Source organism: Struthio camelus, chromosome 13, assembly GCF_040807025.1.
Source record: "Struthio camelus isolate bStrCam1 chromosome 13, bStrCam1.hap1, whole genome shotgun sequence".
Lineage (NCBI taxonomy): Eukaryota > Metazoa > Chordata > Aves > Struthioniformes > Struthionidae > Struthio > Struthio camelus.
In genome coordinates, this window is record NC_090954.1 from 1,274,487 (window position 1) to 1,346,575 (window position 72,089).

At 41.2% G+C, this 72,089-nt stretch overlaps 1 long non-coding RNA gene across 1 annotated transcript; it reads left to right on the forward strand.

The window, feature by feature from the left end:
* Window positions 1-22,858: 22,858 nt before the first annotated feature.
* Window positions 22,859-47,753, forward strand: LOC138069163 (uncharacterized). The gene is made up of 3 exons (XR_011143990.1): window positions 22,859-22,969; window positions 23,928-24,130; window positions 47,622-47,753. It is a non-coding gene; the product is annotated as an uncharacterized lncRNA (long non-coding RNA).
* The last annotated feature ends 24,336 nt before the right edge of the window (window positions 47,754-72,089 follow it).

Genomic DNA, 72,089 nt, shown 5'->3' on the forward strand with positions numbered 1-72,089 from the left:
TGTGTCAATGTGAATGTATTCGTAGGGTCAGTATCGTAGATTTTAAGGTCTTCAGTTCCTTTGCAACATGGTACGGGTACTAAAGACACTGAATAAAAGAAGTACCTAAACAAGAACTTGTGTCGATGATGATTTTCCGATTACAGCAAATCTGAGCAGTATTTCAGATTCATCTTTATCTGTGTCAGAATAGCCACGTTTCTCCTCTTTCAAGGGAACCGTCAGAACTGCTTAATTATTCCATTGCTGTACAGATAATAAAGGGATGAAGGTAGGTAGATACCTTGGACTTCTGGAAATCTGTGCACTAATGAGATTTCTTTGCATGAGCAGTTTCGGAAAAGTTCCTTTCCTGTATTCAATTTTACCAGCTAGGCAAAACCTTCTCTTGATGTTCCACCAGAGAATTCATTAAAATGCCTCAATTTGAAAGTTTTCCAATGGAACTTTGCAAATACACAGAAATGTGCTTATCAAAGGTGTTTTCAAGCCCAGGATATACAGCATATAGATACCAGTTTTAAGAGATGGAGCTTTGTTTGTTTGTTTGTTTGTTTTTGGCAAAAGATGTTAGTGCAGATGTTACCTACCACTGGACAGTTAATATACCTGACTACCAGCTGCTAGAATGGCCATGACTATTTTGAAGGTCAGTGCTGATTTACATCTGGTAAAAATCTGGGTCTCCATTTCTCATGATTGAGTGGACCTTTTTAATTGAAGATCATTGCATGTTTTCAACAAATGAGCTGAAATAATAGAGGAAGAGTATAGTGCTTATTCTTCATTTTTGGCTCTGATGCTGCTTAGATCTTTCTGTTAGCAGAAGTAACCGAATCTTTTCTGTTAAATCACACAGGAGGTGGCCAAAAATGGGGAAGGAGTGGTAAGGCTTCTGTGACTATGACGTGTTGGTTGTAGTCCAGCTCTGCTGAGCAGCGCGCTCAGATAAAGTACCTGTGTGGCATTACTTCTTTGCATATCTCTCAGCCTGGGTTTGTCCCTTCCAGGCAAAATACAGTCCGTGGTGTTTCTACTGACAGACAATAATTTTAAACCTATCTGTTCAAGCGGCAAGAGGTCTTTCTTTATAACTTTTGTAAGGCAGCAAGAATGACTTCAGGTATTCTGAAGTCCCTCTCTTTTTCCCTTTCTTTTCCCTGCACAGTGTGTTTTTTTAGGCTTACATTTTGTTTAAATTTATGGTTTTTCTCAAACCTGTCCTCCAGATTTCTCTGTCGTCTTCTGTCTCACATCGATGGATATATATTCTCGCTATTACCTCTTTTTACTGTCCTTTTCTTTTTAACAAAAGCTTAACAAGAAATGCGATTGGATTTCAGGTTTTGTTGGAAGTTCTTTGTATCTTCTTTGCAGTAATTTCCTTTCTTCTTTCTGCATGATTTTTGTGTACACTCTCCAATACATCTCTATCGTATTTCATTAATCTGGACTTGATTCTTTAGCTCCTTTGGCTAATCGTTCTGTGATGGAGTTGAAACACATTCATTTGAGGGACTAAAGTTTTGTGATTGTTTAAAGTATACCTGTTCTTTGGAGGAAACAAGCTTTCATCTCCAGCGTGATCAGTCTTTCATAAACACTACCTGTGTTAATGAGAGTGAGAAAAGAAATTGCATTTGTGCCAACAGTGGGAAGAAAATGCTTATTCATTAGTCTGTCAGGTTAGCTCATGTAAACAACAGGATTGAATTTGTCTGCATGCATTATGCTATATAAATAATAATTAAAAAATCATGCAAGGCTCAAAGAGAACAAGATTATATTAGATAAGAGCTATGAGGGGGGTGGCGATATTGAAGCAAATGAAGATAGTCTGAATTCATCAGTGCTCGAGACTGTGTGGACATCAGTGATTGCTCGTGCCATTTAGGGACTGCAAAACAAATGCAGACCTAAAGCCAAGTTTTCCACAAACACCGGACTCTGTAGTGCTCTGTATCCAAAGAACAGTATCATAGAAAGGAGTAAAGGCTTGAACAAAGGCTTGAATCTAAAAAGCTACGTCCAATCCATGTGGTTACAGCGTACTTTTAAGTCAAAATCAAAATATTGTTTAATGGTTTGCAGTTTATTTATATGGATAGTAATGGCTTAATATAGACTGTAGAACAGTGAAGACAAAACATGCAAATGGACAAATGTTGCTGGTGTTTAACATGCTGCGGTATTTCTTGTTGTCGTAAGTGATTTATACTGTTGTTGTCTTAGCTTCTCCTGGCAAGTGTGAATTTGAAAACATTCAGAATCTTGCAGGTGTAGCTCAGTTGCTAACTTACTGTCCTCTTTCTCTTAACCTACCTCTGCAGACCCTGTAGAGACTAGCAGTGCAGTGTTTGCAGTTAAAAGGCCATCACAGAGCATTAGACATTTATACTGGAAGTGAAATCCTGGTACAAAGAATTCGGTGTTCAAAATACTACTGATACAAGTTTTAATCTGATTTGCCTGGTCAGGACAGATTCCTGGCATGTCATGTGATTTTTTGGAAATACTCAACTTCCCAGCTGAGGAAAATGTGTAGACCTTCATCTTGTCTAGGGTAACTGGCTCTGAAGCATCATCTGCCTAAAATTTCCAGGCTATTTCGTAGTGTATAATTGCACTTTTCAGGCAATGTTTGTATAGCAAAATGTTATCCACTTCTGGTCGTGATTGTCGTGAAGTTGTCAGTAGCGCGCGTTCCCTTTTCGTGATTCAGTACGGTAAATGAGGGTGAATGTTTGTGGGACAGGGGAGTCAGCAATATCAGCTTGATTCCTCCGATGAATTAACTTTGCCCATATACTTTGGGTTTACTCTGCAAAGTTTGGGGAAATTTTACTGGCAAAACATTCACGGAAGATGATTACTGAAGTTGCATTTACTGTTTTTTCTAGTTCCTGAGTCTTAGGTTTACGTGCAGAAGAAAACATATCTTGAAATGCTTATATTGATTTTCAATTAAGGAGGACAAACCTTGCCATGTGACTTATTAGAAAAATTAAAATAAGCAACGCAGAATGAATTGTGGGTATGTTTGATCAATGCATTAAAATAAAGAGATGATACCACATTTTGCTTGCAAATGGTTCATGAGGTATTGATTGGAATTTTTCAGCTGTTGTAAATTAGGACCTTAATTCTCTGAGCCTCTGATCAGTGGAACATGAAAGAGGCCCATGAAACGTGGTTGCTCATAGTAACACTTTTATGAAAACGTAGGGAATTCTGATTGAGGAAAGCAATTTTAAAGAATTGAAAGACTCTGAACGTGAAACAGGCTTAAATTTCAACATGGATTTTAATTCCAATACATATTTAAATGCTTTTCTGAGCTAGTGCTTCTAATACGGTATTGATAGGGAGACGAGTGGTTGCTTACTTCATTGTCTTTACTCTTTAAATAATTAGAGTGTGAAAGGGAGTTGGTGGTTATATGATTCCTGCACGGAACAGAGCTTTTTGCTGCTGCTTAGCGCATTCCGTGCTTTTCCGTAAGACGTGCTTTATGACATCTGAGTAGCTCTGATAACACGTTGGCAATGATTTAGGCCAGCCTGAAACGGTTGTCATTGACCTACTCTGAACCACAGTGCATACACGCTGTGTGTCCTGCCCACAGGACCAGCCCAGATCCTGTGTTAGGCATGTAGCCGACTAACAGGTGCAGTAGTTAATACACAGAGTAACTGAAATAACATCAAGCACTAAACTAACATCAAAGAGCTGTTTTGTGATAGCAAGTACTCTTCTTGTTAGGAAGTGTTTGCAGTACTGTGGTCTCTGTTAAAGGAAAAATTCTTAGGGTATTTCCCGAGACCTTTCAGGAAGAGCGTAGTATTTTCTCATTCTCCCAGGTTTGGCACACAACAGGACTGGTGGTGGAAGAGCAGTGAGAGCTGCTCCAGACCAGTAGGAGCAAGTCCGTGTGCCTCCTGGCCTCAGTGAGCTTTTTGAAATGAAGAGTTCTTGATTGTCGTATGGAGTTTTCCCTGGGCTCTGCTGGCTCTGCTGAGTGCATACCTAAACTGGAAATGCGGAGAATAAAATAATTCACAGGCTACACTAAAATACAGAAATGGACAGTGCTGTGGCACACACAGGCAGGTAGCTGGTAGATGAGTCCAGCAGAGCTGCGTAGATTTTGGATTTAAATATATAGCTGCTGGATCCTGTGAAACTCGGAGGTGGGTTTTTTCGCATCCTGTCTACGTTTACTGATTTCTCCAGCACACACAAACGATCGAGGCACTCGAGCTCTTGTCTGGAAGAAACATCAGTAAATTTTTAAAAAAGAGAGGAGTGTATAAAATTATGGAAATGTAACATTGAAGCATTATGGAAATTGGTGGATATTTCAAATAACATTGTTTATTTGATGTCTTGTTAATCTGATAATAGCAGTATTTCCATTATAGAAAAAGGGGGGAAAAACCCCATAACTTGATGCTGCTTTATCCTTATGTGTTCCTCTAAGGCCACCTACATCCTCAAAATGCTTAATATGCAAATCTAAGTGTATATGATTTAAGGGTGCAGTGGACCGTGAGAAATCCACGAGGGTCCTAATGAACTGCTGTAACAGCATATGTGATTGCTCAGTGCTCTTGCTTGTGGAATAGAAATAAGGCTATCCCAAAGCTGCAGTCTACAGAGTGTTATCTAGATCCCAGCAAGGGGAACTATGATTTTAAAGGTTTAATGTATTTCTACCTTGCCATAGCACTCCTGTTCACCCTCTTAGTATTTAACAGAAATAGCAGAAAATGCTCTATTCACACACTTTGTAGCGTCCAGCAGTGAAGATTCTTATTTCTTATAGGATGGAAATTCCCATATAAATACTGATGGTTGCTCTGGCCTAACGATGTTTCCTTGATAATAATTATTATTTATTCAGAGATACAAAAACCCATGGATGCTCACAAGTGTGATGCTTACAGGTTCACTGCTGAGATTTTTATCAGAATTATTGTAAAACTCAGCAACAAAAATACAAGGGAAATACCAGACACTGTAGATTTGAGACTTGACTGAAAGCCTGCAGAGGGTTTAAAAAGTCAGCGTACTTCAGCTCTACTGTGCTGGAGCTCCTTCCCATTCGGGACTGCAACACTTTCTGGCTCAAATCTTCAGAGATAATTCTAAGTCCTGTTGAGTAAGTGTTAGACGTATAAATATCGTTGCAGGTCTGGTACTCAATCTTTAATTGTGAACGTGAGAAAATTATTATGATGGTGTGAGGTGAACAGTACTATGTCTAGAGTAATTAATTTTAAGCTTTAAATATAGTACTATATTTTGTCTGGCTCTTTTATCAACAGGTTGGGAAGAATGTAAAGCACCATCTTCCTTTTATGCAGAAAATGTAAAGCATAGACAGGATTATTTCAGTGCCTTTCAGTCCTGCTTTCCAGAAGCGGTTAAGTGTCAGTATTCTAACTTTGTGAATGGCAGTGTGACTACAGAGGAAGTGAAATGGTTTTCTGGGAGGATGTACAGTGCCGGGACAGGTACCAGAGCTTCTGACTCGAAACAAATTCTGTTAGTTTATGCTGCATTGACTGTACTGTCTATTCAATAACCATGCAAACTAAACCTACCTCTGTGGAAGTTTGTATATCTGTTCCCTGGTTTTGAGTTCATATTACTCAGACTTGAAGGAAGGAAAGACTACAGATAGTTTGGTGGAATGTATTGCTGTTAAATGATTTCTGGTTTTGTACGTTTTGATTTGGAGTTTGGTAGGTAGCTTAGCAAATCTCCATGACAAACGCATGTGTACCATAAAATTATGAATTATCTTGTTTAGAAGAGGTTCGTTAGGAAGATTAATGAGGTATTATTTTTGTCTCATTCAATGTCCTGATACAGAGGAGGCACAAGTAATTTTCCCAGCTGTGCGCAGCTAGAATTGGCCCTCTCTGGGGTCCCCAGCATCACTGCATCATCATCAGTTGAACTGCTCGTTCTTTGGAAATGTTATTCATCAGCTTAATTAGCCCTAAAGGAAACACTTGTTTCAAAATAGGACAACAGTTTTGTTTTTTCCTGAGAAGGACATAAAGTTGTTAGCAGTGGCAGCTTGCTTCAATAAAGGAGCTTTTAAGCTGAGTTTTAAATGAATCGGTGTGAATGCAGAACCACTGAGACTTTTGATTCCACCCTTGAAATCCTCTGTTTCTCAGTGCTTCATCTCCCGGCGAGTTGCCAGCCTTATCAGTATTATATTAGTGCAGTTACATGGTTCTGCAATGGGTCAAATACCATCACACAACGAGAGAAGATAAGTAAGATGTCTTCGTCAAGAAGTTAGGGTAAGGGTAAGCAATGAAATAGGCCTGTTTTCTAGCTCTCGTTCAGCTGGAGCGTTTGTTTCTGCCGCTTATAGAGGAAGCATTTCAGAATACCTTATTGCGCTCTTCTTCCAGAGTAAAAAGGTCAATTCAAATCTTGAAAAAAGCCACAGAAAGTCTTAGCTGTGGTGATTCTGTTATTATGTGTGTGTTTGTCACAGACTGATACAATTTGGGAAAGCATTTCAGGCTGAAAATAGCTAGTGAGATAGAATTAAGATACGTGGAAGCTGTGGAAAGTCTAGAACTTTAGGAATATCGGTAACTTAACCATTAGCCCTGCTCCCAACCTGGCGGTTTAGGTAAAGTTGGGCAGATGTGCTGAGGCAGTGGGAAGAATTTCTAACTCCGGAGGATGCAGCAAGGCCAGCAAGGTGCAATGAGTAAATAGTGACTGAAATATTTTCCGTGGGGTTATGAAGAGAAGCACTAGGCCTTAGTGAACTGTCAGCCTCTTAGTGGCTCTTTATCCCTGCTAAATGCTGTCATAGCACATGTGCTTTGTGGAGCATGAGTGCTTCAGGACTGTGGCACATGGAGCAGAGAAGATTGCCAGTCTTACCTGTATACATATATTTTGCAAAAAATAGTTTTTTATTTGATGCGTTATATGCCAACCCACGTGCATATGTATATATAGCTATGAATGCATGTCCATATACAGAGACACACGCAAACATATATGAACAGGTTTTCATTTCATGGTGTATGAAAGATTTCTGATTACCTGAGGTCTTTAAGAACACACTAAACCAATTTCAGGAATCATTTTAAGTATAAGTGAACCTGCTACAATTGAACGCAGTGATAGCTCATCATCTCTTTGTGTTTCTAAAGTCCATGTCATTATTAATGTCCTGGGAGAATGGGGAAGATGCAGCACCTTTGCAGAAAGACGGAGAAAGATAATGACTGTCTTTTACAACCACCATCTTTTACCACCCATGGTTACCCATTGAAATGGAAGCAAAATCTGATCGTGAAATGGCCTGGCTATTGATCAGAGTGTTCATTCAAAATGTCCAACCAGTCTAAAATTTGGACTGTCAAGACAATTTGTTCTGTGAGACTCTAAAATCTGTCTCCCCTGAGTTAATGACTCTTATTGCATAGAAACGTAGGCCCTTTTATTTCTCAGAGCAGAGCTGGTGAAAGCTTTGGGCCACTTGTTTGAGATTGTCACAAGCAGGAAGAAATGTAGGGACAGGCATGAAAAACACAGTAGGGGTGTGACCGTCTGTGATTTTTCTCTAGCAGTTGCCCATTCTGCAAAATACAGTTTCTGCTTTTCTTGTCTGTTTACAAAAGTCATTTAGAGCTTTTTTCTTTGACACTTCCCCCCCTCGCCCCCTGCCAAAAGAAGATTCTGCCTTAAACACCAACTTTTTACGGATTGGTCACTATTTTGAATGTTTCTGAACTGGAACCGTAAGAAGACAGGCTGATAGCTTCAAGAGACTTCCTTCTTCAGAGAAAATGAGATGCTCGTTTAAAAAAAGAAAAGTCTCAGAAAAAAATTTCTACCCAAATGTTCCATTTCAACCAAGAAAATGTCTCTTCAGTTTCTGGAGATGTTCTGTAATTATGAACACAGCTATGTATCTTTTTTATTTATTATTATTATTTATATTATACTTAACAGTTCAGTTTGATTCACTTAATATTTGTTATGGTGCACTTAAAAATCCTGGCTTTCAAATCTATTTTCTGGTCTGCATGTTTCTGTACTAAATAATTATTTGCAAAGTTAGAACCTCCTGTGAGTTAATAAGCTGTGTTCAAACTGTGCAAGATGCGGCCGATTGTGGTCTGTGTAGGAGGGAGAAGGGCTAACTGTGCGTTGGCCCAGCGGAGATGCTTTTCAGGTATGACTGATCAGCAGAAGAAAATCAGATCCCCAAATTTCAGTGGCCTGCAAAAGGAACGATGAAATGTTTGTTACGAGCTGGCAATGGAAGGAAAGACACACTGCGCTCCCGTGCCCTGCCCAGCGGCTCGGGGCGTCGCAGGCTCGGGGGGTGCCGCCGCCGTGCAGCCTCCAGCCAAGGCTGCTTTTCTCTTGGGACTGATGCCTGGCTGGCCTCCACAGTGCGGGGCCAGGCTTTGAGAATGCAGTAGAATAGGAAAAGCCGAAGCGTCCTTGCTGATGGGTCTCCAGAACCACCAGAAGAAGGTTCACCTGCCCAGTGACTGACTGGTCAGACTGAGCTGTGGAATACGGCTTTCGTCAAGGGAGCTGGCCCCCAAATAACAGATTTGCTGCTTGCTTTTTTTTATTTTTCCTTTTAGTGTCACTTTTTCTGACATCTTCACCCTTCCTCATTGCCTCTTTACTGTGCCCCACTTAACCATCCCCAGGTAATCTCTGTTCCTGTTTTTCCAGCGGATCTTTGTTTTGGTCCTGTCCTTTTACTCAGAAAATCATAGCCTAGAAGACTTCTGAACTTAACGTACCCACTGTAGTAGCTTATTGTACAGAGATTTGTTTAGAACAGAGATTTGTAGGACAGAGCTTCTGACTTAAAAAGACGAGCTGTCATGATAGCCAGATACAATGTTTGGCAATTAGCCCTGAAGTGACATTTTATTAATTCACAGCATGCTCATAGTAACGGTAATTCAGAGCCTGCTGAAGGATGGCCGGCTGGCTGTACGGACCTCAGGCGCAGCATAGCACGGCTCTCTTTGCCGTTGAGCTTCCTGTGCAGGTTTCCCCGCGGTCTGCCAGTCAGAGGTGGGTGCAGTATCCGACTCGCAGAGGCTTCGTGATTTGCCTGTAGATTGCTAAAGCAGGACCATGTGACACAGATTAATTGCAATTTCAGACATTCTCGTTATCGCCATTCTATTAATTACTTTAATGATGCATTCATTTAGATGGAAAATATGATACCAGTAGAGTTTAATTAAAAAAAATCAATAATTCATTAACACATTATTGCTATACCTACATGTGTCACCAAATTAGTCTCCTGTGTTTGCTAAGCAGTCACACTTCAGCTCTGCATCCACGGATCTTTTTGTTAGAAGTGATTTGTTGGTAGGGCAATCGGGAAAGGAGAATTATTTTGTTGCCACTTTCTTTCTTTAGCAGGCAGAGTTCTGACCACAAGTCAGATCAGTGCTTCTCTTTGGTCTAGGCAAAACTGAAGAATACCCTAAGGTAATACTCATTTTGTCTGTTTCTATTCAAAGAGAAAATACCCTATTGATGTTTGTGTGGCTAGTTGAAATTTTGTCTTTTGATAGTATGTGGGAAGGAGTAAGGCAGTGAACTGTTAATTAACAGTCACAGTTTTGGGACCTAGCCCAGGAATTTTTATCAATAAAGCAGTAGACCTTGGTGTTAAAAACCTGGAGTGGCATTTCCAGCTGTTGTGTCTTGGTGTGGAACATTGGCTTCACTTCGACGTCTGCCTGACTTTGTCCCTATTGAGTATCTGCCCTGTGCACGGAGAAAGGGGATTACTGCTTTCACGTGCCTTGGCAGTATCAGACAGTATGAGTGAAGGCTTAACATCATTTTAGGTTTATGTACATATGTGTGTGTGTGCACACATATACATATATGTATGTGTATTTACATATACATGAACAGAATGATGTTTTGTATTTCTCCGTGGGACAGATGGGAGAAGGAGCTACTGGAAACAATCCAAATGTTTAAACGAGAAATGAGCTGAAGAAAGAATGTTTCTGAAAGTGTATTCCTTAGTGAATAAAATACACTCGTTACTGTTATGTTCCTATACATCAGTTAGTATTTTCTTTTAATTAAATTACCCATGACTGATACAATGTCATAGTTTCTCAGACAACAACAGGAACTCGTGCCATACAAGAAAAATTTCTACAAGCTATGAAGACCTTGAAGGTGATTTGTAGATCAGGGACCAGCAGTGGAATTGAGTAGAATTGGGCTCAGAAGTTTGTGCCTCCTGACCACCCCCTGAGAAGGCCTTGCTTCCTGCGGCTCCACGCTGAAATCTGGAGATAGGTGATAAATACATCCCAGCTGACATCAGTTTTTGGCGTAGAGCGTACAGAGAAACAGAGCTAAAACTGTGCTCTTGATTTCAGCTGTTACTCCAATGAACAACAGTGTGTAACTCTGCATTTCCACTAGTGAAACAGAAAACAGAACCACGTTGTCAAATATTTCAGAGCCGTAAACTACGTAGAACCTTTGTTGATCTGATGTGGCTTCCCATGCAAACTGGCTGGTAACCCAGGCTGTCTGTGGCACAGGGCTCCAAACAGGAAGGCGGTAGCCTTACAGGTCTGTGAGTGCCCTTTCAGAGATTGCGTTATTGACTGCAGTCCCATGTCAAATACTATGATGTGATTTATTTTGTTTTATTTTTTCTTTCTTCACTTTGCTGTAGTGTAAAGAGTAACTGCAAAATGAAAGAGCGAAGAGTGAGGTTTTGCTCTAAAGAGAGTAAAAGTATGAGAAGTGCCAGTGGCTTGAAGAATAAGCAGGAGTTAAGGTAGGGGATGAAGGCCTGCGCGAGGGCCTGCCACTGCAGCACCTAGTGTGTGCTGACATGCTTTCCTGTGTAGCAGTATTTGCTCATGGAGCGTGTGCAGCATGTTCAAGAAAGGGTGCCAGATTCCCTGGGGTGGACTTCTCCGTCTCCATTGCTGTGGGCATCAGCTCTCTTGCCTACACGCTCCTGTCAGGGGCCTGAGGGCATTAATAGGCCTTAGTATCCCTGACGAGTGCCCCAGCCTGCCCAGGCCCCCATTCCAGCACAGCCCGGGGCTGTCCGCCCCTGCCCCGCGATGCGGCAGCAGTGCCAGGCTCCAGCTCCACCCCGGCCCTGCCCCTGCCCTCCCAACCCAGACCTGCAGGTGACTGCCCGACCTGGCGTCAGACCTGGCTTATAGTCTTGCCTTACCTGGTGATCTCTCGGCTGTCAGTGGGCACCGCTGCTGTCACCACTGTGCCCCATCAGGGCGGTCTTGCTCGGCTGTGTCCTGGCCACCTTTGACTCCCAGCTCGCCTGCCTTGAGGGAGCAGGCCCACTTCTCCCTGACATTCCCTCCTGGTACAAGGCAATTAAGATTTTTTGAATACTGGGCACTGCTCTGGATGACTGCTGCTAATTGCTCTGTGAACAACCTTCGGTGGCAAGCTAAGATAGATGGGAGAAAAGCTTCGCAACAAAAGCCTTTAAACAATGGCATGTAATTAGGAAAAGGGAGCAGTCCCTTGGGATAGGAAGCGCCTGCCTGCCTGCCTGCCTGCCTGCCTGCCTGCCTGCCTGCCTCTCTTCCAGGCCTTCCAAATTGAACATTATTGTTATTCTCTTCTAGTCTGATACATGAGCATTAAGTGATTGATTAATATCGGACCTTCTTTAGTGCCACAGAGCTTGAGGACTGAGGTGAGAACAAGGACATAGCTGGTTCCAGGCCAGTGCTGCTGACACTGCAGTTCATCCTCTGGAGGATATTACAGACTTTCCTATTGACCACAAATGGCTGCCTGAAGAAGGTGAGATAAAATTTGGATAAAATTTTAGAAGAGATTATCTCAACCAATATGTAATGTTTTCGTTTCTTCTTTTTCCATGATATCCAAGGCTGTTTGTTAATTAGTATTGAATTCATAATAGTTAGAAAATTTGCTTAAGCAGTCACTGCATAAGCAATATTGCCTCTAACTCTACTTAAAGAAGTTCACTTTCCAAAAAAAAAAAGAAAGCGTGCTGTGATAACCCAGTAAATATCTGCGACCAGAGGTAGGAAGAACTGTTGCAAATATTGTCTCCAAAGAGTCCTTAAAGGAGCAGCATTCTGATGTAGGTGTTTCTGTGATTAGATGAAATCCTTATGGTAAGGCCAAAAAATTGCAGGTTTCAGTTCACTTTAGTACGAGTAGAAAGGAGGACATGTACAAAGCAAAAGAAAAAGGGCAAGGAGTTAGAATCTTATACCTGTAAAATCGCTGGTTGTGTTTCCAGAATGTTATTCTAACTTTACCATTAATAGATTATTATTTATGTGACCTCTTCTCTTTGCCCTTCCTTTCTTGCTTTGCTCAGTCTCACAGTTGCCCACGTTTCTGTTTGTGACTGTCGGCTCTGGCTCCATTGTTTCCGGTGATAGAGGTTACCTTTCCAGATGCCTTCTCAAATGACATCTAGAGCTTTCTGTTACGGAGCTTAAACATTGCAGGCGAGGAATAAGATAAGATATCTGTTGAGGTACAGTGAGTGGGTTTAGCAAGGAAGAGGTTAAGGAGATTTTTTTCAATTAATTCACTGTTCTTTTATACTTTCAGTTGAGTTCAGCCAGAGAACAACTGTTCCCTGGAGCTGAAAAGCATTTACAGCTGTTGTCACTTGTTTAGGAGGATTGTGGTGCTGAAAACGGTCGTGTTGAATTGTTGCACTGAAACTGTTTGGAGAACTGTGTTGTAGGCCAGGGAAACCCAGAGGACCTGCCAGCTTCAGGTCCACAGAAGGGAAGAGCTGTGACCATCTCTTTTGCCACAAGCAAGCAGGAACACGTAAGGCAATTCAGACTAAGGCTGAGGAGGAACAAGGCTTAGTTGGAAACCAAGTTGTATCGCATCTAGAAGAGGTCAGAAAGAGGTGAGTTTAACTATTGTTTCATTTTTGTGTAGCTCTTCATTTTCAGGTGTCTTTTTCAGTTAAGGATAAAAGTACCTGTGTCAAATTTGCAACAATTAAAAAACTAGGTTCCTCATTTCACTAGTCCCAATTTTCTGGATTGTCCATTCAAACTATTCAAGCTTAAAACCCAAGGCTGACAAGAGATAAACACTTAAGGTTGTGCCCTGTTGCCAGACATGAAACCATGTATCTGTCACTGAGTTTCCGAAGCTATAACCATATTAACAGTGATTCATTGTTAATAATTATACTTAGCCAATATGCCGTGCTTTTCATTTTCATTGTGCTATACATACGTGCATTAACTAATAAATCTCCACAATATCCCTGGGAGAGTGGTAAGTGCTGTTATTCTTGTTTTATGGACAGCAAAATGAGATACAGAGAGGTTAATAGCAAGTTTAATTGGACAATAATTACACACTTACCACACTGAAAATTAAGAAATAATCCTCCCATTGTCATTACATCAGTAGAACAAGGAGACAGCAGTGTTCATATCTTTCCTATCCTGATGTTTAGCCAAACAGTTTACGTGCAAATGAAAGCAAGGGGAGTGCAAGAGCAGATAAATAAGTTGTTCTTTTTTTGGTTTAACATTCATTTTGCATCACTTCAAGATGGAAGACAATTACTCAGTTTCCTCTGAAATACATTAGGAGATGATTTAAGACACGGTCAAGCTGCATTCTTAAAATGTGTATTTTTGAAAAAAAGAGAGGAAAGAGAATATAATTACTACTACTACTACTGACTGTTTCCACTTGATTTTTCTGAAGAGAAAAAAAAGAATGACAAAAAATTCTCAGATTTGGGAAAGAAAATGAGAAAGCCAGGAAATCCAGGATTCTCCTGTGACCACGTGATATAGGTGTGCTCATTTCTGTGTGTTGTGTCTGATCTCGGCCGAGCCTCATACCATAGATGTTTAGACCTGCTTGAATATCTTCTGTATTTTCTTGTAGTAATGTCTACGTTCAGAAGAGTGTTATTTTTGTAAGGAAGAAGTTACAGTTGTGGAATGAGAACTAATGCCTTTTCTTCAGCTGTTCAGCGAGAGCACAGGCTATGGGAGGCATAGTTCCGTTGCCCCAAGAACGTGCTCTGCTGCATGGAGCGGATCCCCAGCCGGTTTTAGCTCCAGTAAATCACAAGGGCATCAGAGGTTCATCACACGCTCGCTTTCCTCCCCACGAGGACGCCCCCAGTGCGTGACTGGATTTGTCGTTGCTGGGGAAGCCCATAAAGGGCAGCAGAGGCTGATGCTGTGTAATGACGTTTCAAACTGAAAATACTTTGGTTTGCTGCAAAGTGTTTTCCCTGAGCACTGGTAATGTTCAGGGAAGGGGAGATGATCTGCAGTGCGTTTGACCAGCACTGTAAATGATACTGCAAGTGTTTTGGTTTGTGAGCGTGCCACACGGATGTTCTCATCTCAAGGTGTTGAATTTAACTAGACGAAAGAAATCAAAGAAATGAAAAGCTCACCGTTTTCTCCTTTTCTTATTCTAACTGCAACAGTTTGGCTACTGTTAATCTCTTTGCCAGCGGATCATCCTTCTGTCCGGAAAGGGTGCTTTACCCAATGATGTCTATTCTGTACATGTATTGGTCATATCCATAGCTCATGCAGAGAAAGCATCTTAAAACAATATCAGAGTGATTTTTTCCCACTAAGTTCACTGAAACATGCAGCATCAAATGGACTAAAGCTTTTTGTAAATTTGGGTCGAGTTTCCTGAAGACCTGTAGCTGAAAAAGGAGGAGCAGAACATTCAGAGCATTTTTAGTTGCAGTATGTCAACACTTTCATTGGAAAGTATGTTTGCAGTTGAACACTAGCTTATTTTTTAAAAATACATAAAATAGTTCAATAACCAGAAAAAAAAAAAAGGAATGTTCAGGTTTAGCTGAAAGTGATTCTCTTCCTTCCCCCACACTCCCAATGTTTTAAGACATTTATTGAACCAAATATCGAACTCATATATTTTGATTTGCACCCCTCAGGTTGTCAGCAGATGTATTGGGTGATACATGGTTTCAACGCTGTGCTTTTATGTGTAATACAGATAGGCAGTGACCTTGTACTACTAATTCCAATAGTAAGTATCGGCATAATTGTTTCAAACCATGAAGAGATAACATAAGCCTTTAGGGCTCAGGTACATTTAAAACTAAGTATAGAAATGTGAAAAAACAGTAATCAAATAGGCTCTACTTTACCAGAAAAAACCTTTCAGGTGCAACTATCTTAAACAACGTTGCCTGAAATATTCAGGAACCAGCTTGTCAAGTTACGCATGTTGAAGGGATATTGCATACTCTAACAGGCACTACCAGGTTTTCGCTCTTATCTGCAGGCCTCAAACTGGCAACGGTAGCCTCTAAAACCATAGTACAGAACGTAAACGTTGTATTAATGATGAATCTGTCCACCCCAGGGAAAAGGCCACTGGGCTGAGGCTTAGTGATAGCATGTCCCCCGCAGCCTGCCCTTAGCACCTATTGGAGAGCTCTAACTGTTGGTGTCATATGGATAAGGGGATAAATACACTTCCAAAGACCACCCTTCCTCTGTAAATATCTTTTTCACTAAATAAATTGACAAAAAAAAGCCTAACAATTGATTCTCCTATGTCTTGATGACAGAATTTACAAATTCCCTTTCAGATATGCCAGAATTCCATCAAACAAAATTAATTTCCATTAAACGAAAGGAAAAGAAAAAAAAAGTCCACCACAGATCCAGGGCACAATTCTCAACTCACACTGAGTTGCTGGCTGTTTTAACTGTTCTTTATTTGTCTCTTGCTCGAGAACAAACCAAGCAGGTTCATTTAAAGGTGATCCTGAGACCAAGAACAGGGTCTTAACCTTCCTTCAGAGCTGGCAGTGTTCCTTAAATGTTTTGTCTCCCTTTGTCTTCGTCCACACAAGTGAAGAAATTGACTGAAAGTTTGGGGGGTTTAAGCACTCTTAACTTTGTGACTCCCTGGGAGAGAAGCCTGTTACCGTTGTCCTCGCCCTTGTCTAGTTCCATGCCAAACAGGAACGCGTGGCAGACAGGCGCAGCTCAGCTCGCTCGTGAAAGCGTTGCTGCTCTGCAAATTCCTTCTCTTTCAAGCCTCCAAAGGCAGAACAAAGGCTGGAGCAAAGGATGGTTGCTTTCTGTTGCATATGGGAACTCTTCAAGGGACTAATGGGACTTTGGGGAGATTGTTTGGTCTTGCCTTGACACAGTTAGTAGCCCCAAAGAGCAATACTTTCTGCTAAAAAAAAAAACAAACCTGCGTTGACAAGCAGATAAACCATTTGACCTAGTGGTTCTTCCATCTCTATGCCTGTGAATCTTTGAATCATCTCTGAATTTTTCCAGTAGAATTAATCTTTAAGGTCTTGATAGTGCTGGCTTTTATCAATAGTATAGTAACACATTACTCTAAATAGTAATAGAGCATGATAATCTATGATTTTATCCAGTGAAGCCCCTCTGATTTCACTGGAGCACATGATATTTTGTCTTTAAAGTTACAATGACTTGATGATGAGAACATGAGAGTAGGAGTGACAGCTACTGCTATGCACAGGAAAATGACAGCCTAGAAGCGTATGTAAGTCTTAGGGTTGAACATAAAACCTCTATAAAATTAAATAACTGAAAATGCAAAAAAGTAATTTCCTTTCCAAAGAAGATCAATTTTTAAATGTAATTAATAGGTTTTATAATAAGACTTTTTAGTTGAAATTTTGCTTGAGTTAGCATATTTCATTGACTTAGGAATTTCTTTTGTAATGATTTTCATAAAATTATAGAGTACATCAGTTATAAATTGAAAATCTTTGAAACTTTCAATAAAAAATTAAAGTATTCTGTTAATAATAGACCAGTGAGAAGGCTGCATTGAGAAACGCACAGTTTTCTAAACTGAAAAAACTTTTGCATGAACAACTCGGTTTTATTTGAGTCCATACACAGGCACCAAAATAAGTAGGCTGACTTGGTAAGGGCTTTGCACTTACAGGTCTTGCTGGAAGGAATACCTTTGTTTTTTTAAAATCAGTTCAATAAGCTGCATATCTCTGTCAAAGAGCGCAACTTCCAGTGTAGTCAGACCTTGATCCACTGGGGGGAAGAGAGGGTAAGGTAACTATCTCCAACAGGAATAGAGGTTCAAAAAAAAGATCATTTTGTTTGTAGACTTGAAAGAGCCGAAGTCCCTGTACCAGCCCTGCCATGGGTGATTTGCAGCACCATTTAATGCACCTAGCTTCTAGACCAAGCTAGCTCCTTCCACTACTTAGCAGCTACTCACAGATCATAAGGGACTGACTACAATATACCTTGAGAAATTGTAAAACTGTAGCTTTGAATTCTCTTTTGGCTTTGCATCTTGTCGTGTGATTTTGTATTGTGGTATAACACGTCTGTGCCTTAGTTTCCCTTGTAAGTCGAAGCACAGCGATACCTACTGCATGAGAAAGAAAAGCTAGAAGTAGGGAGATACCTTTACTCCCAGCAGGAGCGGTAACTTTGTCCAGCACCTAGTACAGTAGGGCCGTATGCATGTAAGTAGGGCGCTTAGGTTTCGGGGAACTGTGGTAAAACATGTCAAATGTAAGAGTTAAAAGCTGTGGAATGGGGCAACTGTTTCAGATGCCTTTCCAGGCATCCTATATGTAACTGTTCTGCCCGTTTGGTCATCATTCTCACAAGTGCGAGCTCTTCAGGTTTTATTTCCCCTTCTGCTCCCATTACAGTGCTTGCTGACAGTCTCTTGAATTGACTTTTTATGAAGTATAAAATTCTCCATACTTGGTTGTTGTTGGTCCATTGTAAAAAAGTAGTATCTCACAATTTTTGCGAAAAGCTTTGCGCTGACCTCTAATTTAATATCACGATATTAGAGGGGTCAAGTAACTTTTCCTCCACGCTAAATCTTCACTTAAGTACCAGGGCAACTGGAGCACTGCCCTACTTCCAGTAATGTTGCTCAATTAAGAAATAACTTTCAACGTTAGGTGGTCATACCCATGTGTGCCTAGGAGCATGCCCTCCGAACTCGTACTTGATGTAATGAAATGTAACAGTGCTTCAATCAGCTGCCAGATACGCTCTGCGTATTTTTAACATTGTTCTACTGTAAGTTCTTACACAAACAGAAGCCTGCAGGAAATGTGTGGAGCCATGTGGTCATCTATATAAAACCTAGGGGCCACATATCTGTAAAGTAAGTTTTTCTCTCCTGTGATTTATTATATTTTGTACATTTTACACTGAAGGACAAATTACATCCCTTAGCATAAAATAGAGATCTGTCAGAGCAGACACAAAATGTTGATAAGGTTATATTTTAGTAGCCACTTCCTTTTTATGGACATTCAGGGCATTAATTTTAAATACTGACTTTTGTTTTCTTACACTGTATGTTTTTTTCGTAGGTGGTTACCGTTTGATATGCAAGAATTTGATCATGGATTCCAAATTAAACGTATTCCCAGTTTATCTGTGGCACATTTGTATACATGTATTTATATGCACATATATATATATATATATGCATATACATACACTGCATGTTTATGTGTGTATATATACACTCTGTTTATGTGTATATACATACACTCTCTATATATGCAGTACATGTGATTATGCCAGTTAACGCACCCTATTTAACCAAAAAGTAAGGTCTATATATAGCAGTACCTGAGGTTTGAGCAACGAAATTAAATACAAATCAAAGTGAATTATTTTTTTCATTCTTACCGTGCAAGAAGTGAAAAACTGGACAAAACAAAATAAATTTGAACCCTTGCATCTGTGTTAGAGCATATAGGCTATATGATGAGTTTTCAAAGCTACTTCTTTTTTTCTTAAAGCTTAACCTTTCCTTCTGATAAGTAAATACGACTATTATACCAATGACAGGCACTCTTAATTTAATACAATGAATATCAGTTCCCCAGTGAGAAAGACGGAACTTATTTGACCTGATTCAACATAAAAAGGTTTCCTTCAGATCAGCATTTCAGAAGTTGTTTTGATAAACAGTCGAATTCCAATTCTGTTGTTTATAAATGAAAGAAAATCATAATATAGGTTGCAGAAGGTGTTTTATTTCATTTTATGTTAGCATTTGAATTTTAGATTTTGTTTTGTTTCCAGTTTTAAAACCAACAAACCTGTTTGAAACATGGCACTGAAAAATCAATTCGTCATGAAAATCATTGATTTAAAATTTATCATAGGAATTGAGAAATTCAGCTTGAATTTTGGTGTCCATGAGTGATTTGTCGGGGCTTCTGTTCATAAAACACATGAACCGTGCCCAGGCTCCGCGAAGGGGAAACACCCAAGTAAATCGTTCGGGCCCTGGCAGGTGACGTGACAGAGAAACTGGCTTAATGATTTTCTTCACTAATTCTACTTAATCCATAGTGGAGTAGATAGGAGGAACCTGATCTCAGATACATCTGACTATTTAATGGACTGCAACTAAATGGCCAAGATTTTGTATTCTGATCTGGTTAATTTGCAGCCGCTGCCCAGCGGCGACGAGGCGAGAGGCCGGGGGCGGGCCGGGCGCCGGGCCGGTGCTGCGCTGCTCTTTCACTCCCTGCGGCACGAGTGGGTGTTGTCCGCTCTGGGATAAGCCTCCTTTGGGCTTTTAACCGAGTCCAGTGTCCAGCGTGGTAGACGTTCTAAGTGTCGAAGCACTCTTCTAATTTTAAAAATTGCGCTTTAAGGCCGCTGAACTCTACCAGGCCAAATTGTCAAAAGCAGCTTCTTCCAGAGACATGTACGGGAAGGTCCATTAGTCAAAGCTTACGAAAATGCAGCTGCTCTGTGTATAGTAGTATCTTTTAAAAATCTATCTCTGAATTAATTTGAAAATGTGAGACAAGGCCTAAACCCTCTTCTTAAGCCGTATACATTTTCTAAAAATCTTAAGATAGTGCTCTCTGTCAGGCTTGCATCACTGTAGTGCCATCCTGCAGTACTTGAATTAGTAGATGTGTACGTGGACACGCATGAAGTGGACAAGTACGGCCATGCCCCTCTTTTCCAGACAGAGAGCGTTCACCAAAAGTCGAACAGGATTTCTCTGAGAGAAGAGGATGGGTTCCCCTCTCCTGTGCTCCATGCTCTATTCCCGTTGAGCTGCGTCCCTGAAGCCAAAATCTTGCTTTCAGGGTGAACTGCATGGTTAAAAAAAAAAAAAAAAGTTATCCACGAAACATCGTCTGTTCTTTAAATACTTAGTATAGAACAGCAGTGAAGCTCAGTGAAAGTCAATACCTTTTATCAATGAGTAAAATATTAAAACTAATGATCTTATTCTTAACAAGAAACTAACATTTCTTATTTAGCTATTGATCACCGTCTCTCTTGCTTTATTTATTTATTTATTTATTTATTTTTGCAAAAGCACAAAGTTAGGGATTTTATTTTCTAAAAACAAAGGGGCAGGGGATAAAATGGTTAAAAGCTCTTTCGGCTATCTCTTCCTGATCCAAAATGCTGTTCCAGCTGTTCTCAGGCAGAAGCTAACAGCAGAATCTATTCGGGTCAGCTCTAAGCAAAGCAGCGTACTTCTGTTTATGAAACTACTTTGCTTATATTTGGAGGTCAATATGAAAAAACTGACACCTGAGGTAAGTGAGAACTAAATGCTTCTTAATACCCAGATGCTTCTTAATACCCTGGTCAGCAGCTGGAGCTTTTCCTCCACGGAACGTCTTGCTTCATTATGGCATGTTAGAATATACACTTTTTGTTTAAATTGGGTGCCTGATAAGTATATTTGTTTCAAAAAATGTTGTCCGTCTGTAGTCTTTTAACAGTGTCTTCCATTGCGCCCGAGCAGGTATGAGGATGTGTGGCTGGACCTTTACATCAGGTGCTCAGCCGTGCAGAGCAGCAGCCCTGGCAACTCTTGGACGTGGAGGTGACTCAAAGTACACGTCGGCCCCACTGGGAGACACGTTGCAAGTTCACTTGTTTCAGCATTAGCCAACATTAAGCCGACTCATCCCGTAGGATAAAGGCCACTGACTGGAGCTTGCTGCCTGGGATAGCGTTGCGCGGGTCTGAATATACCGAGAGCCAGAGCTGGACTGGGAGCAGGGTGGGAAGGGATGGAGAGCACTGTGACGCAGACAGCATTCCCGTGGCCGTGGTGAGGGCTGCCCGGTTACGGCCCATGGGCTGCTGTTACACTTCCACTCTCCTCAGTCAGAGATTTTTAATTAGATGGTTGTTCTCATTCTGATGAATGAATTAAATTACTCTTAATTTGCCTTATGTGAATCAAGCTGTTTAATATGGTGTTAAAAAGGTAGGAACATCTACTTATTCTATTTAAAGCAATACTGCCCTTAGTGGGAAAAGGGTATTTTTGGCGTACAGATTTTAATTAAGACTGATAATAGTTTTTCAAAGTTATAACTGAGATTAGATGGAAAATTCATTTCTGTGTGAGTCTGAACAGATGTTTAAAAGTTGAATTGGAGATTGAGGATTCTAGATTAAATAAACCATTAGTGTATTTTAAGTTATATCTTGTGCTAGTGTGTGCAAATTAAAGGAAGTGGCTAGCACAGGAGTGGAAGGAAGAGAAATGATGTTGTATCTTCGTTCCTGCTTTCTGGAGGCTAAACTGTGCATTTCAACGTTAAATGGCATAACCCGATGCACGGTCTGAAATGTTTTTGAATTATAATCAGTGCTGCTGGGAAATCCACGTTCCTATGGTAATAAGTTGTTACCTGTGGCCCTCAATTATTTTTAAGTTACTGAGTATAATTTAACAGTTTGAAAACGTAGTCAGCTGCAAAGAGGGAAGGGAAAAAAAAAAACAAGGGAAGTCCATAAGCTGCAAGCACTAAAGGATGATTAGAAATTTTAAAAACCTAAATGAGCTGAGCTGGAGCTGTTTCCCTATCATCGATGTTGCTGGTCTTGCTCTAGAATACAAAGGACATTCTCACTGCAGAAATGAGGATGACAGTCTTCTACGATGTTTATAGAAATAGCTTTTCAAAGCAATATGTCTTTTACGCCTTGGTGTATGTGTGTGAACCTTCTGAACATAATGCTAGGAAATCTAGACTTGTAACCATCCAACAAAAATGTATCTTTCTAATATATATTTAAATACATCTGTACTGTTGATAGGCTCAGGCGGCAAACCTCTACCCAGGCTCCAGTCTTTCCTAGAATTACGTGATATATAAGTCTGGAACTGCGTTCAAGCCTCTCTCTGATCTGTTGATTGATTTCTTTACTTCTTTACACACTTGCCAGCACCTGGGAATGTGACTGATTAAAATGTGGAGAGTCTCAAAAGTGCAGTTAGTTTATCAGAGAACTGAATCAAGATAATTGGGTGGAAGCAGGGCAGAACAATATTTCAAGCTATGCATTTGTGCAAGTTCTGCAGAACAAAGGGATCTTGAAAGTGTCACTTTCATTTGCTTTTGTGAATGAAGGCAGTGGTTGCATGGATGAGGCTGGGACAGAGGGCTCTTGAGTATGAGAGATGGGATTATTAAGTGAAGGGAGATTTAGGCAGGAGTACTTCCATGTTACGAAACTTAAGTGCCTGGTGACTGTTACTGGTCAGGTCTCCGCAGGCATTAGACAGGGCTTGCCACTGGGCTTCAGCAACCTGTTTTCTAAAATCTTGACACAGAGCCCTTTTAGGAAAGAAGTTTGTATAGAATCAAAAGCAATCATAAAAGGAATGTACCATGTCTTAGGTCTGGTAAAGTAGTTCAGAATCCTTAAACTAGACTGTAATGCATTTTTTTTGCCCCTCTTGTTCATCCTTTCCTTCTTTGATCATTGTTCTCAGGTCGACCTGCACAAAGTAACCCGATCCTGAATACTGGCAGCATAATTTTATGTATTGCAGCATAAAAAGAGGAAGATGTGATACAGAGGCTAACAAAATGCAAAATGTGCAGGTAACGTGGTTACTCTTCAGTTAGCATTTGCTACATAGAGTTTCTGTCTTCCAGTTACAGAATTTAAATTTTAAATTGCCTTTGTAATCAGTACAATATCTCAATAAAAGGAAGTGAAGACGAATGAAAAGAGACAGTAATTCTTCCCTCGTGCCAAGAAACCAAAATTTAGAAAGCAGCTGCCACAGCAGTGACTCTGTAAGAAAGATGGAATTGCAGTTGGTAAAGCAAAAGATTCCTCAGAAGAAAAAAATTATAAGCGTCTCAAAAGGCTACAAGGCTGACAAAGCACCATTTTCTTTCAGATCAAGACAGTTTTACTACCATTTTTCAAATAAGTCATGTGTTGGGTTTTTTGTTTGTCATTTTTTCTCTCAAAGAAGGACAAGTTGCCACCCAGCACTATCTGTGCTAAAGCAGGGAGTATTATCTTACTATGCAGCCTGTACAGCACTTTTTTAACGGAGATAAATTAAAGATGGCTAGTGTCTCTCTGTTATTTACATATGTAATGTCTTTATTTTCTCTGCACGTTCTTTGTCAACAAAGATGTGACCATCTAGGCAATTGCAGATGATGGCTGTGGGTGTCCAGTCATAACTGACAGCCAGGTAGTACAAGATATAACTAAATGATCAGTTCATCTCCAAAACATTTTCTCACAGGCATCGTGCAGAGAAGTTCCTAAGTTTAAAGCATTTGGAAGACCTGTACTAAACTCGGTTAAAATGATGGCTGTCTATCTGGCCAAAAAGTTACTGGCAATCCTTATTTGTTTATCTACCCAGAAGTTGTATCTTCTTGTAAATTGGGATTGTTTCTGTAGCTCACAAGAACTTTAAAACTTCATGTTTTTAGACTGGCTTACATTATTTGAGTCAAGTCTTTCATTGTTGAATCAAGCAAAACTGTTGTGAAACACAGGATGTGATTCTCTGATTAACTCTTTTCTTTCTAGGACACATGCAGTGTATCAGATCCTAGCAGCCTGTCAGTGCGTGTCCTCCAGAGCTTTCTAGCATCCTGGATTCTCTCCAGAAGCATGGAAACAAGTTCAGCCAGACATTACTGAGGCACATTCCAGAAATACTGTATGGACAGAAGGGAAAAGTGCAAGGTTATCGTTCGGGGGTTTTGGACACATTCCCATCTGCTGTCAAGGTAAGCTATGTCCTAACCTTGCAGAAATATTTGCATCTCTAGCAGAAATACTGTATAAAGTGAAGGAGTTAGGTACAATTTAGTGGAAAACAGTACAGTGCATACTTTTAGTTGAATAGTCGGTTTTAGTTGATCAGTTTAATCACTTTTAATTATCACCTATATGATGACTGTTTTTGGCCTGTTTATTTTATTAGGAGTTGAGCATTGCATAACGTCTCTTACAAATATGGTTAAGGAAATGCACAAAATCAAGACAACTACCTGGTCAGCTGAGAAAGCAGGAGAGAGAATGAACGTTAACTGCAATTTAATGTACAACTGATTTTCAGTATATGACATTCCAAAACATCAAGAAATTTTACTTGCTTCTGGTGAGGAAAATGCCTTAGTCATATCACTTGGAAAAAAATAATTACGCTACACATACTCATTTACACAGTTACAGCTTGCTAGAAGCAGCCTGTTTTTCCACAGCTCACTTACAGAGTTCTTTGAAGATGTGCTGATACTTCAGCATCAGCAATATTGTCCCTACTGGGGGAAAGTATTCCTGCGGGGTGTTATAACCGTGCAAGAAAACAGCAAGAATGATGCAAGACCAAAATATTCCTGTTCCCCAGACGCATCCAGTGACCATCTATCTATACAATATTGATGATAACAAAAATTATTAAACACAAACACTTAAATCAAGATTTTTCTTATTCTTTCTTTACAAATGAGATTGTTGACAAAATTCTTCTGTTTTGGGCATAGTTGACAGTAGTTTACAGCCATGTTTTGTGGCCAGAATTAAGGCTGGCATTGCGCCCTTCGGCAGCCAAGTACAGCGCCTCCCACACCTCCCTCCATCTGCCAGTGTAGCTGACCTGCTCGTGCAACGATTGTGAAAGGACAAGGAGGATTTAACACATCTGTTAAATCCTTACATGCTAGCTCCCCAACAACGTAACTGCATGCAAGATAGAAACTCCAGGGCACTGCAAGAAAGGATAGGGAGCCCTACCTCTTTTCTTCTCTCAGGGAGTCAACATGTAATTAACACTCTACCCTTAGTGATTAAACAAGTCAAGTTAGTTGAAGACCTTCTTGAATATCTGTCTACAGTTAGAGAAAGGTACAATTCTGCGCAAAACTGGAAACCTTGATTTAGTACTAAAGGAACACTAGCTTGAAAAACATGCAAGTAAGAATGAATACCTTGGAATTCAGCCCTTCCTTTTTCTGAAATAGGTTTAAAATGCCCTAAAAATAAATTGATGTCAATCCTAGATAAAAAAGAAAAGATAACAGATGAAACTTTCCTCTGGTCGCACACTCTATTCTCCCAGCAAACTGTAAACAAATAGGAGTTTTTCCTATACAAATGGAGCTATTCTGACTTATGTCAATGTAAAAACAAATAGAGCAACTGAAATTATTTTGAGTGATTCTTACTATGAGGGCTTCAGTTGTATTTTCAAAAAATTTCTAAACCGTGAGTTTTAAAAAATCACAAATTTGCTGACTAAAATGCAGGTAATTGTGCACCTGGGCAGAGCATTTGGTGGGGGGGGGGGGGGAAGGGGGGGAAGGTGTGTGTCATATGTATGAGAAGAAAGATGGTACTATGTCGTCACCCTAAAGGTGTAAGGAGATTATATTTGTGAGAATATACAAATGGTCCAATAAAATAAAACTACCGGTAGGTGTAGAGTATGTATTCCCAAAGCACCGAGAAATATGCAAACTGCACCTCAGTGTCTACAGACTAGCAATAAAGAGACAATTCTATAAACCTAAACAGCTTTTAAAAAAACAGATCAGGATTGAAGAAACAGAAAGGAAAAAGACTGTTATGCATAATACAAAGTGAGCAAAAGAGAACAGTTCCAGGACCAGCAAAAGCACTGGAGTGGAACACAAAATGGGATGTAAATAGAGTAAGGAAACTGAAACATCATCTCTAGCAGGCGGTAAAAGCAGAGTGGGATGTGGGAGTTACCCCTTACGTGGAAAAATCAATAGGAAGAGCCAGGAGGGGGGATTTATTGAACGTACAACATCAGAAGCACTTAAACTTTCCGATTCTCAGGTAGCCCATCTGTATTTGATGGATTTCCAGTATATGTGTGTGTCACTTTAAGCTTCTGCAGCATTGATATTTTCATTTTTTTAATCTTCAGGGTTTTTTTTAAGATGATCTGGAAAGAAACAGCAGTGATAATCAATATATAGCTCGTCTATAACATTTTTCCATAGTTAGCTCTGAGAGCACTTATGAAGTTAGTATCATTTCTGTAGGAAGGAGAACTGCAATGGATGCAGAAAGAGAAGGATGAGAGACAGGACTCAGGAATCCCAAGTCCTCTTGAGTTGCCTCATGTGTCTGTCATTTCATTTCACAAGTTTTAGTCCTTTTTTCACTTCTGTTCTATAAGAAGGTTCTGAAAGTTGTATGTAAAAAACAAAACCAAGACGTTTCCTCAACAGAAGAATTAATGAAGGCTGATTTCTTGTTGGATCTGTGCCTTTTTCCGTAACCTGTCCGCCTACCTACCACGGTAATGCTAACCCCTGTAACTCTTCAGCTCCCTCCCTCCCATACCGTCTTCACTTTGGCATTTCTGGATCACGGATGGGCAGTGGTTCGGAGGTAGGCGTACACTGCTTCATGATTGCCTGTGCTTCATTTTTTCAGGAAGCAAAGAAAAAATGTTTGAATAGTGAATAGTCTGTGAAATATTATGCCAAAGCCATGGTCATGGTTAGAGCTGCTTGTTGTGGCTTTTAAATATTAGTGATATGTCAAAGTTACCACCGTCTCACCTGATAACCCAGAGCGTTATTGTGTAGTATGATTTCTGCTCTTTCCATGGAGTTACTGAGAAATGCTATTGCAGTAATTTAGTAAATAACTCAATGTCAGGCCTTTAGCTTTTTCTGTCTCAGGCTCAAGTTACTATACCCAGAAAGAATAGTCAGTCTGATAAGTGCTGCTTATGTGTTGATGAATTTCTTGGTATTTCACAGGCATGTCCTTTAGAACATCAGTTTTCATTTGCTTCATGTGGTAAGTCTCGTTTTTACTTTCTGAACTATAGATGAGTGCAATTACTTACCTGTTAGTCTTATCTGACATCCTTTCATGTGGGGTGAATTTCCTTGTTCATTAAATGAGTGTATTTTTTATGGCTGTACTTGAATTCACGGATGTGACTGCTGATTGCATAGGCTTACAGAAGCAATGTTCAAACTGGTTATGAGGGTGCACAGACCGCATGCCCTGGGGTCAGCCTGTAGCTCGGTGTGGGCTGCAAGAGCCAGAAGCCCTAGGCAGGCAGGCGGCCATCAGCCCCCAAGTTGGCTAGTTCGGAGCCATCTCAGCATATCTGAGAGAGCTGCAGGTATGCTTTTGGGCTGCGGAAGTAACTTTAGTGAGGGAAATCTTTTTTTTTTTTTTTTTTTTAAACCTTTTAAACAAACCGGTCACAAAGTTATTGCCATCTTACCCTGGCAGTGATTGTTTTGACTGGCGGTCATCTTGCAGTTTCTTTTTCAAAGTTAACAGTTCTGTACTGCATGCCTCTCCCATGTACCTCACTTTTCTGAACTTGTACTCCTGGGTGTGTAAAACCTGTACTCCTGAATCTCAGGCAAAACCAGATCCAGTCTTCAAAAATTTTCAGTAAAACAACCTCTGTTGCAGTTGTTCTCCATTTCTGCATGACTCTGTCCTTAGCCGTCAGGGGAAGTAAATAATTCTACAGTGCTAGACTCCCTGATCAGCTTGGAAGTAGAATAAGATGAGCCTCCTCTTAGACCTCGCTCTCGTTTCCCTTCTAATTATAGTTGGCTTGATGGTATGCAAGCTTTTTAAAATGCGTTTAATAATGTTGTGACCAACACTTCTTGAAGACTTTCTGAATTTTAGTTGCTTCTGGCTGTCACTAAACCTGTTTTCCCCTCTATCAAGAAGGGATTGTGATGAAAACCTTTCTTTCAGTTTGGCATTCACGCTCTAGTGAGTTCAGCTCTCTGTGCTGGTTGCACTGAATTTCTTTTCTTGTAAGGCTGAAATGGGCCTTTACAGTGAATATTTATTTTTCAGAGCAGCATTGAGAATCAAAGCCTCAGCTCTAGTTCTGCATTTCTGGAAGATATTTATTACCTTTTTCACACGCCTAGGAAACAACGTTATTTCTGATCTGGAAAAAATTTCCTTCAGAACACGGAAAAAACGAAGGAGGAGTTTACATGGTGTGTATATTGTGGGGAAAGGATAGCGCATATAAAAGAGAAACCTTGTTCTCATACATTTAGCTTGTAGTTATATGTCTTCCATACTGTTCATTTTCACTGTTGAGTTAGTAAAGCAACATGGAGAGATATTAAAGCTTATGTATCTCCTCTAACATAAGAATTCTTAAAATCTAGGTACAACTTAGAAAAATTTGGGATACGTAGAAGGCTAAACAGCAGTGGTGTATGCAGGACCAAACTTAAGGATTTTCAGGCATTTTTCTTGCTAATAACCAGATTAACTAAAGTTACCCAGTGGGAAGAGGCAAGCAGCTAGGAACAGGTAGCACAGACAATCTCTTTCAACGGAAATTCATGAATGTGCTTAGTATAGCTTCATGATTACAAAAAAGTCAACCTCCTCCCCTTTTTCGTGTGTTTAAGTTTAATGCAGCTTTGCACATTTGACACAAGGACGTTAAGCAGCAAATTAGCCTAGTAACTTCAGTTAGTCATAATCCCAACGAGGCCCCTGGGAGGAGATAACCAAGCAAACAAACTTTAAATTTCCCCATGCATGCCAACTGGCAGGACAGTGCTCTTCAAAAAATGAATCCAATCAGTTGTCCAGCGAAAACTGCTCGGCCCAAGAGCACTTTCTCGTTTTTATAGGGAATTCTGACAGATGTTAATGTTACTCGTGCAGATTAGATGAGTGGAATGGCACAAATCATAAAAAATAACATAGTGGGTTTATATTGCCCTGCTAAAGATCTTATGTACCTTTTGGACAAAGTGGAGTCTTACTAGCTTTCTAGCTATTTTGGGAAATGAGTGTTAAGTTAGGACTGTGGCATTTTACTGCACAGTTGATCTGTATGTGTTGGAGGTTTTCAGCCTCGCTCTGAGGTTTCTCAGGCATGTAAATTTAAGATCATATGCCAACCTAATGGGCTTTGAGATATTTTATCTATCAGTTGCCCGGTTCCGAATGGGGTGGAGCTAGGTAGAATCATTAATTATCGTCTGTATTTGCCTTTTATAGCAGAGGATCGTGCATAAACAACTTAGAACCGTAATAAAACCGTAGGCTGTAAAATACGATCGTTGCTTTGGGACCCTTTTTCAGATATGTCTCCGGTCCACCAAATCCTATGAAATGATACCTGTGACTCCCTTTGGTTTTGATAGCAGTGCTCATCTTCCAAGATGCGACCCATGTGAAAATGGAGAGGAATGTTGCAAGTGTACTGTAGCTGATAAGGTTTACTTGTGCACTGTAGTGTTTGTGATTTTTGATGGCAATTACGGGAGCGAGATAAAAGTCTTCCAGGAAGAGAAAGCGGTGGTGGTGGTGGAAACCAAGCTCCAAATGCACAGAGATGTATCTTAGTTTTACAGATGTATATAGCATTGATCAAAATGCCACGTGCACAACCTGGCTGGTACTCCTGAATTACATAGTTTCCTTGAGCTTATGGGATGCGTAAAATACGTGTTTGATAAGGCAATCACTAGTTTATGGATCCGGGAGGCTTAAGAGTTGGACTGTAGGATATATATGCCCAATGCCTGTTCACAACAGATTATTTGAAATCCAAAGAGGAGGAGGATTTAATTTCACCATACTAGCTATCTATATTTTTTATGATTTAGTAGGTGAAATCTCACGTTGTTCATAGCAAGTTCAGATGCTAGCTGGAGTCTTTTGGGGACGTGCAGGTCCTTGTAATATATTTAGTGAAGTAGGGCATGCTAAGTTAAAGAGAAGTGTAAATCAAGGCACTGAACTGCATATCAAGATCTAATAGTGGAGGTGCATGTGGGCCCCAAATTAGGCACAGAAGGAAGTTGAGTGGTGGCCTGCCTGTTTCTGATAGCAGGCTAAGGTAAATGTGGAGGAGGGGTAACACCTAAGGAAAAGAGAAGGGTGTTCTGTACGGTGGCTCCCTGGGGGCCCACAGCTGGTCGGCACCTCTGCACGTGAGTCTGGAGCGCTGTGCGGTCAAGGCAAGTGCCTTTCTTGCTGGCTGCCCTGCACCGTTTCAAAGCCAGCCTGAGAGGGGCTGGAGCGGTCTGACACACTTCGGTCTCCTGCCTCTGCAGCCTGGCACGAGCAGCCCATTGGCCTGATGAATCGTTATTGCTTTATGGGCTCTCATGTTCAATTCCACATTTACTTGAACAAAACCACACAGGTTTTCTTGGCCTCTTCTAATGCTAATCTGCTGCTCACTACATTTTACCCATGCACTATATCAACTTCAGTGCAACCAACCCAATCCACAGGATTCATAATAGAATCATCTGTGGTTTTATCTTAAGAACCACTCTGACATGCTAAAAGCCATGGAAATGTTATTATTCAATACGTGTGGCATATATCAATCCTATTGAGTGGAGACTGCCAGCGGCAAACCAGCAAATACTGTTGTAATATGGAAACGGGCCAAGACTTTTTCCAAAACACTTGCCTGAGGTTAGCTTAGGCATACGTTCTTGTTTTATTTTAGGTACTGATATGGGAAGTTAAGTGGACCAAATCACCCTTTAGAGGTACCTGTATCTTTGCGTTAACTATAAACTGATCTGAGGATGACTAAACTTTCAATGTAGGTGTCTTAGGTAGAATGAAGCCAGCTGTGGCCTCTTACTGTAGCTATTTGAGTGCAGATTTGGGATCCCAGCTCTTAGACGCCTGTTTTGAAAAAATTTGGTTTAAAACGCCTCTTTCATTTTCAGAGTTCCTGTTGAGAAAGTCTGATTGTTGTGATTCCGGAAACAGTTTAGGATGGACAAAAGCAAGCTGTTCCGCTCCTTATCCAGAGCTTCACCCGTTTGTCCTCTGGCAACCACATCTGTTTGTGGTGGGAATGGACTCATTCACAAATCATTTTGGTTCAATTTTAGTTTCTTCTCTGTAATCATTAACAACAATTTCTAATCAGAATGAAATCCACTCATGGATGACAATAGTTTCCCAGAACTGAAATGGATACTTACTGAAATCTTTAGTTCGGTCCTTATTAAATCGCCAGTGACTGCCATTTTAAAAAACACATTTTTAATCATGAAGATTGTGGTAGTATAAATTACAGTGAAGTTCTAATATGCCTAACTTAGGACAAAATATATTGGAAAACAAATTTCAGGCTATGGCTTGGACAGTAGCCTAACACACCTTAACTGTAGCAATTGCTTTCTCTGAATAGTTTTGGTCACACAAGAAACGCGTTATTAAATTTTAGGAAGGAGAAAAACGGAAAGAAAGAGCAGTCTCTTTCTTCCACACAGGTTTTATTTCAGTGTACATCAGATCCTGTTTTTATAACTTATTAATGATAAATTGATCTCAGGAGATATTAACTCTGTATTTACAGAGTGTTTAGACATGCTGGGGGCTGTTGTAAATGTACCAGCTGCTCAGTGCTGATCTAAGTACACAGATGTTCTTATTAGCATAACATTCAAATTTGATGCCCTTCTTATCTGCCTCCTCCAAATGCACAAAAACAACCGCAGCAGCAACACAGGAGATTTATGCAAGAGGAAGCCCCTTTTCCCTCTGGAACCTTCTCACGGGGTGAATGTGCAGCAAAGTACAGCCAAATAATCCCACGGTATTTTTCTGGGTTCTCCTCTTATGCAGGTCAACCGCCGTGACAGCAGGTGAGATCGCAGCGTGAAGAGCTGCATGGTAGTGTTGTTGCAGGCGACACGGTAAAGCTGAGGTGTGATGGAGGCAGCTGACGTGCCGCTCTGCGCCGCTGGCTCGTGGTGCGGCGTGCCAGCGTCGGCCCAGCCTGTGCGGGCGCCGTCCGGCTAGGTGGGGAAGGGTCTGCCCTGCCAGGAGACCTGCGCGAGCCGCACCGAGAGGGTGGAGGCGTGGGCTCAGAGCTGAATAACCGTTTGGGACTATGCCAGCAGCTTCCTCGCCCGAAGCGCCTACCCCTGCGTCCAAGGGAAGCGTCCTTGCCCGTTGGCATGCTCCGGCCCTGTGGACGGGTAACACTGAGTGAGGGCGGCTGCTTTTGCGCAGGGAGGCATTGGCCTCAGCTGAGCAGAGCAGGGTGTAAAGAAAGGATCGCTATAACTCGCCAGGCTGCTTCTGGGGGTGGTGTCAGGACTTTAGCGCTCATCTTTGGATAGAGGAGGCAGGGGCTTAGTCTGCTAGTACCTATTGTATGCCAGGTAATTTAATACCGGTGCTGACAATAGCAGACCCTGGGTTAAGCCGCTAATGCCATGGATCAGGGTCATGTTCAATAGAGAGTTTTAGCTTAATCTCTCTTGTGGATAGAAATGACTGTGTTGTACTCATTGCTTTGGCTTAGGCTAAGAAATCAATTAATAATTAAAAGATACTTGTAAAAATTACTTCGAGAAAATAAGAAAGATTGTGGCTTACCTGTGAACAATTAGTATTGGGCACTTCCCTCTCCTTGGTTTTGTGTTGATGCATTTTGTTTTGCTTGCATGGCTAGACGTTGCTGTACTTTCCTTTGCAGCGCTTTCTTCAGGTCTCCTCTTGCCCTTGTTTGTAGAGCAGAGGCGTGAGCTCTAATGGGAAGTAATGTTAGCGGTCTTTGAGGCGAAGGAACTGCAAATAATGACAACAAATTGGTGTCTTGCACCATGAATTGCATGTTACAGAAATGTGCCTGAATCATAATTCAGGAGTGGATTACACTCAAAAACTTTGGAAAAGGTTGAATCCAAATCCAGAGTGACCCTTCTCTGATACGTTATAATGTTCTGGGAAAGTCTGTCCGTTTCTTATGTGATACAGCAGTGTAGCCCTATTTATGGCTCTCTTGGATAATCTCAGAATTTTCTCAGATTTTCATAGTAATCTTCAAAGTTAAGAAAGTTGAGTTAACTTTTCTTTCTCTTGTTGTGTATTGCGTATCTCATCCTAAGGGATGTAAAGCCCTTTTACAAAAGGGCTGTCCAGGTAGCAGAGTTATCAGAAGAATCCGTAGAGCCTCATTTTTAGTTTTCTGTTTCAATTCTTACGTTGTTTTCCACAGGAAAAAGACATTTTTAGATTATTTTCAGTCTAACCATGAGCAGGAATTTTATGTAATTTCACCTGGAAATCTCCAGTAATGAGATTTTTCAGCTCAGCCTCCTACCTTCAACAGGCTTCCATGGTCCAAATAAAGACCTGGACTTCTAAATATTTTAGCGCAGTCCCGGGGGAGTGGAGGTGCGGTTCTATTTGTTTGATTTTGTTTCAGATTAATTTGCCCTTTCAGTGTGCTCTGTGACCATTAAACAGTTTGGGTCCTTAGCCATTTTCTGACTGGGATGTTTTATGTACATGATTTTTCACATACATATTTTTCGACTTCACTTTTTCTTACAGCAACTTTGAGCAGTACCTGGTGGCGTGTGGTGGCTGCCTTTTAACAACCTGTGATTTTAAACAGTACGTTTTCAGTAACTGGGAAGCTTACCTGAAAAGAATAGGAGCATATGAGGAACACAGAAAGGGAGAACTGTTTGGTGGCCCATTGTACCCCCATGAGAAACATCCAGCTGCCCTGTGGAAAGGGTAAAGTAATGACATAGATAATGTAATGACAAGAACAGAACTGGAAATAACTTCAAAGTCAAATTGATATCTCATAAAAGATGAGGAAAATATTGCAAAGAAATATCAAAGGCTGAAGAAGGATTTTCCTAGGCACTTTGTTACAGAAGTCTTTACCACCCCCTGCAGAGGCAATCAAGACTAATGGGAACATTAGTACAGCAGAAGACTTATATCAAAAGAGTCCCTGGAGCAAATAACACCCAGTAACAAGAGCATTGCTGGCACCGTACTCCAAAACACCCTCCTCTATTGCAGAAATGAGTAAAAGGGTCATAAACAGCAGAGAGAAAATTTTTGTCTTGTGACTGCAAATAAGCACCCAGCAGAGCTGTTAAAAGTTGCTTGCTGAAGAGAAAAATATGATTCTTCCAGTTTTATGGGCCGCGTTCGGATAGCTCTTACTTCTGTGCCATAAATCCAATTTTCACATAGTTTAAATGGAAAGCCATCACAGGCTCTGCTGAATAATGCACTGGGTTGTCATGCCCCTACTGCTTGATGCACACTGAATCAGTCCTCCTCCGCTCTCTCGTGTGTCTGTGCCTTGCAGCTGCATCCGCTGCTGCGGTGATTGCCAGTAGTACTGCAACATTTGCCACCTCAAGTACTTGACATTACAGCAATATTCAGTTCTAAGGATAAGAAACGCCACAAGTATCAATGTAGATGTTCACTCGAGGGAGTCAGTAGGAGAGAGGAGGAGGCTTCTGTGGCCAGAAGCCGTTCCAAACAACAAAGAAAAGAAATTTCCATGTGGAAGTAAGAGTAACAAAGCAATATAGTGAAATTCTGATGTCCGTCAAATTTAGTGATACTGCAAGTGCTCAAGTTAAAGCTTTTATTTCTTCCATACATACCACTTTCCCTAGGATTCCTTGCAATTGGAGTTCTTTAATACAGCCGCTAGTTTGAGGTAACAGGAATTTAAATGGAAGGAAAGTGTCAAGAAAGAAAAAAAATCAGTCTTGGACGTTTTTCTGCAAACAATTCAGGTACCCTTCTTGAGTGTATTTGCCACAATAAGCCACCAAACGCCTGCATTAATGAAAAAAACAGTATCAATGGAGTATCCAAGTTCTGTTATCCTTTTGGAATTCTTTGAGATAAAGGATGCTATGTGCATTTAAGTGAAAAAGCAGTTCCTTTAAATATTATTACTTTTGCTTTAAATATTATTACTCTTGTCAGCTTATTTAAAAAACAAAGCATTTTTATTATTAATATTATATCCTGTGGTCAGCCTTTGGCTCATTTAGCTGTGGCAGCCAGTGATACTGCTGTAAATTCTGCTATCCTCTGCTTTGAAAAGAGACTGGCCAATGTAGTTCATTCCTGCAATATTTTTTCACATTATTTTGTATATGCACTTCCTTGATCCTGCAGTGGAGCTGAATGATTCCCAGACTCTCTTGCCCTGAATTGCCCAACAGGAGTTTTTATACATCCGGGGGCATCAGTCAAAGGCTGCTCCCGGGCAGGTTGGTGGAGGCAGAGCAGTAACCTGTACGTTTTACTGGGAACAGTTACTGCGTGAGGCAATGACAGCAGAATACACCACGTCGAAATGTTGTGCTCCCCAGCTTGTAAACTTGCCCGGCCATGTCAACCGATGAGGCCTCCACAAAATAGCCACAATTCGCCACCAGTGTTGTCCGTGTACACCGCGACAGCGGTTTTCTGCCTGATTATGGTCTGTGCCTGAGCAAAGCTCCAAGACAGTGCAAGACAGTGCTGTTGCCTGATGGCAATCACTCATTTCAGGAGTCTGCTGAAATGTGATTGGAAATCTGAGTCCCAGAGTGGTTAAAATATATAGCTTAATCAGCTTAAGTCAGTACTTGCTTCCCCCCCCCTCACCTTCCCCAGGCAGTTTCTCTGTGTTTTGGGAGAAGGAGGTTTGATTTACTATTTAAAAAGCCTAAAAAATAGGCCTTTTTTATATGGTTTCTGTGTTTTTTGCACAAACACTTGGATCTTTTTTGTAACTTTTAAAACTAAACTTGAAAAAAGGCTTATGATAGAGCTTAAGCTAAAAATAAAATACGCAGTCGGTGGTGGCTTGAGCAATATCTAATTCCCAGAGAAGAGGCCTAAAAGGTATAGCTCCATTAGGGATAGGTCACTGTAATGTCTCTGTGGAAATGTGAAGTGGAAAGCAGATGTTAAGTGCCTCTCACATGTAGGACATTTCTCATCAGCTCAGGGAGCGTGTGTTTGTGCAATGATGGCAAAATGCTTGAGTTCAAATACTGTAGTAAAACCAGAGATCCTCCCGGACTCTGACTGCTTGCTGCACTTCTGGATGACTGCTGCTTTGCGAAAAGTGCTGTTTTCCAGGTGTAGTGCTAAACACACTGATTCCCTTCTTTGTGAAAATTACAGTGTCTTCATTGGTCTCTCAAGCGATCTGAATTTGCTGATCTCTCGGTGTTTGGGAGTAACTGATCTTGAATCTTACAGATTTGCCAAGAGCACTGAAATATTTTGAATCTGAGGTATGCTGTGCGAGAGACCTTGGTGCCGCATGAAGCATGCTGCGTGTCATGATTAATGCTGAATGAGAAGAAATGCCACCGAGTGTTACATGTTTAGACTAAATGACCCAAGCTAGCTCATGTAGCAAGATGGTACTCTGAAGCTGCTCCTCACTGTATCTAGAACAGAGGAAAAGATCAAATTTCTAAACAAAGTACTCTCCTATGTACATAAGAAATTGCATCACATATGGGGCAGCAGCTGAGCTGCTCAGACACCAAACTGTGCTTATTTTTCTTAATTTTATCTTCTAGATCTTTATAGGTATTTGTGAAACGAGACAGGCTTTCTGGGGGTACTTCCATTGATGGCCAATTTGAGAAGCTAATCAGAGGGAAGGTGGGGTCCTGCTAGCCTTGCAGTCAGTGTGAATTTAATCCTTTGGTTTGGTAGAAACAGGGCTGGACCTCTTTTTTATTCTGCATCCCTGGAACTATTTGCTTCTGGTCTGCATGTTTGCATTCCTGTTAATGATGTTAATTCTGTAAAATTTGTTCATGCCATGACTGCTGATGCTCCATCATGTTTTGCTGGGTGCAAGTAAGTATACTAGGGGAGTATCCTCCTGGATGCTTGTTACATCATTTAAAACATTTCAAGGGAGGGCTTAAAAGAAAGACATCTCTATTTTTCTTTTTTTGCACCTACCTACTGAATTAATATTCTTCTCGTACTAACGTGAAGAACGAAATCCTGAATGTCTTGAAATCACTGGGTTGGGTGATTTGCTTTGACTTCATGCAGAAACCGCTATTTCACTCAGGACTGAGATGCTCTTGTTCCCCAAGTTATTTTTACTAGTTCGTGGTTTTGAGGGAGTGATACCTGATTTAAATTTCTAAAAATGAAATTAGGCTGATTCAGGACAAGCTGCCTTCAGTTGGGAGGCTTTGCAGAGATTTGATCACTTTGCAGAGAGATCTGTTTAAATGCCTGCTGTTCTGTGCTCCACAGTTCAGCACTGAATATAAAACAAGTTTTGCTGAAATGAGAGTGAGCTCGAATGCTTTGGAATTGAATCATATGTGAAACGGATAGCTAAGAATAGACCCATAGAGATTCCTGGAAGCAACACTGTGATGTGGGTGGGAGAAATGGGTAGGAAATACTTTTTGAGATTTCAACTCCTTTTTTACTCAGTTGGGTTGAAAAATTTAAATTCTAAAAATTTTCCTGAAATAGTATACAGAATTATGGTTTTGAGTTCTCAATGAGAGTGTTTCATTTAGATGTTATCACTGTGTCATTTTGACAGGGTTTATCCTTTGAACTTTTTAAAACCAGAAGTGAGCAACAATTTTTAGACATAAAGTCACTTCAGACCAGAAAATATTTTACTCAGAAAGTTATAGATGTGAGAGGTTTCTCAAAACCAAAACTTCATCATGATATTTTACTGAACTGATGTTATCCAATAATAAAATGTTCTGTTGCAGAAGTGAGTGGTGAACATAAACTTTAACTACTTGTTCATCACTCCAGGTGATGGCTGTTAAGACCTCAGTCCAGGTTTAGTCTAAAGTTTGATTTTATCCATACTTCTTACAAGCCTGAGACGTTTATTGTCTCCCATGTTTCCTATGGTTTGCCTAATTTCTGAAGGAGCGCTGCAGTTTAGCCCCTCACATGTTTGTAAAAAGTCATCTAATGCCCCAGTTCTGGATAAAGGCTGGGTCTGCCCTAGAAACTTTGTCAGGTTGTGGGTGACACAAATTGCTGTATTAACGGAGCAAGTGCTTTGACCAGTTCTTTGTCCCCATTTCATGTGTGTGTCGACAGAAGATGTGGTACTTCCTGACCAGATGTTGGGGTACATGTGAGCAGCTGCAGGCTGCACTGCTGTGTTGCTACGCTCCTGCATCAGCCTTTTATAAGGCCAGTGTTACTCATCTTTATGGCTTTATTAAGGTAACAATTTCAGCTGGATGTTGACAAGTGCAATCAAATTTTTGTGAGGACGCTTACTAAGGGCCATTTTGTATCTTGGCGGTATAGACCAAGCACAGTACTTCTATAAATGTTTTATACTATCTAGATTGCAATTCCATATAGAGACTAATGAAAATGTGGACTAGTAAATCCTGCTGTGGTCATGTCACAGTTCTCTTACCTATTTCGGTTCTCATTTATTTTCTTCCCTTTCCGTACAGACCCAGAACTGTCACCGCTCCATTTCTCTCTCAAGCGAATTAAACTCTGTTTCTGTCTGTTTGTCATATTCTCTTTCTCACTCTTAGGACCTCAGCTGCTTCTCGGCTAATTGCACTGCCTTACCTGACATAGATATTTTCATAACTCCAGTAAAAGCTGCTTATTATTTTACGGGGTCATTTCGAATCTGTTGTAAGATTAGTTCCTGGCAACCTGGCTGGAAGCCACTGAAGACTAGATGGCTTCATGCAAGTTTAATGAAGCACAAGGTAAGTGGAAATACAATGCAGAAATGAGATCTGCAAAACAAATAAATAAGATAGAAGAACTTTAATTTCTATAAGGGAGCGTTATCTTTCTGGAAACGCAGCTGTGTGTCGGTTCCACTAACAAGTGATGAGTGAGCTTGCATTAGGTTCATCTCTGGAAAGATAAAAGTATCATCTAGCAAGTGACAGGAGACATTTCATTTCAAATGAGACAATCCACCTAATTTAGATGGCATTTTGGATGTTTAAGTTGCAGATAACACTAAGGCATTTACAGTGAACCCTGTAGTCTTGGATTTCCGAATAAAAGAAAATACTTAAATACTGAGAATAATTACAGCTAATATTTGTACTCCTCCACATTACAAAATGGTAAGCTGAAGATTTTTTTTCCTTTTGGAATGAGGAAACTGTCGATGGCAGTTAGGTCACAGCTCCATAGTAAATTGCTGAGAGTAGAGTCCATAAACCTTGTAGGGATTTCACTTTTTTCTTGCACTGATTAGCGAGAAAAGAAATGGTTTACATTCCTGACGTTTCAAGTGTAATCACTGCTCAGTAAATTAGCCTTCTAACAAGAAGGCGTTTGGACCTATTGCTTCTGGCTCTTTGCAAACTCAGGTAGGCGTATGCACATCCACTACATTTGTTTCACATTTTGAATGTGTTTTTCACAACTGTATCAGCTACATCTTACTTTTGGAAACATAAATACAAGCTGAAAAACTGATTAAAAGGTGAAAGATCAGCCTATCCTTTCCCTGTTCTCTCTAGTTTCTGCCCTAGCATCTCCACACTTAGAAAAGTTTTCGGTAGACCAGTTGTTTTTAGAAAAAACAGGGCTGGGGAAGTCTTGGAGCAGGGGTGGGTCAGCAGTAGCCAAACCCAGAACCTCAGGTTGCTGCTGAGTGCTGTGCATTGTTCTTTCTAAAGTGCTTTACATCTCCTGAATTGAATTTGCTATTTTTTTCATTGTTTTATGGTTACGAAAAGGATTGCGCATCATGTTAGTAGTAATATTATAAGGGGCCAGATCCAAAAGCACATGGCTCTTGATAACTGTCTTTTCACTGATGCCAGTGAATTAGGGCAGGCCTCTCCTGCTTCAGATTGTCTGAAAATTTTACTGAGTCATTGATACTTCTGACACACCTTTGTGAAATAACTGTTTCATTATCCTCATTTTATATCAGTGAAACTGAGGCAGTGAGACACAGGACAGAAGGTTATAGGGGGGCTCAGACTGGCCAAAAACCTTCCTTTTAGCTGTTGTGCACAGCGGAAGTGCAGTGCTATAGCCATTGCCCGGCCTAGAGGTATGTACAGACAATGGTGCTGAGCAAATTCTCCATCACTCCCGACCTGTGCATTCAGCCACTTTGCTGAAGTGATTAATTTGTTCTGAAACACTGTTGTTCTCTTGAATTATCATTTGACTTCTGCCAGCTGAGTGGAAAAGTGACTTAGTTTTCCACTTTAAGCATGGCAGATGTGTGTGTGGGAGGGCTGTGAGGAAAAGAAGAGGGCGGTTGTTTTTAAGGTGACCAAAATCTGATCCACCAAATTTAATTTAACCTACTTTCAGTGGTCTGAAGGTAGCTGCAGAGAGCTACCTGGCTTAGTGTTAAAACCTGATACTCCGTTGTTTTTGTGGCACAGACACACAACAGGACATGGGTCGGTGAGGCTTTTAATAATGGCTTCCTGGAGCCGTGGGTCTCTGATGCTGGTGGGTATGTCGCCTTCCACTTTGGGCCGTAACGAGCTCAGGTGCAGGAATGGCAGGCTCAGTGCAGCCTGCAGGCGAGTTTCATTATGAAGAAAGGTGTACAGCTGCTCAGACCCTACACAAGCTCTTCCAGAAGTAAATCCCTATCTGTTCTTACTGCAGTATTTGCTGGCAGTAGCAGATAGGCAGACTCATGTCGCTATGTTTTGCAAAAAACCTCTTAGCAACATGTTAATCCTGCTGCAGTTCCCTCTCACCTCTGATTAACAGGCGTGCCTCTCCCGGATTTCATTGGATTTGCACACTATTTGTTTGACCTGAAGTACGTCTTCCTTTAGCATTCAGTCATACGTTGTAAAGGCCCGGCTTTGAGTTTGGCCTAAAAGGTGAAAAGTTATAATGAAAACTGAAGTGTTAGTAAATCTTTCCGGTTCCCATTGCAGGTACAGAGATGCTAGCGGGGAGATTAGGCAGGAGTCGAAGAACAGCACATGTTTATTTTTCATCCTTTTTTATTTTCTCTTCTCCTTCACCAAGAACATCCAATTGTAAATGCTTGGGATCTAAGCTTCAGTAAATGAAAGGATAATTTGGCACAGTAAATATCCAAATACAATGCCTCACATTAATCAAAAAACTGTGAGAAAAGAACAGTATGGTCTGTTACTCATAATTAGCCCTTTCTTGAACCACGGAGGCAAACAGCATTCAAAAAAAAGTAATTTTAATTCTAGAACAGTAAACCATTACAATATGTGACACAGCGGGAAACAACTGCTCGCTGATTCCCAGCTCAGTGTCTCCATTTCTGCATCTGTCTTAAACATATATTTCACCTTTTATTAACTTACATTAGCTCCTCATATACCAGGCATACGATTTTTCAAACTCCCTGTGCTGTCTCTCTGTCAAATGCAGAGATAGAACATTATTTAAAAGAGAAGCAGCGTACTCACAATTTCTTCTTTTCAGGTAACGGCAGATAGTGGAGGAAGTCTGAGGAAAAGCAATTCAAGATATTTCCCTTCTAGGTTAGTAATGCTCACTCAGAAATCTAAATTTCAGTGTCACTGGTAACAGCTGATTAATAGAAAGAAGAAACCAGTGATCAAGGATCTCACAGTTGAAGAAATGTGGTGTACTTTGAATTATTTTGCACACGACACAGTCTTCAAAGGCATCATTTTTCCTCTATAACTTGAAGATTACAGTTCCTACTTTTCAATTGTTAGATAAGGAAACAAGAAGCAGCATTTGTGTGACAACTGAAAAAAGCATTTCTCTCCAGCGTACAAAATGAAAATTCATTACAAACATAATGCAACAACAAAGAAAGCAAACGTACAGAGTTAGGGAAACGGAAAATAGACTCAAAAAAAGAAACACTGTATGTTTAGTGGAAAATGACACAGTAAGGTATCTCTGCACACTTCAAATTCATTTCAGTTGATTCATTACTATATTTCATAACATTGCTACGTTACACGGTAACAGTGGAATTCGTTTTGAAACCCTACTTGATTCTCTCAGAAAATCTGGGCATATGGTTGTGCAGTAGTGGCAACAGATGGCCAGAAATGGTAACCTGGTTTGGAAATTCTGGGAAAGATGCAGAGCACTGGTTTGGGTTAACAGTTTAAAGTATGACTTGAGGTGAAAGATCTAGAGATCTGTTACCTGCTCCATCTGACCTCAGCCTTTGAACAGGAGACACAGCCTTTTCGACTCCCTCTGTTCTATGTAGAAAGTTAGTCCTTAGTTGCTTCAGATAACATATGAGAGCAAAAAATGGGAGATGGTGTTAAGATTTACTTTGTTTATATTTGTAAAGCATTTTAAAATCTTTTAAAATTAAAAAAAAATTCAATCAGTACAGAATCAGGGGTTTGAGGAAGTTATTTTCTCTCTGACCCTCTTTTCTAGTTTTGCAAATTAAAAGAAGTTTTGCAATTAGATTCAATTTCTACTTCAAACAAGTAGCGTTTATGTTAGGAAGACATTTCAAATTGCTCAGAAACTGAGCTGTAAATCAGTGGCAGCTTCAAAACAAGTTAGTGGTGCTGCTGAGAAATTGAGATGAGTTCATGAATTGATGGGAAGCTTTTGAGAATGTCACACAAATCAAAATCATGCCTTTTAAGTTCAGATCTAATTGCCTATAAAAAGTTGATCCTTCCCTGATTGGTTCAGTTGATAAACATACCAAAAAAAGGCAACTAGACAATGCACTCTAAGACCACGCATATGAGTAGGTATTAAAGCACGTACATGATCTTTAAGCAGAAGATAAAATCCCACTGATGGATCGTCTCCATGCCTAACATGAATGAAACATTTGCGTACCTGCCTGGCTTTAGACAGGAGTAAAACCCTCCTATTGCCTGTTTATGAGTAATACAGTAACAAAGAAACAGAACATGAGGAAACAGCTCTTCAGGTGTTCTGAGCGCCAGCTTCCAGCCCTCAAGAAAACTAAATATTTGGTGTTGAAGGTATAGATGGAGATACATAGTTGGTAATCACAAGTAAATGAACCATTAACAAGGAACCAGCTGTTCAGTGAGCAGAACAACGCAATCTGCAGTGAGTAAGAGTGTGCCTGAGGCAGTAGAAGCTTTTCCATTTCTTCTTTTCTTTTTTTCACTCTAACTTGCATCTCTTGTAGGCAAAGGAGAGGGGAGAAGTGACAAAGGGATTTGAATTACAGTTCTGATGACTGTAATATTACGTGCAGGTTTCCTAGTGGAGGAAGCACTATAATGCGTCCTGTATGTTTTTAGGGTAAAAGGAACATTGAGCAAAGATTAACCATTTTGGAACACTAAAACTGCTTGTAAAGACATCATTATGTTTGGCAAGCACTGCTTTCTATTGACAGCAACGTGTTATTTGACTTTGTGTGCTTATTTTTGTTAAACGAGGGGTAAATTTCCATGTGATATATTTTTCTAACAATGTTAACCTGAGGAATGGGGTATATTTCAGGGGACACTGGAGATATACCTGTTTTGCCAATCACTTTAATATGTGCTGCTCATCACTCCATGCTTTTTCATATTAAAGCTTGTTTAGATTGGCTGATACCCTGTATTTGTAGGTCAGGCAGCAACAGAAATAGCGTTTCCATAAAATGCCTAACTCTCAGAGCAGGATATGGAAAAGACTCAGTTAACTGTCAGTGATCTCTTGCAAACAGACTAGAATAAGATGGTGGTGCAGCGTTCACATGAAGGAAGCCTTTTCCATGTCCATGCTTAGTTTTGGCAAATAGTCTCGAGGGGGTTACGTTCTGACTCTTTTGGATCTTGTAGTTCAGGCTCAGGCTGCTGCTGCTCTTCCTTCATTCCACTAACGCCTCTTCCATAGGGTAACCCTGAATTGTCATCTTCTGCACTGGACCAACATGTCTACGTTGTGTTTAATCTGAATTTAATCCCTTATGCCTCATGCCTGAGTTTTGATCCCACTTCAGCAGTCTAGGACTTTCCAGGAGGTATTCCATTTCCTTTTCTATTTACTGTAGAAAACTGCTGATGGGTGGGTGGGGGGGGGGAAGCACTTCTGCTCAGGGAAAACACATCAGAAACAGAGTACAGCTTCAAGGAGCAGTTGAAGAAAGATGGCACAAAAATCTAGCCCCCTAGAAGGTGCAGTTAACAGTCCATCCTGCTAAAACAGGAAGGTAGAAACAAAAAGGGGAAGATCAGTGTGAGAACATCCAGATTTTGGTCCCAAGATTTTGGTATAATAGAATGAAGTACTAAAATACCTAAATGACTCTGTTCGTTATTCACCTTGGCGTATGTAGACCTTCAGTGAAAAAGAGGGCTAGAGAAACAAGAGAAAGAAATGCAGGGATTATCTAGAATATTAACTAATATTAATCCTCCAGAAACTCTCTCCTTAGGGTAATACATATAAAAAACTGTCTTACTCTCCTCCCTCTCTTTGCTCCAAAGGCCTTCCGTCCAGCCATCCATAACCTTTTTTTGTTTGTCCACTGGGCTTTCAGACCTCTCCAGCCCTTGCCATTTACAGTAGTTACTTCCTTTTTCGCTTTGGCCTTCTGAGTAGCTTCACTCCTAGGATTTCCCCTAGCTTTAAAGGCCTGTCTATCTGCGGAGCCCAGCTGCTCTTTCTCTTCATGCTGCGGGGAGCCTGGTCCCTCTCTGTGCATTTGTCTTCTCATATCCCTATTCTGAGCTTTCTGGAGCTCAGTAAGCCAGTCTGCAGAAGTTTCTGAAGCATCTTTACTGAATCCCTGTAAGGCTGAAGATGGAGGTTTGTCTTCCTTAGCGTTGTATGCTTCTACAGAGATCCTAATCTTTTAATAACCATAGGAAGTATTATCCATGCATGTTTTTATTTCTGTTATTCCAGTCCAGTAAATATGATTTCCAGTGTATCTGAACAGCCAGTCTCTTCATGTGAAGGCGTGAAGAGGCAAAAGAATGAACATCCCTGCTATTCAGGGTCCGTTCCTAATTCTTTCACTAAAGAGGGCAGAAAGAAATCTTTTCTGAATAAAATTAGAATACTTACCCGTTTGTAGGTGTACAGCAAAATAAAACTGTCGTTCATAGTCGACACTTTGCTTCCTTTTATTGTCTTCTTTTCTTCCTTACTGACTCGGGTTATTCTGAAACACTCGCTTTGGTGCCTAATTGGAAAGCTCATGCATGTTCACAATGAAATATGGTCCGGCAGATATGGTCGTCTTCTGGAGTTAAGAGATTCTGGAGCAAGTTGCCATTTTCCTTAGTCTGCCTCTGTGACCTTCGCAAGTCTCTTGATGTGACTCTGTTCTTGGTCTACAAAATGAGGAAAATAATACTACTTCTTTTCCTTGTGTTGTGACTGCAAAAACACTCAGAAGGTGCAGGTGGTAATATACTATATATTACAATGACAGTATATAACAGTTTTCTGTACTTAAATGCTTGGAGGTGACCTATCAACAAATACATAATATTTTTATGGTTAAACGTGTTTGTCACTGTATCACAGCAGTATCTCATGGCTTGAGTAACAGTTACGAAAGGATTTTGAGCTTATTTAATGAAAAACGTTTCGTGGTTATTCTCTATTTCTTGCACTCATAGTCTAAGCTCTTAAGTTGTGCCATCATTATTTACTGCTGGTTGAATTCTAGCAAGGTGCTCGTACCTGTGCTGGACAGGAATGACAAGACAGTTCTTAGCTCAGGGAGTTCAAGTCCAAAAGACGCACAAGGCACGACGTCGCGTTCTGGGAAGCTGGGGGGGAGGTAGCAATCGTAGCTGGTTTTACATTCAGAGGTTAAATTCTATTTGGGCACCATGTATGAAGCAAGGTCTCAGGGTCAGGTGAACCATTGTAAATTTTCAGGTGGGCAGAACTGAATGGATTTCCCTGTATCCAAAAATCTAATTTCTCTATTATACAAGAGTAGCATTTATAAAGAGCTTTGACCCATAGAGCTCTGATTGTAGATGCTCTAACCAGTAACAAAGCAGTGTCTTGTGGGGTATGAAGGGAACAACAAATTCTCTGTTGACCCTGAGCAAGAGTTAGTATCTGCTGCATTTTCTTCCATGTAGGAGGGTGCTTACTGTGAGATAATACGTGGAGAAATTCTGAATAATTGAAGTAGCCAAAGGCAATTCTAGATGCAGGCATACAAAGCTCGGACCGACATCCCTTTCGGCGATCTCTTTCTTAAGTTCTGGTACCATAAGAATTCGCCTTTTTCTCTTTGTGAGGATGCGGTACACATTTATTGCACTCATGAGATTAAATTGTGAAGCTTTACCTTTTTCAGATCGTGATTAGATTACCTTTGCTTTTACCCTCGAGTGCAATTAAGAAAAAAAAAGCCCATGCAGTCGTACAAAAGGGCATGAAGGTAAACATGGGAGACTTGTCATGAGCTGCGTTCTCTCTGTGTCACCATACGCACTGGGCCTGACGGCTCCTACAGTTGAAAGTAGTGAAACAGGTGCTGTATTAATATTTATAAGTCCTCACTAAAGCGTCATTTGATGCGTCCATGCGCAATGCTGCACTTGGAACGCTTCCTGTGAACTGGCTCTCACGTGCCGCCCTTTTCTTGTGCATGTTACGTACAGTGCCAGTGGAATTTCTTATTATTCATAATTGATTTTCAGATCTCAAACTGTCTGAAGGCAGACATCTATGTCCCTTTTCTCTCCAGAGCTGGTCAGAGAGCGATGGTCACTAGAAAGGAGCCTCTGCTCAGATAAGCCTAAAAATAACCCAACATGCAGTTCTAAAAATGCTGGCAGGCATGCTCAGAGGGGTCTCCGAGGGGCCTGCAGGATTCAGCTCGCCCAGGCCTGACAGCGGTGGAAGGAGTGGAAATGGCTTTGTCCCCACTACTCCACCGTTCTGGGTTTTCACCCCAGTGACATCAGTGGATAGTGTTTGTGAGAGAAAACAGCCAGTGACAAACCTCTCCGCCAGGGATGTCAGCCTTTTGCCTGGCAGGCAACCCCCAGCTTCAGTTTGATATTCTGCTAGCGTAGTACTCGTTTGCAAGTACTCGCCAGTTCCTTTCAGCATATCATTACTGGGCTATTAGCTGCCCGAGAGCTGTGTAATTGAGACAGAACGGACTGCGTGTATACACGGTGCGCTGCCTGCTGTCCTCGTCTTCCCTCTGTTGTGCGGCGGACGCTCCTGGCCTCCGGCCGGGGCTGTGCCTGCTTCGCGCTGAGCCCTTGTGTTACTGCTGCAGCTGGGCCGAACGAGCGTAAAGACAGGAGAGTAATGAGAGGTGAATATTGCCACATGTAATGACTTCTTACATGAATTCATACCAAATTTTGTGAGGAATGATGGATGATTTTATGAATAGGTAGCAATCAACTAGATACTCACTTAGTAAGATACAATAAGGCCAAGTCAGCCTTAATTCCATGGCAGATCTTCACTGACATTTCAGTGATGCAGGTATTTTTATTCCATTTTTTTTTCTGTTGGCAGATTCTGAAACCAACAAGAGCCGCTGTGGTTGTCTAGACTGACCTCTCTAGGGGACTGGGGCAAAATTCTTCCCACCCAAGCGCTGAAGGGGATCGGATGAAGTGCCGGTGGCTTAGAGCACTCGCCCGGAGGCAACAGGTAGTCCTTGAGCACTAGCTGACGTTAGGTAATTTAAATACATACTATTTTTCGTTAACAGTTCCAATAAAAAAATAAGAACATAAAGCAAGAGCAGAGATGGTCTGGAGTGTTGAGAAGTGGCCATCGCAGCGGCTTAGAGTAGTACAGACACACGGCTGTGCCTTGCCTTCGATCCATGCTGACGCCTGCTCCGGTTTAGTATTTGTGATGGTAGGATTCAAGTGTCTAAACACAGGTGTGGCTGTGAGTACGTACAGTGATGCTTTCTGGTCAGCTGAGTACCAGAAAATAAGGAAAAAATAGAGTGCTTGCAGAGCACTGTCTTCCATTCTGTTTCCAAAGGGTTGCCTAGGCATTTAAATAATTAGGAATTACGGCAGGGAATGGTATGCTACAGTGCCTAGGGAGAGCTGGCCAAAACAGCTTTTTATCCAAACAGGGGGAAAGTTTCAATAGAAACAATTTTTAGCCATATATGTTTAATTTTCTCTGAAATGAAACGAAACATACTTTTTAAGAAAAAAAGTAAAAAAAAAAAAAGTAAAAAGTAAAAAAAAATTTTTAAAGAAAAGTTTCATTTGAGAACTTTGACACTTCCAATTAATATTTCATTTAAATACTGATTTCTTTTTTTTTAAAAAAGTTGTAGTCATATGTGAATTGTCACCTCAGTCAGATGATACTGTTGACCAAAGTAGGGTGACATCATGTTTATAGCAAAAGAGCAGCCCATTCTCAAAACCAATACTTAATAGATACCCATGTTTGCCTGGGAGCCAGTAACTGGATGAAAAATAAACATTTGGTTGTTTCCCAGTTTATTTGGTTTCTGGTGCCTTGGTGCTTATCAATGGCTGGGAGTCATCTTCCTTGGATGCCCAGCGGCACCCGCAGCAGCGTTTCCGCGGTGGGCAACAGCCCGTGTCTCGGCGTGTCCGGCAGGCCCCGGCTCCCGGCTTTCCCTCGTTTCTGCAGGGAGCCGTTCCTGTTCGTAGCAGGGCTTCCTGCAGGAGCCTTGTATCTTCCTCCGTACTTGCATGACGGCAAAAACTGCCCGCTTCGTGATGTGATCCACACAAGGCAAGCTGTTTAAAGATAGCTGTAATTTTGTACGATGTGTTTTCTGCAAAAATGTCTCTACTTCCCTGAAGCTGGGGTAGGAATGACGGATTTTGAAAGGCTCAACTTGCGGGACTGCAAATGGTCTGTCTTTCAAGGCCATTGTCTGAAAATCATTTTTTATTTTGTGAAACTTAAGTCAATTAGTCAAATCTGGGAAGGTAGAAACATTCTTTTTGTGTTATTTCTTCAAAAGAATTAATTTCGGCAGTAGAGAGCTTTAAAGTTAATACCTTCGTTTAGGTTTTTCAGATTGCAGAGGAATCAGTGGGGTGCCTCTGCAGGGCACAGTCATCTAGACAAAATAGTTTAAAATGATGCCATAATTATATTTAATACAAGAATAACTTCATATTCCGCACCCTGTCATTCTGAGAGTTTATTTTACAATAAACTAAAAGTGGAGTGCTAGTAGGAGTAGATGCATATGGAGTCAGGTTAAACGATTCTGAAATGCAGGGTTGCTTAGGAATGAAGACTGTTGTTGGAAACCATTTATGAGGACATTTTAATGCATTGAATAGCTACAACTGAAAAAAAGGAAGAGAAACCTGAACAGGGGTTGTTACTGTTTCATTGCCCAGTTTAACCCTCTCACCCTAGATTTCTAGTAAAGCTTGGATTATACTAAATACTTTATGGAAAAGAAAACCTAGTACTGAGGAACAAAATTTACTAGTTACGCTACTTGGGCAAAGCACATATTTGAACTAAGGGAAATCTCTTCATGGAAACGATCAGATGAGTTAAGGTGTAGGTTTAGCTAAACTGGCGCTAAAACCCAGTTTGACTCTCCTAAATTAAGCTAAATTGAAACAAGGTCCCTTTTGATTCGGAAGCCATTGTAAAGATGTAATGATTTAGCTGATTGTTTTTTCTGGTTGATAATGCATAATTCATTGTGAATTTCAAACCACAGCATTCAAGTATTTTTTTAGTGTGTTTTTTTTCCTTTTTTTTTGTGGAGGAAATTGGATGTAGGGAGCTGGATGTAGGGAGCTGGACATCCTGAGGGAAATCAACCTGCCGAAGGATTTGCGGCAGACTTGGAGTCAAAAGACTTTTCAAATATGTATTGACCCAATACTTTTTATTGCTCTGAACTATGGAGAATACTTAAGGGACTTAGCAGCTAGGGGGTTTCAATATTTGTTGTCGGTGGTGACTGCCGAGAACGCGATGGGTCAGGTCCATCCCGCACACAGACGACAGGAACGGGGAAGCGAGAGCTGGGCCTCAGGTGAGTGGGAGGCCCTGGCATGCAGCGCGTGGAGGCAGCTGCCGGTGGCATGCAGTGACATATTACATAGGCACTGGATGAAACACAGGCTGCTTGTTTAGTTGTAAGCGCTGCTGAACAACTCATGGAGAAGAGGGGCTGCCTGGCTGCCAAGCTACCCTCACTTAGCAACAGGATGATGGCAAAGGATCATGTTGTTAAATAGCTCACTTTGTTGTGCTTAAATCCATCCTATCTCAGAAATACCTGTTCTCTGTCCGCTTTTTTTTTTTTTTTTTCTTCTGGGAACACTTCAGAGTTGATTGTTGATACTGCAATAGCTCTCTGCCTAAGAGAGCATCGTTTTTGTCTGCACTTAGTTTGCTCTTCTAGTCTGCTACCTTATTCCTGCCTGTATTGTACTGCATACAGTTACCAGGTCAGATGATGTTTGCAGGAACAGTCTTTGGGATACAAGTGTACTTTTCTTTTCTCCCAAGGATGTCTCTTGCCAGCTTATAGTAAAGAAGATTTCTCTCTACGTAAAAACAAAGCAGAGATGAAGAGTTTGGTGCTGTCAATGCAATGATGAACTACAAGGAACTGAGCTCTTGTCAGCCACATCTGGCTAAGCAGATCTCTGCAAGCTTTCGCATCTGAAGGAGAGACCAGCAGCATTGCTGTATTATGTGGGCAGGAATGAGATAGGGCGACATTTCCCAGCATGGAGAGAACAATTCTGTTCCTGTCTCAGGCAATTTCTTAAGTATTAGCAACCATGGTAACTGGGATAGAAATGTAACCAGTGCATTGTGCGTTCAGTTTGACACAATTATCTTTGCAGAACATTCGTGTTAAAAATAAACATGACTTGCACCAGATTCCTCAGCCACCTAGTTCTGTGTGTGCAGTGTGGGAGAACTGCCAAAAGTTTGTTTTAGTTTGGATAAGAGCGTCACATGCTAAGGCCTGTGCAATCAATAGGTGTTGATGGCATCTGTACCCACCAGAATCATTTCTCCTTGAGCTGCATCTGGGGAAGAAAGAGCGAGAGCTCTCTGGGGTGTCCGCACAGCCTGCTGGTGCCCTTGGCTAGAGACTGTCCCAGAGGGGCAGGCGGTGGCTTCCTGAGAGCGCTTGGGTGTGGGCACGCGTTCCCGAGCCGTGCAGGCATCAGATCCACGCGGTGGTGAAGCAGCTGAAGTCTCCACGTGCCCGGGGGGAGGAGAGGGATGTGTGTGCGAGGGGTGGTTCTGCCTTCAGGCCTGTTCTGCGTCAATACAATAGTGGTCTAAGTTAGACCCAGCGTAGCAAAAGCTGTGGGCATGGTTTTGTCAGTTTCAGCACGGCAGTTTTAGCCCAGCTGTATTAATACATGTGAAGGCAACTTTCTGGTTATTATGGTAAATTATGTGCAGACTGAAATATCCCATGATCCAGTTTTTGATGACTATTTCTGCTTTTATTTCATTCTTACGTAGAGAAATAATGAGCACTCACTGAATTTATTAGTGCACCAGTACATTTGCCTACAAAGCATAGCTGTTTTTCCACTCAATGCAGTTTTTGTAGAAGGTAGGTAGTGTTTTAACAGTAGTTCCTGTAATTAATATGGCATAATGTACTGCCAGACTAAAATATTTATAATCCGTGTTTGCTCTCATAAGCATTGGCCTAGATCAGTAATAATTTGGAGCTGATTGATAACGGTGCATCATCCATTGACAGTATAGCAACCCTGGGATGGCAAGGCTCCTGCTTTAGAAATCCTAGGTAAGATAAGTGCAGGCTGTACTTAGCCCAAAGAAAGATTGTAAGCTGCATCTTAAAGTAATTACTGGAAAAGGAGTTTATGAAGAAAAAAAAAGAGTTCAGATACTTTGTCAACAAACGTACTGTGTTTTAAAATTCAGAATAATTTGGATTTGCCATCTCTGCCTCATGTTAGTGTATTCTCTGCAAGAGATGGCAGAATGTGAGGGGGAAGTCATTGTAAGTTAGTTTTGTTTGAAATCAGCCATTCGTCATTAGATTGAGCGTTTCAAACTACGTTCGCATTCAGTGCTGGGGATTCATTCTCATCCTGACATGCTTTTCTCATTTGTAAAGTGGCAAATTCTTCCTCTGTCTTTATAAGCTGAGCAGGTTTGAAAAGAGCCGTGTCAAATACGCCTCCTTTTTTCATTTGAAAGCAGATTGTCTAGCACCTTAACTACTTTGCTTTGTTAGGAATAGGTCATGAACAAATTCAGAGTGGCAAATATTTCAGAGCGCAAAATGACACAACTGCAGACACTACTAAGATGTTGTGGTTTTATTTCCAAACACATGGAAGAAGTTCCCTGCATTTACACCAGGATGGGTGAGGGCCCTGTGGAGGATCTAGACTGACTGCACAGGGATAGAGGGAAGGGTACCTTATGCAACACATACCTCCTTAACAGAGAGGCAATTAAACTACCAAGCAAACGCTTGTGGAAGTGTAAAGGAAGAATAAATATAAGGAGGCGTAAACATTTATATTTTTCGTTGTCCTTTTAGTAAATGCTCTGGAGATGAAGAGAAAGGCATAGATTGCAAGCTCTTAAAAAGAGCTCTTTGCAAGAGTCATTTTGGCAAATGTCTTACATTCCATATATAGGTCTTGAGTCTATACTTCTAACGGTCTGACAGATGTACAGTAACTCTGGATGACTCTTTCTTCATTGCTTGGCTATACAGATAGGAGGAATGCTTCCTGTTAATTGAGATCTTAAATCATTTGTTTCTTAGCCAGTGTCTACTGGCTTTTGTCCAAGGAGAAGATACAAATTCGGATGGTAAATTGTTAATATATTAAGAAGAATGTTTATTATGTCCTGTTTAAAGTTTCCTGTCTGGATGATACACATTCTCCTATAATAGCTAAGATTGTGTGTAATCCATCAGAGTGCATATTTGATCAGTGAGTGGCCATATTTGCTTGCTCTGGCACTTCACCATCAGGATTTTAAGTGTAGGTCTGTAAAAGCTACCTGGAACCTGAAATTAGTAGAGATAGTAGACACAGTTTCCTTGCCCATTGCTTTCTTGGCCGCTCTGGTGCTCCTCCTGGGCGAAGGGCTAGCTGCTGGAAGATCAAACAAGAAGCTGTCCAGCTGCTGGCGACAGCTGCTGGCTTATTGGAGTCCAGATAGAGGAAGCCAGTGGGAAGTTACAGATGCTCAGGAGCAATTCAGCTGCAGGGAGTGCAGCACCAGGCAGAGGTGGTGCAGGCTGGGTACGCAGGAGGAGTTGGTACTCTCGTCTGGACTGCAGTATGCCTTAGTTGATTAATGAGAGAAGTTCATATGTTGTGTTTTGATAAATCTGAGAAGAAAGACAGGATCCACTTGCCACTTAGTTGCCTTGATGTGTTTTTTCAAACCTTTAATAATGGGTAGTGCAAGAAGAACTGCACCAGCCTTTTCAGATTGAACGTGACCGGTTCTCTGGTGATGTGCCCTGTCAGCCCCAGTGCTGCAGTGGTACACACCAGCCATGATACCCTGGCAGAGGAGAGCGGGGGCTGCAGGCTCCCCGCTGGATGCGAACGCTGTGGGCTGGAGCAGCTGTTCTGCCGAGGCCGTGCGTACTCAACCGTTGTGTGAGGGCGGCACAGTCGAGTCCAGAGTTGTGCCCCATTACAAGTAAATGTAAAAGCACAGTAGCAGAGTGTACATCATGCAGATGAACAGACGCAGCATAATAGGCTAGTGCGTTCCCGTGCGCTTCCTACAGCTCATCAGCTGGAGTTACATGCTCTGCGGTGCTGTATTATCTGTGGCAGCTGCCAAATGCAGGATAGTTGGTCTTGAGTCACCAGTGCTTTAAAGGTGTAGTCCTTAAAATGCTTTCCGGGGTTGTTCATTGTCTTTGCCGGTTCTATGACTATAGCAATAAATGGAAATCATCTGGATGTTCTTCTTATCTTTATATCCATGTTACCAAGTTACCAGAATTGCTCTCAAGCTCTCGCAATACATAGTCTCACATTTGCTTCACAAATGAACAACTACTTTGCCTATAATTCTTCATCTGTTTGTCTCTGACTTAGCTTGGGTCGTTATATATCATACCAATTTGTTACTGAATTTTCAGCTTGTGTCAGTGAGAGAAATAATTCTTTTGCTTTCTAATGGTGACTCATGATGCACCTTATGAACTTTAACTAGCTCAGGGTTGTTCTCATTGACAAATTGCTGTAGACTGCTCAAGTAATTATTTGTCCTCGGGAAGATGTATATCCTGTACTGGAGTTATCCTAAGAATAAAGCAATCTAACTATTAAAATGTATGCTACATCACTGGAAGATTACATACTATATTCTTTAACCCAGTTCATGCTAGCCCTTGAGAAGCAGAGAACTTGCAAAAAGTACTAAAAACTACCCCATGAATGGCCAGCTGTTGCTGTTAGAGAAGGTATATAACTGAAGGTGTATAACTAATTCTGATATATTTTTATTTTCATTTCATTTCGATGTTTTAGATCTGACAGTGATCACCAAGGAAATGAACACGCTGATGGCCCTCTGCATCTCCAGCACAGTTCGGTTGGATGCCGCTAGTGGGTGGCAGTATCTCTCGTTTTGATCAAGGAAACAGAAGTATCGAGTGATCCAAGGCAATGGCTCGCCTACTTCTCTCTTTAGAGTTTAAAACCATCTCATGCACCGATTGTGATCTCTGGCAACTGCAGGTAAAAGATGGCCTGTATCACGGCTAGTTTGTAATTGCAGGAGGAAGGAGAACAAAAACCCCAATGTCTCTGGACTTCAGCCTCTGGGCAAGGATTTGCCCTTTTAACACTGTGTTCTTATATATTTATAGTTTCTTCAGCAATGTGTATTGAATACACTTTTCCTGAGCAAGAGAAAGGCACAGGTGTAGATGGTGTCTAGCAAATAGGACTCTGGCCGGGCTGATGTCTTTGGGTGTTGCCACAGCAAACGTGTGAAAAAGTTGAAAGCTAAATTGTGTTGATAAATTTGCACTCATACATGCTAAGTATGAAGCCACACAGTTATTACAGTGTCCTTCTCAATTTTGGTAAATGACTAGAACAGTGCGGACATCCTGCTGCATCAGAAATGTGTCAGTTAAGATATGAGTTTGGTAAATTTAAGCAAATCCTAGTTGCATTGAAATCAATGGGAAAACTGAATGAAAGCTGATAAACCAGGATTTGACCCTGAATTTGGTAAGAAAACATTACAGGTTGAGGAAACTCTGCCTTAACAGGCTCCAGCTACTACAACCATGTAGCTTAACTTCATGGTGAATTCTTAGACCCGTGCATATACTGCGGCTGGATCCTTACACTCAGATACTACTGTTGGGTATATCTAATGTTGAAGGACCGCACATAAAGGAGGAACCCAGTTTTCACATTGCTCTCTCAAGCAGCGTGTTTTTATTTCCTGTCTTCTTAACCCAGAATTTGTGGCATTGGCTGCTGCTGTTGTGACAGATGCTGAAAGAGGCTGGCAGTATTTTTGGTGCTGAAACCAAAACTTGTAAGAGTTTGTCTTTGTTGACAAACTCTTAAAAGAAAGATTTACTGTTATGGGGCTGTTTCCTCTCAGGGTCATTTCGTGTAGAGAATAACTGCACTTCTGTCAGTTAAGGACATGTGGGAGCACAGCACCAGAGGATATAAAGATAGTAAGGCCTAAGGGGAAGGGACAATGTAGAGTGTGTTCATGCAAGTAATTCCAAGTAGTGGCTTGTCCAGATATGAATCTATTCACGCTATCATTTCCCTTTCAGTTTTCCTGCACTAATGACATTCAGACCTAAGTCTGGTTGTCTTACTCATGCTGAGAGGCAAATTACTAAGCAGGTCCCTGGGTAAGGCAGAGCAGACGGGGAGCACCAAATGGCATAGGTGGAGGCACAGCCTGTCTCTGTGCAGAGCTTGGTCTCCTCGAAACCAGAGGCACTGAAGGGGAAGGAAGCTGGAAATCCCTGCTCCATCAGCTCCTGCTGTTGCCCGCAGAGCTAATGAGGGAGAACGAGAAGGGTCGTCATGTTTGTTCAACGTCACTTATTTTCCTGGACTCGGTACCCAGCAGTAGTGCTTGCGCCAGTGCTGGCTGATGCCCACCAGCACTCGTGGCCTCGGGTACAGCAGTCGACCCCGCTCTGGCACCATACCAGCTCCAAAGGGTTCACGCGAGCGGTTCCCACTGCTCTGTGCGCAAAGGACCTAGGAAATTTGGGGGCTAAATGGATTAACAGAGCCACAAGCTCCATCTCTCCTTACAGCTTTGGTCCTACTTAAGCAGCGGCGTGGTCTGCAGAGAGGTTCTACATGCGTGGTTAATTCTGTTAAAGGGATCTTGAGCGCATCCGTGTGCTCACTAGTTTTTCTGCATTTCTGGTTTCATGAATGATTTCATTAACTTCCCTGCAGCTGAAAAACAGCAGCGTTGCCCTGCTCCACCCGCAGCTTTTCCCACACAACTTTGCTAATGAGCTGTAATTGTATGTATACCCTATTCTGCTCCTGCATGAGACTTCTCATCTGTCCTTTGGAGAAGCAAACAGAGACTGTCGCCACTGGTCTGGTTCACGTGCTCGTCATGAACTGCACAGTCATTAATGTTGAACGGGGGGGTGGCCAGCATCAGCTTCTGAGCTTGTGTAACTTCATCGACGTCAAACTATGATATCCTGTTTCCCCCCAGCAATTTCTTGGGGGAGGTGGTGGTGTTTTTTGTTTGTGTGGGTTCTTGTAGTGTATTATCAGGAAAGTTTACGCTACACAGTTTGTGCCTTTCTTGTGTTGGGAATAAATAGAAGACAGTTGTCAATCTAGGGTATTTCACCAACATTGAATGTAATGACTTTTGTCTTCAGAGACACTTTAGGGATGTTAACTGATCTTTTTGACAGTCAACAGAAATCAGATAGCTGTACAGCTCCATCAGGCTTTGAAAATATTCATCAACAAGTGTCTCTTGCCTGTATTGCATTCCTGATTTTTTTGTATTGACAAGAATCAATAGCTGCATATTTGAGGAAACAGATAAACGTATATCGCACTAACAAGAGGTAAAAAGTTGTTCAGAGCAAGTTGGTTTCACAAATTTCCACGTATCTTTGCCCTTTCTTATTTCTTGGATAAATACTCTGCTACACATGTTATTCTGCTCACCTTGAACATTTCTGAAATTGCCAGTTTCTCTTCAACATATTTTCAGTATTTTGCAATGTCAGATGTTGCTTCCAGCTGTAAGAGAAATTATTTTTTGTACTTCTTTAAAGTAAAAGCAATTTAGAGCATTTACATCTGTAGAAACAGTAGCTCCTCGTGGAGTCCAACACCAAAGAGATGCTTGTTTTTATACACTATTGGACCATATCAGAGGCGGTATTGTAGAGCAGTTAATGATTGCCTTTTCATGTCAGTTTCTAAATTTTTGTGTAGTGTCTTTATTATTCATACCAATCTGTCTTTTAGATCATCTTCTATAGACACTCCAGATTAAATTTTCTTCATTATCATTATAGAACTAGATGAATAAGTGGCACATCTGTTCATGAAGTGGTTTATTATCTGTTCTGATGAGGTTTTGGGTGAATAGCAGAATGACTTAAATATGGAGCAAATGCGTACAGGTTTATGCATAATCTTAAATTCATAACCAGTACTGCTAACTCAAGGAGTCTGATTCTGTCCTGAAGAAATAATTATTAACTCATGATCTGGGACATTTTCTCATGAGGGAAAACTTAATGGAGGGACAAGACAAAACAGAAAACAAACCTGCATATGAAATTGCACTAATGAAGACCCCACACATTGTTTAACTCATTCTCATTCCATCACTGTAAAGGAAAAAGTTACATTTTTTATAAGCACACCATTCTAGCCATGTAAAACCAAATTGTACCAATAAATCTATTTTTCCATAAGCTATTTCCTAGTTCTTTACGGCTGCATCATTTACAAAGGAGGACTCTGATCATTTGTCTATCATACAGAAGGTAACACTAAATTTTCGACACCCATATGTTAGTGGTGGTTTCCACAAACATTCCTAAATTGTAAAACGTACGCTGTCACGTTTGTAGTCTGATGTGCTCTTGTCCCACAGCGAGAGAAAGATGAAGAGTAGAGCAGAGCAATTAATTCCAGCTGTCCAAGCTCTCTAGTTCTACCTTCTGGTTGTTTGTGTCTCAACAGAAGATCTGGGGAGAGCAAAGTCATCACCTCAGAAGCCCTTGGAGCCAGCTCAGGATGGACCCAACAGCCCCGGTTTCCCAGCTGCACCTCAGGCTCCCTTTCCAAGGGGAACTTTTCTCTCCTCCACGCCTCACAATATTTGCCTGAAGTCACAAGGAGGATGGCTCAGTCCCTGCTAGGTGCCAAGGTGAGGTAGGAGAGGAGGGAGCACTGGAGACCAAAGGAAAACCTTGTCTCCGTTTGATGTCTGAGCACAGTTTGATGCATTTATTGACTTCCTGCAGCTAGGGGAAAATGAAGCATCAGATTCTTATATGATCTTTATATTTTTATTTTGTGGTTGTGAAATGTAAATAGATAACATGTAAAATTTGAGTCAGTGTAGCACAGAGGAGTTCCATCTTGAGCTGCAAGTGATAAATCACTTGAGCTGCAGGAGCTGTCGCAGCATACAAGGTTGCCAGGAACAATCAATGAAATTATAGCCTTGTACTACATGGTTGTTTATCTGTTATTATGGAAATAAGGAACCATCAAAACCGTTGAAAAAAGTTGAGGATTACAGTATGCACAATTTTGGAATATGACAGCAATATTTAATCATGTTATTCTGACAGGTCCTATTTTAAAAACAAACAAAAAAAAAGCTTCTACAAGCTTCTACTGCTGTTGCCTGTATATAGCTGAAGGGCTAACAATTAATGTTATTTATTAGCTGTTACACAAGAACAAATCTGCAATACTGTATAGTGTCTCAGAAGTCTTAAATCCCCGGAGTAGAGTAAGTAATACAACAAACAGAAGGATGTTCATTATTAGCATGTCTTTTCCCAGGCAAAATTGATAATGCATCAGATGCATCAAATCCTGGCATGTGTTAATGCTTTTATCATGTATAAACTATTTCTGTATGGACGTGAATCAGTACAGGATCTTCTCAAATAGCCAACAGAAGTTACAGCACTTGAAACAAGATCATGATAAAAACATGAATCTAAACCTCTTTTCTTCATACAGCTTTGGAGCTATATCTAAAAGAGTAATTTGAGAAGCTAAACACAGAAGGGGTATTCATAATATCTGTCTTCAGACTGATGAAAAATTTCGTACTTCTGTAATGAAAAAGAGCTCCTTCAGGAGGAAATTCAAATACCTAAAGTTTGGCCACTACTCTCAAACAGTTATTTAAAAGATTCCCTCACATCTTTGACAGTATAAGGAGACTAGACGTTGAGTGATTAGTTTATCCTGCAGAAGAAGTGTCGTAGAACACCACCAGGAGGTGGCTAAACTGAATCTCATAGAGCATGGACTAATGCCTGGTCATGGCATCCAGCCTTCCTTATTCATAACAGTAGTATTAAAAAGTACAGGAAAAAGCAGTTACTGAATTCTGTAGTGTCTGTTCATCTCTGGTTCTAGCTGAACCTTCTCATCTCTCAAATTCTGATTTCCCTGTATCGTTTTCTGTTTCAGAGAACCAAACGTGCCCATCATATAAGTAGCTCTCCTCAATTTCAATGGGAGTTGTATGTAAAAGGCGAGAATGACAGACGATTAGTGCAATATGGAGCTGAGTGCTGATTTACAGTACCTGAGAGTCTGGACGAGTATTGCAATAGTTTGGAAACATTTGGGCTCTAGAGTCCTTTGTTTAATGAAGACAAAAATGCTCAGCCAGTCTTTTTGTTGTCTTAGAACTATGCAGAAATATTTAAAATCCATCTGAAAATAAATAAGGAATTATCATTTAATATGTCATATAAGGAACAGAATATTTTACACTTGAGACTTTCTTCCTAGTAAGGCATTAGGAGTTAAACGTTAGGCTTAAACTCAAATCTGGGTTAGAACAGGCATTCCTAGCCCACAGGTTCTGACTAGAAGAAGTCTTAATTAGAAAATGTTAGTATTTTTTAGTAAATGATATGACTTGGACGCTGACATTTTCATAAACAGTATAAGCAGTTGGCCCTAAAGATGCATTCACACCTCACTATCATCAACATGTATTTGAGATATTTGGCTTTTCTTACTTATTTCTGAGATTTTACAAGTCAGATCTTTACTGTGGCTTTCATAAAGAGATATGATTTATACCAGAATTGCTATTGTAGCAATTTTAAATATTAAAAAAATAATAACTTAATATAGATTAGCCTAAGACTATTATTTATGTGATCTGTCATATTGTCAGATACTGCACAGAATATTTTTGCCTACCTCCTGAACAGAGTATCAGTCACCTCAGTTCTTGGCAAGCCCTAAGGAGAAGAATATTTATCAGTATCTATTAGAAGAGTCTAAAAAAAAATTCTTAGAAATGACAGTTTATATAGAGAGTATGATCTGGAAAATATGAGAAGCTTGATATTTTCTCTCAAAAAATTCTAAGTTATCCCCTTATATAGTTCTTGTTATCACAGCATCCAAGTACCTCAGTCTTCTTAGCTGAGGAGATCCCTTTTATATATTTTCAAATCACTTCTATGAGGGAAGACAGCAACATTTTATAGATTCTAAAAAAGGGATACCAGGAAGCGAGACCATATTCAGATAGCGTGAAATCTTCCCAAAGCACTGAGCATACACTTTTCTATTGGCTAGTGCCCCTAAGTCCCTGAAGCTAACTGATACGAAACATCTGATGCAGGGATTTGAGGGGAATTGTGTCCAGCTGAGTGTAATGCCAACTGACATGCCTCAGGCTGTAGCAAAGCAGACAGCTGTTTCTCCAAATTTGCCTGTATTAGCAGCCTAATCATAAGATGAATTTCTCATTTTCTCTGTCGCTGGCCTTTACTGGAGCAGTTCACTTCCAAGAGTTGGCCTGGTAGCAAAAGCAGTCAAGGTGTGTGGTCTGGTAGGAGATGTGTAAATCCCGCAGCATAGCCCCCTCGCTACGTCCCCAGCGTGCTGGGGCGAGACCAGGAGTGTCTCCTGTGCACGCACGTTCAGGGGGACCGGCCAGACCCCAGCCCCAGCAGGCCAGGAAGGTCCACGGTGCACCTGGAGCACCGGGCAGCTCCAGGCAGCCGGACCCCTTCCTCAGGTTTACTGACTGCTGAATGGAGGTCATGTATTTCAAGAGAAATGTATTTGTATCAGGAGAAGGCATAAGAGGTCCTGAATCTCTGTTGTGGCTTTCATCCCCCAGCGTAGTACAGTAAGCAATAATAATAAGTGGTCGTTCCCCTTTTGCTACTCCTTCAGGGTCAGGTCATCACCGAGCCCTGCAGCTCTGAACATGTTAATGGTGGGTCCGGTTTTCTCATGACGACATGAGCAAAACCAAAACTGTTTCTGCCTGGCCATAGATGATGAACAGGTGCAATAATTTCATCTGGAAAGAGCGAAGATGCTTCTTGTCTCATGTCAGGTAAAAAAAATGCATAAAAGCATTCACTGCAAGCAGAAGTCAGTAGTGTGGTGAAAAGAGCTAATACATTTGCAAAAGGTAATGCAGACAAGGGACTGTACCTAGTGTGAAACGCTTTGAGCAACTGGGGTTTTTCCCTCCTCCAGTAACCTGGCATGCAGCATGGTGCCTTTCATCATTGGCTCTCCCTTTTGAATTTCACAATTTTAGCATAAGGGAAAAGGAGAACAAGTGCATACGCTGCTGGTAATGAGAATAAACAAGCTCCTGCCTTTCCCCACGAGTTAAAGCTATACATTTCCTATCAGCCGTTGTATTTGTTTTCTTCACTTTCCTATCAGAATCAGCACCGTGTCCAGAAAACAGTGTAACATTGAGCAAGGACTGCCAGGGTGTGCTGGTCGAGAGCATCACGTAACTGAACACAGATAGGTATTTCCTGAACTTCCAGGAGACATGATTGAAAATTCGGCTGTATTTGTCCTACTTTAAGCTAATTGTTTTTTCCCCTCAAGATCTGACAGTTTCTTGCGGCCTGAACACCAGCTACATAAGGTGTTTTCTCTTTTTGCTATTTGGTTATTATTTGCCTAACTGCTAATTCTACTCTGCTGCTTCCAAATGAAATCCCAGAGTGGTGCCTGTTCTGACTCCTTGAAAACAGGAGGCAACAGCCAAAACTGAGCAGTCATCAGAGAATGCAAGATTAGGCATTTGTACTGCATCAAAACCAGCATTTGATGCAGGCAAAAACTGATCAATGGACAATGCAGTACCAGGAGCCCAAAGCTGAGCACTAGTGCTTATCTGCATTACTTGTTTTGCTGTTTTGTGTTTTTTTTCTTTCTCTGAGCTCTCTTGTTTAATGTATGGTATAACAAATAACACCGAAACAAGTTTTGTTATAAAGCCACTGTTGTTCTGGGAGGACTATTTTTGTTATATGTTAGAAACTACTTCCAAAATACCTGTTGCAAACCTTAGATTGTTTTGGGATGCCGCAAAGCCAGAGCGACACTGCAATAGCACCATCCGTGAGTGCTTCCACGCCTCGCAGATCCGCGAGGCCCGCTGACTCGACACGTGGCCAGCCCTGGGCTGCCATCTATCTCCTCACCTGACCAATGGCACTGTTCAAGGGCCTGTCTGTGTTTTAACATCTCTGGGGGCATACTGAGGAAAACACCCTCAGCAGGGCCGGGGAGCTGCCCAGGGCTCAAGACTGATACCCTAGCCAGTCCTGTGTCTGGTCTTGCCTTGGCTGAGCCTCCCTGAAGACTCGTGTCCTCAGTGGGTGTAGTGGGTGGTCTGCTTCGGTGCTGGTTCCCTGAGCTCCTGCCGAGTCCCTGCTTCCCGCTTCCTGAGTATTTTTCTAGAAGTAGTGGGGGAAGCAGATACAAATGGAAACTCAGAGCAGGAAGGTGATGCCAGCATCAGAAAATCTCCATGCCGTCCTTCATGTGAAATGAAGGGGGAAATGTGGGGACAGGGTTTAATAAAGGATGGACAGGCCAGAGAGAGCAGGGGATAGTCGGCTCCTCCCATGGGCTGCTGCTGGGCACGTGTGCGCCCAGCTTTGAAGACGGGCCCCTGTGTGCGGAAGCAGGGACTCACTGAGATCCGCCTGGCGCATGCGAGGCTCCCCCACCTCTCTGAGCAGCGAGGCTCGGATGTGCGCACGGCTCTGCATGGACACACATCTGATCCAGCCTCAACAAAATCCTTCTGAACTGTTTAATGATCTTATATGGTGTTTGTTTCTAGTACATCACTGCTAAAAAGTTGTAGTGCTTTCCCCAGCTCCTGTGAGTACTATCTTTTCTTTTCTGTAAAGGTTAACAGAAAATAGGGCCAAAAATAGACAGCAGTGTGAGAAGCATAGGGGTGAGGACATTGAAGACATGAGTCAGGTTTCCTGGATGCAGTATATGTCAGCATTAATTTTTTTTTTTAATGCTGACAGTCTTTTCCTTTGAAGAGAGACCAGGTACAAGCACAGTGTCTTTTCCAGCAGAGGCAATACTTGTTCAAGAAGTGCCCAGAATTTCATATGCTTAAATTTGACACCACATCCATTTAGCTGTAATAGTAAAAATCAGTGGGACTATTAAAGTAGATTATGCACTAATAATTATGCAAATATTCCTTCACTAAAACTATAAAAAAAAATCTCATGAAGATTTAGTAAATGGCTATTGTAAGGAGAGAAATATGTGGAAAATGAAAACGAAGATCATTAACTTCAAGGAGTTAGGGGAATTTTTTTGCTATCATTTTAATACATGGGTTGGGATGCCTTTGAAGATTTAACCTGGAGGAGGTTATTCGTTAGAGCAGTGCTAAAATAGAGCTGCAGGATGAAAATTGGGTCTGCCTGGAAAAATGATCACTGGAAAACAGATCTCACCTGTTTTGTCCTTTTAGAAAGAACTTAAATTCAATATTAAGTCATTTATAAAAAGCAGAATAACTTTGGTACCCTAGCAGGTTGATCTAAAGGGAATATCCATTTTCCTGCTTCAGGGCATAAATTAGTAGCCGGAAGAAGTTACAAAGGGCTTTATTTCCCCCATGTCTTTGTTTTTTAAGCTCTAGTGTGAAGAACAAGATGCTGGCTATAGCTCTGGGTATTGAGGAAAGAAAGATAACCTCTTGTCCCACAAGCCGTAACAGCTTGATATTTCACTAGGGCTGATGTTATGAAATGATTTAATACTTGATAGAGGCCACTCAGAGGAGCAAATTCAGTTTAATTTATTGAAGCTGGGTATAGCACTCAGGTCCTGGGGTAACACTTAGTGCTTAATTAATTTTAAGCATACAGGAACCACTGGAAGTGTAGACAGCGTAGCGATAGGTGGCTCTTCAAGGCTGATGGCTCTGTCCTGATGAAATATGCCCATTTCTTTGTTATGCTTAAATATCAGCTTGTATATGTAAAAACTGGAAACTTAAAGTGCATTTTGTTATGTAGTCCTGGTATAGTATACAGCATAGACCCAGACTTTGCCTGCCTACTTTACTGCCAAAGTTAGTAGCCTGCAACGCTTGAAGCAAAGGGATCTGGGATGCTATAAGCAATGTCCTTATCTAGGAGGCTTTGGCTGGCCGCTTAGTCAAAGGAGATACAGCAGGAAAGGTGAAGACTGCTAAAAAGCAATCTGACCTGAATGCTTCTTTTGGCTGGGCAGAGAATATGCACAAGAAATGTGCACAAGAGATGCATCCAATAAGTAAAGCTAACCAGCTTAACTAGAAAGCACCTTTTCCCACTTAACTGGCGTAACTGCTTAATTCTTAGGGTATTTGCCAAGGAGGGAGATAGATTGGTTTCTAGAGTCTTCCTCAGTATGAAATGCTCAGAAATCGTAACTTTTGCTTTGTAGCAGAATCCCTAGAGACGGGTCATACAGTAAGCTCAGTCAGGGTATCTCGGCAGCCTGGTCCTAGTGTTGGAATAGGTAGAGTACGTTCCATTGCCGGGGGATGTCCTCACCACTCCTTGCTCTTCCTGCTGATCCTAGGATGCTCTGTAGAAAATCAAGGCCAGATGTTTTGGTTATGGGGAAATAATGCTGTTTATAAATGTTCTGTTCTTTAGTAAATAGGAAATGCACAGGTCGTTCCTGAACAGAGGCCAGAGATCGATACTTTGGCTTGCTCACCCAGTTAGACAACTCTAATTATTTTAACTCTCTGGCCCAATAAGTCTCATTCCTTCCTGCAGAGCTTTAATCAGGGATGAGACCTTTCTATTCTTTCTATAGCCTACTGGTTAGTTTGTGCCCTTAGAAAGTAGCAGCCCTGCGGCTGACCCCCACAGGCTGATGAGAGTTTCTAGCTCTTTCTAGCTGAACACTGTACTTGCCTCCAGTTTCAGCTGTGTTTTAAGTTGCACTCAGTGCATTGCAGGGAATTGGGCATACCTGGACTGCATTTTATGAACTGGGCCTTTCCGTGAACTTGAACCTTAGGATAGGCCCTGCTCATCTTAGAAGAGCGGTGGAGCTGAAGTGGTGGACTCCTGCCCATCTCCTCAGACAAGAAAATCTCATGTCTGTGCATACCCAGACCGCACAGGCTTATAGAAAACTAGCTTCTGCAAAATGGCCACAGATAGGAAATTTTAAAGCGTCTTTGGTACTTGAGAATTGTCCCCCGAGACTTAGACATCTAAATCCCAGCTTAGATTGTCTTCGGGAGGAATGAAGGCAAGGAAACGCTGGCTCCATTTCAGCTGGAGATGTTCCAGCAGATAGCACAGAAAATGGCTTGTAATGAAAATATGAAAGAACTAGTGTTCTCACTAGAAAAAGGAGGACTGAGGGAAGACGGGAGAAATCTCTGAATAATTGAATTAGTAATGAAATGTAGAGTTTGTGTTCGCTGTAGGTATTGCTTTACATTGCAGCAAGGCAGGCTGACATTAAACACTAGGGCAATTCTCCTGGTAAGGGGTTATTTAGTCCAGTGATACTGGTTGACTAAGCAGGCTCAGAAGTAGTCCTCACTGGAAATACCTAGAACCAGATTATGCAAACTTCAGCAGAGCTGGGTGTAGATATATGTTGGTAGGACGAGGGAGTAGTTGCCTTTCAAGATCACTTCCAACCCTACATTTTATTCCTCTTCTTGATGCGCTCAGTTTCAGTCAATCGACTTCAGTCAATGAACAAGTTATCTTCTCTATATTAAAAGTAATAATCTCTTCTTCAGTGACTTTGCATTATTCCATCTTGGTCTGTTCTGGGAACAATCTGTCTAGAAAGCCAATTTTGGATCCTGAGCATACCCAAGATAATCCACAGAATCAAGTTAATAGTCCCTCTATTTCTTTGAGTAGCTTCCTGGCCTGAAAAATGTTTCAAAGGCAGTGCTTGGACATTGAGCTGCAGTGATTCCTTGGCTTTCAGATCAGGTCCCGTAGGTAATGGACATCTGCTGCTGTTCTAATCTGTGCTACAGATCTGACTGAATCCATCGCCAAAAGTTAAAAGTAGATGAAGGCTGTTGCTCCTCTCCTCTTCAGATCTCTGTCATATAGGATAACCAGCCACATTAACAGTTGCCGGCTGCACCGGGGAATTAGGGAAGGAATGTTCTTGCTCAGATTTTTCTTACTGGGGAGACATACTGTACAATTGCAATTAAACTGCCAGATTTTGTTCTGCATTGTTAGTTGAATTTTCTTCTTATCCCTAATGCTGGAAAAAGTAACTCAAACATGCTTGTCAGGGAGAAGTGTTAATCCTGCCATGCAACACAGGATTTAACAAGCAGCAGGAAGCAGAGGTGAAGAGATGAAGAATGTTTTATGTTCAGTGCAGTTTGCCCTAGATATAAAGGAAGTATTAGATAAGGCATGAAGATGTGAATGATAAAAAAAAAAATCAGGGAAGACCTTCAGTCTTTCATGTTGTTGCATAAAAGTTGCATAGGCAAGAATGAACAGAGAGGCTGGTGAAGTCTGAAAAGACTTCTGTAGATAATTAATTAGATCAATATATTAGATTTGTGGTCAGCTTAAAGAGCTAAATTGCAAACTAGTGACGCATGTAGCAGTAGCTGTGTATGGGATAATTCATGCAAAAACAGTCATAAGCAGCATACAAAGCTAGAGGAAAACGCAGGGACACTAAGGTAGAGGGAAAGATGGTGGCTGAAGTTACCTAGACTTCCACATTTTAGGGGATTAAATCTTGCTACTGAAGTCAAGGCTAATTCTTCCCTTAAATAACACTTTTATCAGGAAAGAAGAGAGGGTTGTTGGGATTTTTTTGTTTGTTCTTTTTCCCTCTACTGCTACTGACACTCCTGCTAATTCAAGAAGAATCTTCCAGGGGTTGTGGGACCTGTTAGTGTGAGATTTGATTACCCAAAGCAATGACAGAATAATACCATGTGTCCCCTCCAAGAACTGTAAGCAGTCAGCCATGAGGCACAGACAGTCTCTCAAGAGCCAGCAGGTTATAGGAGTGAATTTTGACATAAGAGGCCTCCACTCTCATGAGCCAGAGACTGTCTTGCAGTGGAGGGTTACTTTTGAAAATACGGAGATGATACACCCACAGCTGCTTATTTTCTTTACCACTTTAGTCAGAGCATCCCCGTGGTGATTGAGGAGGGTGTTTAGAGAAGATGCCATGGTTAATGTCTGTTGGCATGGGGTGAGTTACCTGTGTGCTGAAATTTGTGCAAGTCAAGCTACCACATCCCTAAATTCAGCAGTCAAACCAGTTGTCATTTTGGACATGGGCTGGGAGGAGCAGAACCTGCAGTGTAGTCAATCCCTAGCTGCAGTCAGTGCAGTTGGCAAATTGCTGTTAAAGGCTGCCTCGGAGGAGGAGGAGGAGGAGGGCTTTGGGTGGCGAGGGCTGGCCGGCATGCCGACCCCTGCCCATCAGCTGGCAGGAACTGTCGGCGGGCTGGCTCACCCACAAGTTTAGGGGAGGTCATTTGGATTAAAAGGATGGGTGGAAGCATCCACTTTAATATTGCTGTTAATTGAGGGATTTTAGAGGCGTGTTTTTAATCCTTCTGTTTCTGCATGTGTAGGCCTTGACTCTTGCTGTCGCCCAGCCCAGGTTCTACTTCAGGGTTTGACTGTGTAATTTAGAAGTCGAGAAGCCTGACTACATCATCTGACAATCGCACTCTAGGTTATTATTATTACAAAACTGCAGCCTTCCTGTGTCCTCTGCATTCTTTATCATCGTGCCTAAAGACGTACTATTTCAACCTGTGCTCTTTGGCTCTCACAGGTGTACGCTGGATTAATTCATTAATGAGAGGGGCCAGGGAGAACTCTGGTGGCAACAGGAAGAATTATGTTTCCCTCTTACATGGCTCTGTTGCATGTGGATATCCTAACCACACATGTTGTACGAGCACTTTTTGTATCTTGTCTCTATCTGCATGCCTACCTGCATACACTAGCCAGATCACAACGTAAGTAAAATTCTGCAGTTCTTCAGTGCTCACAATAAGGTAGAGCATCTTATGGCGGAAGAAAGATTGAGATCAAATGCTGTGGTTCTGATGAATAATCATAAACAGATTAAGATCAGTTCTTTTGGGCTAATGGTGAAAGTAAAAGCTCAGAGGTATATGAGTAACCATTTATTTTATCACTGATAATATCGCTACACTACATACTATTCCCAATACATTATGTTAAAATTACACATAGTAGATGTCTTTATTGAATTTAAAAAAATAGGTAGCCTAGCTTAATAGTAACTGCAACTAACCCCAGCCAGATCATAGACAAAGCTCAAATTACATTTTAGATACCGTGTCTACAAATGCCTGTATCCTTTCAGATATATTGGACAGGGACTGTGTCATAATAGGCTGGCTAATATAACTTGGGGGTTAACATTTGTGACTAAATGAAAAAGAATGAAACTGTTGATTTATCTTCAAAGGTACAGGCAAGGTCATTCGTTCTGTTGAAATCAGTGCGTATAGTCCATTACATACTTGAAGTCCTTTATCTGTTACTGTTCATCTGTAGTTCTAGCTTATCTTCATTTTACCTCAATTTATAAAGAGAGGAAGGGGAGGAGGTAATAATGATGTCAGAATCTCATTTATTTCTCTCTTTTAGGCTGAGGGCACCTTATTCTTGCCAAGTGTGACTAAAATGAAAGGTTAGCGCTGTTTGTCTCCCTCAGCTCCCTTGCAGGGATATTTGCCTCCTGTCATTTAGTTGGTGATGTAGCTTATTGACCAGGGGACAACAGAATAACTTCAGCAGCTTCCTGAAATAACTTCAGTTCGGTGCAGAGGGATTATCAGTATTCACTTAGCCTCTGTCTTTCCATCTCTTCTGACGTCTCTGAGAGGGCAGTTGTAGAGCACAATTTGAAGAAACTATAGCTGAGAAACGGAGGCATCTGCCACGCCGTCTCCCTTCTCTTCCCTCCCCGCCAGTGAAGTCTTTGTGACTGTTCCCTAGGGAAGAAACCTTCCATTGGCTTTTGTGACTGCATCTCTCTCCATCAGGAGATCTCAAGCCTCTTTAGTTGGTCCCTGTCTTGTTTGCAAAAAGCTATCAATTCCTAATATTATCATCTCCAGAATTTCAGAATTACAGATGAGGTGTAGGGTAATACTGCAAACACTGAAACAGTGTCATAATTTTATGTTTAGCAGCTCAGCAAACCCGTATGCTAAAATATGTTTACATTAGAATATACTAAATAATTTTTGACAGTGCAGCACAGTCTAAAACTAGAAGACCTTTGTAAATACTTCCTGGACAGTTAACAGGGTTCACATTGAAGCAGACTTTTTTCCTGCATTCTGCTCACCCAGCTCTATTTCATGGGTAAATGGACATTCATAGGAATCATAGATATTGGCTTCCTGGTACAGTCAACACTAAATCTTGAAATTGGTGAATGTTTTGCTTCAGTAAAGACTAAATAAAATCTGATAAAGGGTTTTAGATTTGACAGCCTGGTGCAGCGCAGGTACACCTGACTGGGAATTAGATAAGATGAAATCTTTATAGTACGTCTTGGCTACTGTTTTCCTGTGGACTGTAGGGGAAAATAATTCTAATAGCTGTACCTCGGTTTCCCTTTCTATAACATGGGCATAAAAATAGAACCTCATCTGCAAGAATCTTTGAGACCTAACAAGCAAACATTTAGCCAGATGGAAAATATAGTGCCATGTATTTTTTATTAAAAAATAAAGCAACTTCCTAATGCACAATTTATGCTACAGACAGCATGTTAATAGTAGTCATATTTTTAGTGATTTTTAACGAGTCTCTGATGAAACCATTTTTCACAAGCTTTTCTTTGGGATGCAGATAATTTACATGCAGTGAAATTACTTCATGTTTCATTTGATTTGATATGCTTTAAAAGTACTGATCATTTTTGGATAATTTGTCAGCCATTAGTGATATTTTTATCATCACAGTCTTGCTTCGTTAGTAACTATTACACCAACAATCCTGTTGCAGACCTCTCTATAGAGCAAGATGTATTTACAGCTGTTGATGAGAGCTCCACTCCTGTTCCTGATAGGTCAATGGAAGTTTTCTTAGGAACCTAAATGGGAATAGGAGCTGGTTTTTGTGGCGATGCCATTAAATGTTCAGCAGTTCAACTGCCCTTGTTGCATCAGGCTGGAGTGTTTACAGGGCAGGGTTATTTAATTTTTATGTTTCAAACGGAGAAGAAAACCTTATGCTTGTGTTCAGAAAAAGCCCTGAGGTGCAGGAATGAGTAGGAGGAGTTGTCTGGGCAGTTACAGATGATTGTCATGTTGCATCTTTACTAGTAAGAGGAAAGGGCCTAAACATTGTCTTGGATGATGCTACCTTTTCGAAGGGCTGTCCCAGCCTTCAGCAGGAATCTGCCTTCATCTTTATCCGCTCCTACTTAGTCTCTTTAAACCCTGTGCCTGCTGCAAAGGAGCACCCAGCAAGGCTCAGGGTTTAGCTGGCTGGCTGCTGGCTGGCACACTGAGTGAGCAGGAAAGTTGATTTTGATGGTCAAAGCAGCGCAGTAGGCCTTAGGAGGTCTGTGCTTCTGTCTGTGCCTGTTACAGTTTTCCCCCTTGGCTTTAGGCAAGTTATTTAGACCAAATGGACCTCCAGTTTTGGGTTCCCAGCAAAGTGCAGCTACAGGCAGAGACAAACCGAGTTCTCGGGTGCTCGGACGCAGATGAACACAAAAGCCAGGCGGAGCCATGGCACTCCCACCTGGCTCTTCAGGTTGCCTTCCAGGGTCTCTAGCTATAGACGGTGATGGTGTCATTACCTTATGGTGACTGTGCAATGCAGGCGATTCATTTTGATAACTTAGTTTGACTGACATGTGCATTGCAAGTCTTATCTGTGCTAAGTACCATTTGAGAAATAAATACCAGAGATCAGACAGGTATCAGTGCTCATTAACTGTATGGATCAAAGGATGTGATGTGGCTGTGGCAGTAGCTGTCTCTCAGATAAAAGAAATACTTCCAAAAAAAAAAAAAAAAGCACTTAGTTTGAATCTGTTTTAGCTTTGACTTCTTGTCGCAATAAAGGAACTGCTCCGAAGACCTGCGCAGTGGTAGGACCTGCTAGCCGGTGTGAGTACGCTAATTGTTCAGGTTCGCTGGTGGTTCCAAACATACCATTTGCCAACAAAGAGCTACGTGGGAATTACTGTTTTTACTCTGTGTCTTCCCCAGCTGAGAAGAAAATGCAAATTTTACGCAACACTGCAAGGGTCTCCTGGAGTCGCACTCTGGAGAAGCATTTACAAAAGCCTGGATATCCATCAGCTCACAGATGAGCTGCCCTCCTGGCTCCCTGCTAAATGGGTTTTGTCCTTTTCTTTTGAAGGAACATGGCTTCTGTATTCTACCCTGTGGAGCAAGTAACGTATGGAT